This window comes from Adiantum capillus-veneris, chromosome 27 (genome assembly GCF_014529385.1).
Source record: "Adiantum capillus-veneris isolate H3 chromosome 27, ASM1452938v2, whole genome shotgun sequence".
NCBI classification, from domain to species: domain Eukaryota; kingdom Viridiplantae; phylum Streptophyta; class Polypodiopsida; order Polypodiales; family Pteridaceae; genus Adiantum; species Adiantum capillus-veneris.
In genome coordinates, this window is record NC_140957.1 from 23,836,414 (window position 1) to 23,908,502 (window position 72,089).

At 43.3% G+C, this 72,089-nt stretch overlaps 1 protein-coding gene across 1 annotated transcript; it reads right to left on the reverse strand.

Moving 5' to 3' along the window:
- Positions 1-8,534: 8,534 nt before the first annotated feature.
- On the reverse strand, positions 8,535-43,481 carry EDA30 (O-fucosyltransferase family protein). The gene is made up of 10 exons (XM_086502690.1): positions 42,887-43,481; positions 41,076-41,160; positions 12,483-12,553; positions 12,293-12,381; positions 11,966-12,203; positions 11,568-11,680; positions 10,972-11,062; positions 10,668-10,796; positions 10,035-10,594; positions 8,535-9,469 (listed from the first exon to the last, which is right to left on the reverse strand). The coding sequence occupies exons 1-10, from the start codon at positions 43,049-43,051 to the stop codon at positions 9,001-9,003; spliced, it is 2,010 nt and encodes a 669-aa protein (XP_086358816.1). The 5' UTR covers positions 43,052-43,481; the 3' UTR covers positions 8,535-9,000.
- Positions 43,482-72,089: the final 28,608 nt, after the last annotated feature.

Below are 72,089 nucleotides of genomic sequence, written 5' to 3' on the forward strand. Positions count from 1 at the left end.
CAAAATCATGCAGTTCAGGTAAAATTTGCAACAAAAGTAAATAATCGCGATTATTTACAACTGGGGATTTTTTCTAACTTTTTGCATTTTTGACATCATAGTCTTGAAACATATGGCATTTAGGTACTCTGAGTGAAGTGTGGACTCATTTGAGTGCACTGGGTGAAAATGGTGCTAGATTTAGGCTTTCAGACTTTGAAACAGTAGATATAAAGAGATTTTGAGTTTTTGAGATCTAAGCTTGCTCAAACTTGATTAGTGGGCTTGGGACATCATGTTCTTTGGTTCCAGAAGGTCAAAGTTACAAATTGCATCCATTTTGAAAAAAAAAAGCAAATAATCGGGATTATCAACTTTTTCATCAATTTGTACTTTTTTGTTGCAACTTGGTTCTAGGCATGATGTAGAGTCTGTGTGTGAGATAGGAATGATTTGGATGAAAAATGTGACAGTTAACTCAAAATTTGTATTGAAAAGACTTTGGTGCGTTTTTTGGCAAAATCAGAGTTTTTTTTTTATCAACTTGGCTCACACTTGACATGTGGCATGTAATAGATGTGTACAAGTGATAGGTGAAGTGAAAAGATGAAATTCAAGCCAAACAAGCATAAAAGTAAATAATCGCGATTATTTACAACAGTCATGTTTTTGCACGAATTAACAATTTGATAACCTAAACATCTTTAATACATCTAAAACAAGTCCTAAATGAATTTGGTAAAGTTCGGTCGTGTTGGCATCACTTCGTGCTCTTGTCAACTCTGAAACCACCGATTTTCTTGACTACTTGGCATGTAGAGTTGGTTAGCCACTTTTGAAGCTATGGACTTGTCCGCTACATAGTCCGGATGCTACTCATCTAGTTTGGGCCCATTCGGAGTCAGTTTGACTTCATATGTCAAATTTGACACTTTGTAGCTTTCGAGTTGTTTTCTATTGTTTGAGAGCTTGCCTTGACTGTTTTCATGAAACCATCTAGATACATTGTGTATAGACCCAGTCTATAAGCTGTCCGTGGAGTGAGAATCCAATTCTGGCATATGGTACAAACCTAGATTATTTACTTAAAACCCCCTCGACCCCTACCAAATTGTCATCTGGTGATATGAAAGTGTTCTACTATATAGGGGCATGTTACAATTCAAGTCTTTTCCAATTCGATTGAGCTGACAGGTCGCTATGGTCAATTTTGTGTCGTAGGACTTCGTGCACAACTAGGTTTCTAGGGCTTTTTCTTGAGCGTAGACTTACTACCCGGCCATATAAAATTGTTCATTGATAAGTTTAGAACTTACCCCTGATGTCTTGTGTAAGACGGTGTTGTAAATGGATGACTGTAGACTCCGGAAATCGCGTGTGAAGAAGGCACAAAGCTCTCTCCTCCAAGAGTGACTAGTGGAAATGAGGTGATTTTGGACTACCTTGGATATCTATACTCGGACTTCCCAAACTATTTTTCCCCAGATTTCCCTATTAGTCCTGCTAGGCCGTGAAATCTATGTTAGACTCAAAAATTTCTTCAATCAGATTCCGTTAACTCATTCTGCAAGATTTTGCAAAAGTAGGCCTTAGCGGCTTAATTTAGGTTTCCCGCTTCCATCTGTCGATTTGATTGAAAATTTTTGTGCATGTCCGCCTTGTTCTTCTGATCCTCAACGTATCTTCAGTTTCTCCATCTGAGCTCATTTGCTATTTATTATTAATTTCTGACATGGATAAACTTGGGTAATCCATGGATAAACTCGGGTAATCCATGGATATATTAATTCCCATGGATAAACTTGGGTAATCCAAAGGTAAAATCCATGGATATATTAATTTCTTCAATCGGATTCCGTTAACTCATTCTGCAAGATTTTGCAAAAGTAGGCCTTAGCGGCCTAATTTAGGTTTCCCGCTTCCATCTGTCGATTCGATTGAAAATTTTTGTGCCTGTCCGCCTTGTTCTTCTGATCCTCAACGTATCTTCAGTTTCTCCATCTGAGCTCATTTGCTATTTATTATTAATTTCTGACATGGATAACCTTGGGTAATCCATGGATAACCTTGGGTAATCCATGGATATATTAATTCCCATGGATATAATCCAACATCTCTCTTCATTTCCAAAAGATTAAGGAGGCTATATCCATCTCTCAACAAAGACAAAAGGTTGTTGCTGATAAGCACAGAAGGGCCTTAGCATTCGAAGAAAATGATCGGGTCTTACTCAAGTTTCCCAAGGCTCAATTGAGGCAAACGACGAGCAAAAATCGTACCGGCCATCAAAAGTATTATGCTAAACTAGCAAAAAGATACTATGGTTCTTTTCAAATCTTGAAGCCAATCAATGACATGGCTTATCAACTCAAGTTGCCCAATCATTGGCTCATACACAATGCTTTTCATGTGAGCCTACTTAAGCCCTACAAAGGAGAGTCACCAAGAGAACCAATTATTGAAGACCCTCTAGAAATCGAAGACCAAGAAGAGGTGATACAACCCGAAGCTATCCTTCGGCATGAAGACAAGGTGCTACGGCATGGTAAGATTATCCGAAGATATCATATTAAGTTCAAAAATTATCCTTTTGAAGATGCTAGATGGATGCAAGGAATATAGCTTAAGGAAGGTGCTACGGCATGGTAAGATTATCCAAAGATATCTTATTAAGTTCAAAAATTATCCTTTTGAAGATGCTAGATGGATGCAAGGAATATAGCTTAAGGATAGTATGAACCTTGTCAATTCTTACAAAAATTATCCTTTTGAAGATGCTAGATGGATGCAAGGAATATAGCTTAAGGATAGTATGAACCTTGTCAATGCTTACAATGCTACTTTAGAAAAAGCAAATGTACATGTTTCTTTTAAATGAACAATTTTTTTATCTTATAAGACTAATTCTCTTTATATTTTGCACAAATTTAGTAGTATGCATGCTTAAAATCATGTTTGTGATGATGACGTCTCTCAAACATCAAGTAGACTTTGTCACTCTACTTTGGAAAGATGGAATGGACTCAATAGCAGACATGCTTGCGGCAGCTAAGTCTCCCAAGCCCCAAATAGATTAGTCATCCATTTTGGAATGATGTCATAGGGTAAAACAAGATCCTCTACCCGCTAAGAATCATCGACTAATGACTAAGGCTTTATATCTTCTACCTCATAGTCAAGCGCGACTTTATCATAGTCGAGGACGACTATGATTTAATGTCATAAAATCTAATATCTAACCAACCCAAATGATTTTCTCATATTAAACTTATCATTTAATGTGGGAGGATAAACGGGGACAAGGGTTATAATATAGACATGTGCTTATGGATCTATCTCAACACGGGGCCAAGGTTAAAGGGGTCCAAATGAGAGATGGTATGTCAAAGAGAATTGCTTGCATAATGGAGCTTGGAAGACCTTAGGGGTAGCTTCATTAAAGACCTCCAATGGTTAGTGTAAAGTCCTTAGACCTTAGGTTAAAGCTAGGCCTATGCTTGAGGTGCTTGATGATTAAAATGCATGTGATGCTTGATAACTAAGGTGCATGCTTAAGCTAGGCATGATCTTGAAAAGTCAAATCAATCCCTACAAGGAGGGGGAGATCCCTTGAAGCTAGGGGCACGAGTGAGAGAGAGCCCATACTCTTGCTAAGCTGGTGGTTGTTGACTAAGGTGCTTGAGAAGCTTCCCATTCTTGTGGGGGTAAGGTGCTTGAGGAGCTTGAGCCGAAAAAGTGCCCTACAAAGGAGGGGGCAAGACCCAAATCTAGGGGAATGATTTGACCAACTCCCCACTCACTCAAAGGACACGAATTCCTCAAGGGGAACAAGGACACCTGTCAAGCTCTCCCTATGCTTAGCCACATGGGGTGCCTGAATCCTATTGGCTAGGCTAAAGAGGGACACAATGAGCATTTAGTTATTTAATTGTCTAAAGCATTTTCCGAGCCGTCTCTCTCAAAGGGGAAAGGAGGACATTTGTCCAAATGCTACCATGGTTGCTTGATATGCACTATGCATGTGATTGGCTAGGATTGTAGGGGTCCAATCAAATGCAGGCTTTAGCTACAATGAGGGGTCGACCAAAGCAGGCTGGGAGTGTGCTTGGGGGGTATAGTCTCTCTCACACACTCTCACATGCTCATTCTCACTTGGGAAAAGTGAAAGAGCTTCATCTCCTTCTCCAAGATTGTTGAGAAGTTGAGAGCCTACACCAACACTCTTGGTTATGGAATGCAAATCCAACCAAGATCCATGCTTCAATGCTTATTCTTCATCTTCATTACAATGCTACTATGCTATGCTTAGCAATAAGAGTGATGATAAGTGAGGAACTATTTCTTTCTCCTATGAATGCTTCTTCTTCCTCTTCCTTATCCTCATTCCCCGCTAGCTCTCTCCACCTTCAAAGGTGGAGAGAGCTTCAAACACCTTCAAAGGTGTTTGAGGCCTTGGGATTGAGGCCGGGGATGGTTAATGCTTTTACAAAGTTTATGTTATGCTCGTAATGCATGGAGATTCCCATCTTCATTGCATCACCTAGGTCACAAGGAACACAAAGATTGTATTGTACCAAGTCTCTCTTGATGGGAGAATCTATAATACAAAATCCTATTGGAGGGGGGACCGGCTCCACATAAATCCGGTCCTCAACTATTGTCATGTTCTCTAACTCTCTCTCCTGCAAAAGTATTGCTCATGCCAAGTTAATTAAGTATAATGGTTATGTTGCTACCACTAATTAAGTCCGCCCTCTATGTTCTTAAAGTAGTCTCATGGAAATGCTCACTCTAATTCTCTTAATTCCGCTATTCTCAAAGTTCATAGGCCATTTCCATTACAAGGGCACAACGAGAAACCCTAGGCCTCAGTCTTCCTAAAGGTCCACCTTCTCCAATTCGTCCTCAACAACATAGTCCATGACATCTGACACGCCATCCCCTAGTGCCAGCCGACCGACCTCTATGCTATATGAGATTGATGGGGCCTTCTTGGAAGCAATAGTTGACTTGCAGCAGATCAAAGCCCCAGAGCCACTTTTGCCCAAAAGTGTGAAGCCTACAGCAGACACCATCTTGATGAACACCTTTCAACAAGTCTCCCTTTATGACATGCTAAAGCTGGATGCAAATCTTTGAAGTGACACTCTCTCATTCAATCTCTATACCACAGTGCAAGGTCCTATGGCGGGCACGTACGGTGCCATCTTAGGCAGATCCATCTAGAGACCCAATAAAGGGAGTGAAATGCAGTGTTTCTGATACCCATCCCGCTCTGATGGACCGTATACAGGACCGTATACAGAGCACACGATCCAATCTGCTGAAGATTAGATTAATCCCTTGTGAAGGAACAGAAGAGTCAAGCATTGATGAATTTGCAAGAGGTCACCTACACTACGTGACAGATGTCCCCTTCAGCTTTCTCCACATCGTTTACATCCTTTTGTGCATCTCTTTCTTAGCTTCATTGATAACCAGTGCCCCTACCCACCCCTCTCCTCTCGCCCCTCACCACCCTCCCTCACCCACTCGCCCCTACCTACTACCTTCTTGCCCCTTACCAACCCTCTCGCCCCTACCCTCCCCTCCCTCGCCCCTACTTGCCCTACGCTCGCCCCTACCCTTCCCTCACCTGCCCCTAACTGCCCTACGCTCGCCCCTACCCTTCCCTCACTCACCCCTACCCACCCCTCTCTCTCCCTTGCCTCTACCTACCCCACCTCGCCCCTACCCTCCCCCTCATCCCTCACCAACACTCCCCCACCCCCTAAGCCCTTACACCCTCCAATCATCCCTACACAGACAACTTGAAAATCTCCCGATTTTTTTGTCAAAAAATTGAAGCTTTTGCAGCAAGTTGGAGGGTGGCCTCTCAAAAAACGGGCTAAATTTTGTGCCTTCCTCCCCTTTTGCTTTCGGTCAGACGAGCTGCAGTCGATTACATTCTTCCCCCTTGTTCCAACACTCTCTACTAGTTTCAGTGGTCTCTGCTAGTTTCTGTCTTTTATCTAGTTCAGTGATCGCTCTCACCGGGACGGTGAGCGATCTTGTGACGTGCAACCTGTAGCAAGTCTACAGTGTCACTGGCACACGACAAGCAGTTAGTTGCATTCGGGCTAGGTTCACACTGGACGGACTCTTGCCTAGGCAATGACATGTGACAAGTGATATGGATGGTGGTCAAGTGCACACCGTGGTCAGGTCACCACCACTACACTTCGGAGATAGACTTTGCTGGATTGGATATTTATGAGCCGTTGGTGGCTCTTTAGGGGGTACATATGCGTAGTTGTTTTGGTCGTTATCATCATCTACTTTGTGTGATCAGTAGTCGAGAGTCTATCGTCTTGAGTTATACACAGCACGTCTACACCATCCCTACACAATTGAGCCTCGACACCCCATTGTACCTATGAGCTCTTGGCTGGAGCTAAGTGTGCTCCCATTCTAGAGTCTGTACTGGTTTCTTTGAGTTAGTTGAGTCCCATATGTTCTGGCTCTACTGTTGAGACGATGTGTTTGTTTGCTCTGTCATCCATTGTTTTCTATGTTTTCATTTTGTTGGAGTGAGATGTCACGCACATTGCATTGGGGACCCACTATAGAGAGCACGACACATTATCTCCACTACAAGGAATGTGCAAGCCCTTGATGCTTCCATTTGTTACAAAATAAACATGTAGATCCCCCGCGCCCCAGCAAAACAAACCAAAGGTTGATGCATGTTCAACTTTCTAAATGTCTTACAACTTTTTATGAAGTGGTACACAGGCTACTTGTGAAAGGAGCATAACTACTTTAAAAGAATGGGCTTATTTTAAATTCTATAGGCTCTTCTACTAGCCTATTTGGCTCCTCCTTTTCATAGAGGGAATCTCCACAGCTTCTATCACACATTTTCGATACATCCCACTTTGGAATGCTCTCATCAAAATTTTAAAAGCGGGATTCGAACTTGTGCACCTCTAATGTAGGCAGTGAGCTAACTAGTTCTATCCCATAAAAAAGAATTTTCATACTTACATTACCTATGATGTAGAGAAGCATATTTTGTGGCCTCAACTTCGCATACTAAGCTTAAGCAATGAAACCTTGCAAAGTGTAATTGGCATTCTAAAATTCATATTCACCATGGTTAGGCATCTAAGTAAGAAGAAGCAAGATTAGAAGTTTGTGGAGAGTTTGCCATAAATACTTAACCCACACTATGATTTTGTAATCATGTCAAAAAAGGGGGGGGGAGAGAGAGAGAGAGAGAGAGAGAGAGAGAGAGATTGTTTTGCACGTGACTATGCATAAGATTGGAAGGCTTCCTAGAGGCTAAGACTTGAGATTTGTCAATATGCTATGCACTGAAAAGTTGGTGAGAATTTGTGAATTTTAAGGTAAAGAGACATTTGATATGACATCTTGGCATCACACTTTTAAGCTTTAAAAAGATGCATTAAAGACAAAAGGTTTCCTAGAACCCCCAACACCACCCCCAAAAAAAAATAAAAAAATAAAAAAAATAAAATCCACACTTATCGTTTCCTCCTATCAGATCCACCAAAGGCTCTCTTTTTCTTTTTTCTTTCTTTTGCCATTGAGCGCGATGAAGCTAGTAGGGAGAAACTTTACACATAATCATCTATTTACAACTGTACATTGCTGTACATTACACCCTTGAGGGGCGACCGAGGGAACCACCTCCCCAATAGGCCCTCTTTTTCCTCCTACATCATTAGAAAGCCACATTTAAATAAGCCATCCTTGCATGCTTATAGCTTTCTCCTTGTCCTCTTCTAAACCCTCACCTATCGACCCTTCGAGTAGTGCTCTCTCTCTCTCTCTCATTCTCATATCACCATCCATTTCCTCTCAACACTATCTCATCCACCTCATAGGCAGGTTTTTGACCTTTTGCTATGTAATGAAGCTCTACTCAAATGCATTATGCTTCTCTGTTTCCTTCTAGCACCCCTATATCCGATCATGCATAGCAATTGCTGGTTCTACCGTAACCCAATGCCCCTGGCCCGTGTAAACTAAAGCCACAAATGGTACAGTTCTAGGATGCTAGGAGATGGGGATGGTTCCTATGGCTAAACACAGTAGCAAGCACATAAGGCACCATACAGCTGAAGGGATGTATGGCACTGGCGAGATTAGGTAGCATTTGCACCCACATGGCACCCCTCCTACTAGAATTCCTTTCTCGTTGTGTACATAAGAGATGAGGATATCCTATATCTTAAGGGATCAATGGGAACTAGCTGGATACGAAAGTAGTCTCAAAGCCACCGTACACATGGATGCGTATTCTCACAAAAATGCCCACTTCAGAAGTAGCCAATTTCACAATCCCTGGGCGGTCCACATCAATTAGCTTTAATGTTGTATCCTGATTAAATCTAATCAATGAGTGAAATGCAGTGATAACTCCCTTGAGACAACCTCTCCCAGCCTGTTGAATTGCCTTGAGGGCGGTTTGCAGTGCAGAATGCTGAATAAATCCAGAGGGAGTGTGCCTCATTGAGCAAAAAGCTATACACAAAGCACACACTGCCACAAACAGAATAAATACCCTGCCTCCTTATTTGTGTAGCCACCGCGTAAAGTACACATTTTTTCCATTCAAAGATTCTCTTTAGATTGGACTTGCTATTAAGGAGTAGAATCAGCTCTTTCTCTTTGCATGTGCAAGAGAATGAATATGATACAATATAGGGTCTTCTGCTCAAAATGAAGACCTCAGTAAGCTGGGCAGCTTTCAGCAAGTTCAAAGATACCCGTAAATTGCCATCGAAGTAGGCCCTATGTAGGCAGTAATCACCTTGCCTGAAGATTGTCGAGGCCATCTCATGCATCACTCCAGATTATCCTTGATCCAGTCTAAATGTGGAAAGCTTCATCAGAGTAAGGCACGACATTGTCCTGCATTCACTAGTAGCACATGATAGCACTCCAGAATGACATTCCTGTGATACAGCCATTGTAGAGAGAGCATTGCATGAACCCAGTCAGCAAAAATGAATTTCAGTCATTGGCATCAACCTCATCATCACTATCTGATTGGTTTTCCTCTTTCTCTACCCTATCAACCTCACTCACAGCTGGTTCCTCAGCTTTGGACCCAGAATCTGATTGCTGTGACTCATCTGCTGCCTCAGCTTCCCATTCATTGTCTTCATCAGCCTCACTATTCATTTGAAATGTGGCATCATTTTCCATCCAGCGGGGACAGATCTCATCAAATGCTTGAGAAATGGCATTCTTCTCACTGGCTGTGGATGAGTTCTTTGAACCAGTCTTCCCTGACAGCTGACAAGAACATTCTGGAACAGGATGTGAAAGAAACAAGTCCTCTTTTGATGTGACATGGGTCTTTCCTAGAGGGGTGAAGTCCAAAGTAGACTTCAAATTTTTCCGAACCATCAAGATCCATGATGACGTGGGACGGTAAAGATTCTCGCCAGCTCTCTCCAAGAGTTTGGCAATGCTTTTCCTATCAAATGTAAAACAGATGTCAGCAATGTTTGATAACTCCAAAATAAACTTTTCAAGTGCAACATGTTGGCATGCCAATGTCACATTCTGTGCTCAAACTCTGCAAGAAACTATTTAGCTAGCCACAGCATATAAGGAGAAGCCCTTGTACTAAAGGTGGAGTGGTATGATTCTGGTTTTCCCCATCATTATGGGGGGTACCCAATCACAGTTGAATATGGGCGCCATTGACCTTTCGACTAGGCCTCTCGTAGTTGAAAACAGGGACCTTTTGAAATTCGAATAGATGTGGACCCAATGCAAAATGGCAAAAGAAGGGTGCAGCACCAGGACTCCCCGGGAGGTGACCCATCCCAATACTGTTCACACTTAACTGTGGAGTATTAGCGTTGGTATGACCGCACACCACTTGTTGAGCGTACGTGTGCTGTGCGCACGTCCCGCACAAGTTTTTTTTTTGGAGGGGGTTTGGGGGGGAGGGGGGATATAGCTAACCCTAAACGCAACCATTCAGGTCAAATACAAGGTTAAAGTATAAAACAAGCAAAGAAGGCATCCGGCACCTGTCAGGGCGATATGTCCTCAGAGAAGGTGCAAGGTATGCCCTGTGACCCGTAACCATGCTCGCAAAACTGGGCCTACCATTCCTATCACGATCAAACCCTGGGAAAAAAACTGTTGCTTCCACACAAATGATATAATCCAAGGCTGCCCAGAGTAATTTATGTCCCTTTAACTGGAGATCTGCAAATGAAGGTGGAGGTTCTTGATCAGAAACTGCTAACCAGCTCCACCAACCTTCGAGTTCATGGATGTAGATATTTCGACTTGGAGGTGGTGGAAGCGGTCTAGGTCGAGGACCTGCAACTTCCCAAGCTGCAAGCATTTTCTTTATATCTTCAGGCGACGGAGGGGGTGGAGATGGTGGCGGAGGGGGCAAAGCTTCCTCGGGCCCGTAAACAACAGCCCTCTCTTCTTCTGTTGTTAGACTAGTCCTATCTTCAAGATTTCTGAACATGGCACGTAATGGGACTAAAACTCGTTGTCCACCAAAAATCTCACCACCAGAGATATAAATACGTGTGTGAGGCCCATATCCTAGAGCACGAAAAAGTACACCAGCCTGCATTAAAGAAGGTACCCCAATCTTAATCACATCAACAGCAATAGCCTGAAAATCATAACAGGCACTTCACCTCTTCTGGCATGATCGGGCAAGAACCATTCTTCCACACTAATTCTGAGTCCACACTAAGATTTCCCTTTAAATGCCCTTCCTTGATCATGAGGGCCCGCCTATGCTGTATAAGCTCCGTGTGAAGATCCTGGATGCCCCAAATCAAGAACTTCAATGTTTCACTCTCCTTCATCACTTAAAGGCAGATAACTCTTAACTTTTCACCTTCTTGTGCAAAGAAAAAGAAAAAAAGGTTGCAATACTGAGCACTTGAGAGTCTTACTGAAAGAAGAATAATTCATGCCCAATCCATAGACACATACCTGAAAGCGCTCTGCACAGCCATGAAATGCTAGAGAATCACGCTCCAGACCAGTGTGAAAAGCAAGGTATGGTTGTCCCAGAGCCTGTAACCTAAAAGTTAAAAAGCCATCACTTCACTTCAAATGCTCGCAAAAGCTACATCATAGAGAAAGCAGGAAAGCAGTGCACCAGTCTGCATAACTAGAATGCAAGAAGAGCCAGACTGCAAAAGACTAGCACGTTGAATACCATACTGCAATGACCGAAATACAGAGGCTATTGGATTATTTAAGCACATGGAGTTGAAGAAGAAAAGTGATGAGAAAAAGCACCACAATGTAGGCCAGAAAAACTGAAACTCAAACCCCAGCGAGGTTAACATATACCAAAGTCCTGGCTCGCCCAGACCATTGCAATGGGGTATAAAACATCACGTCACCCACATCACTTTCAAAGTAAAAGCAGGATGATGTGAGATGCAGGGAACTCAGATGACAAGTGTGTGTTATGATGCACATTCACATTTCCTCTTGATGCGGATCACAGAAATCCCATTTCACAATAGAGTAGTTTCAAATTTCAGAGAAGACCCTATGAGAAGGGTTTAATGAGCAACCTTTGAACCATCCGAAACCCAAGTTCCTGTACTTCTTTTCGAAAGCGCAATGCTTCAAAGGCAACCCTGCATCTCAATCTCTGATACTCAGCCAACTGGGGAGGCAGCATGCTCTGCAAGAAAGAGTTAGCAAAACCTTATACTTCCTCTTTGGTTTTCCGGTGTATCCAAAATCTAAACAGCGATGCTCAATATCTCCTAGAATATTGTATACTGAAACTCGCGACTACAAAAGGCAATATGCTAAGACTATTGCAAGATGCTCTAGGGACCTAAGATAGTAGACCCCATACATAACAAGCATCCAACTGAATTGTGAATAGAAGGCGAAGTGACGAAGATTAAGCACAGGAAGAGAATGTCAAAGCTAGTCCATTAACCCAGCAGCAGGTACTGACCTGGAGACAGCCCCCTCCAGAGATCACAAAGCCTAATGCACCTCTAGTCTTCAAGGCAGGTAGAAAAGTCTTCATGTAAAAGTCTGGTGTTGAGGATGGGCTTGCCTTCATTAAGGCCTTCCTCTTTCTGACTCCTGCAAATCTCTTGGGGAAGTACTTCACTACGGAAACGTCACGTTTGAGGGTCATAATAAAATGTTTCTCATCATAAATGTAGCCAAACCCCTTGTACTTTGAGCTGCAATTGAATACAGTGTTAGAGCAACCTGCTTCAATTGTCCTTAAAATTTAAGTATTTCCACAACAAGTTCGACTTGATGCATGTACCTGATTCCAGTAGCAGAAGACACTTCTTGAAGCTCTGGCAACACCAGTGTGACATTCAACAGCCTTGCAACAACGACCAAATCACAAATCTGGCATGCAGAAAACCACAATAAAACACTAAAGAGAAGCTGGTGAGTGTGAAGTGTTTAAGGCAATATACAGATTTCTTTATGAGAAAATTGGACCTTACAGATGATCTTATGTCATGAAATTCTCCTTCAATAACTGCCCACAGAAAACCATTGGTAACCTGAGTAGAAGCTGTCAAAGAGAATATCTCTGTGAGTGCGGTGATGTATACTCAAGCTCAACTTTGGAAACCAAATGGAGCATTTGAAATATTGAGCATGGCTGCACAAATGTGAACAGTTCACAACAATGCCAGAAAACCATCGTCATTAACATCTACAAGCTCTTACTGTAGATACAATACTACAGCGGAAAGCAGGATACAAAATGATTGGTAAAGCAGCAAGACACAAATACGGGGTAAAACAGCATGATTTCTGCCAATTCTTCTAAGCATCACACTCAGATTGCATCGCAGCCGACCATTTTTTTGAATTTTTTGCTTCGTCAAATGACAAAGGTTCTTCCTCTTGATACAAACTAGGCACAACCAAAACATAACAATCTGACGCATAAGAGGCATGCTGAGAACCTAAACAAGTACGACTAGACAAGGTGCACCCATATTACAATCACACAAGGTTCGCACCAACCAGCTTGGCATACCCCTAGCCTGCTCATTTTCAGCCTTATCCTCATAAATTACATCTTGTATATCTACACCAAAACCTCAAATGGAGTCTAACTTGGGAGCAAAGTCGTACTAGACTGGTTGAGAATATAAACAGCTATAGCAACGGCGTCGACCCACAAAAACTTGGGTAGATCCCGATGTTGCAGCATAGTTCGGACCATCTCCACGTCAGTCACATTCTTCTGCTCAAGTACTCTATTCTTTTACGAAAATCCGTTAATGGCAAGCTAACGCTTGATGCAATTGTCTGACAATACTAAACAAAAGCGTTGGAGATAAACACTCCACCCCTGTCTGCATGAATGGTCTTCACTTGCTTGCCTGATTCCTCATCCACACAAGTGTCACCAATTCTTGAAGATCTCAAAAGCCTCATCCTTGTGCTTGAGGAAGTGTACCCAAGTAAAGCATCTAAAATGATCCACCAGAAACACCTAAGGATGAAGTCTGTATTGGTCCACAAAGGTCAGTGTGACCCAACTCTAACAATGCAGTGCTTCAAAATAGCTTCTCTAAGTTGCTTCCCATGAATGCACGAAGTGCATTGTCCTTGCCTACTCCCAACATCGAGTAAGTCACCAATCATTCAATTACGAAAAGCACAATGGAGAGCATCAATATTCCAAATCGCCAAGCTAATAATTCCAAAGATCATTTGAGGGAGAGCCAGCACTGAGAGGAGAGCTTGAGGCTTGTAGAGACCATGCTCCACCGTGCCCCTGCTACCCTCCTTTCTTGAGATAAGATCCCGAATAGCCACTGCATGTTCCATGGAGACCACCTCCATGCCCAACTTGCACACCCCGTGCACAGACAAAGATGGAACCCAATTGTGGAACATGTACATTTAAGGAATGCATCCCCCCTCTTACGTTTGGAATCGGGTCCATAGTGTCCCCACTATGAATAGATGTCACCAATTTGTCGCCAATAAAAACAGAATCATAGTGTCCCCGTATGTTCGATAAGAGATCCTTTGAAGGTGTGATGTGCTTGAAAGCACCACCATCAAGGATCCAATCTCAAGAGTCTCTAACTACAAGAGTTGTCTCAACCTCCAATCTCACAAGAGAAGTCTGCGAGGGAATCATCTCCCAATAGACAAAGGCTAGGGCCTTTGGCTATAGCCAAAGAAGGGGGCTCTCCAATGTACATTTGACACTTCCGCCAATAATGACCTTTATTGGGACAATTAGTACAAAGTCACTCTTTCAAAGCCTCCCACTCAGCACACATTGTTGCCATTGTTGTTCCTGCTTTTGTTGTTATTGCTGTTGTTGCTGTGTTATTGCTGCATTTATTATTTGCCTTTTGCTTCCCTTTTGAAGAGAAACCTATCAAGGCTTCGGAGCCGGACTTCCTCGCTTTATTGAACCGCTTCTCCTGGTCCAATACCATTGGGGCTATCTCCTTCCAAGTAATGGTGTTCAACCCTCCACTAGCAATCAATGAAAAATACGAAGCAGTCGAACGAGGAGGCGATTGAGCCAAAAGTTAAATGGCCATGTCCTCCAAACTAATCTTCTTCCCCATGAGAAGTATCTCCTACTGAAGCTCCAACATCTTGTTGATTTGTTCTCTCACGATTGTCTGTTGGGCATCCGCGGTCCTCAATTGCACCTTCAAAGTAGCCCACTTCATCGAAAACACTCCATCATATAGGAAAGCAAATGATTTTAATTAAAATCATCTTCGCATCCTTCATCAAACGAAGGTGACTCATAAGCCATGGCATACGATTGACGATATGAAAAATTGAAGGTCTCCAACGCCATAGTAGAATTGTGGCCAATCTCCCTACTCTTTGTTGCTCTTGGACTCGTCCTTTGAAACCTCCTCGAGTACTAAATTGTATTCTTGTTTGAAACTTCACTCGTCTCCACGATCTCCGAAGAATACTTGGGCATGTGAATCAACTAGGACAAGTAGAGATGAAGAGGGTTCTCCAAATCAGTCCCCTAGAATGTGAAAAACAACAACCGGGTCGTGCACTCCTCGTTGCCTTAAAAAATCAGCACCTAAAACTTGCACCAATCAGAATCCGACTCAAAAGCAAACAGATGGCTCTAATAACATGTCAAAGGTGCAGCAAGGTGAATTGGATGATGATCGAGCCTACAATAGGTGCAAAAGACTCTCAATCAAGGGCAGCCACTGATCCTCAAAGATGCCGCAATGAATTCTCCTCCAAATCAGCCCCGAACCACGGGCAACCCTTGTCACGTGCGCCACGTCGACAAGCTTCTACTACAGTCTAGCATCAATCTTAGCTTAGGACCTAGCCTCGCACCCTTGTGAGCCTCTAGCTTAACGTGCATGTCCAAGCCGGTCATAGTTGCGTACCCTCTCTTGCACAGTACAGCCAGTCAGCATTTAGGCATGCAAACCACAGCTTAGGTAATTTTATTAATAAGTGACTTTGGGCAAATTTTTATGAAACAGTGGGCTGAAGACTAATCTGCTCGACCCAACCTTGCATCTCTATTTAGGCAGCATGGGCACGCAAGAAGAGCCAGGTAGAATAAGTGCCAAGCACCAGAAATCAGCCTGACAACTGATTTTTTACTTTTTACTTTTTTGGGCTAGAGCCGGCAAGCCAGCAAGAAACTGCGCGTGCACACAAACGAGTCAAAGACAAGTTATCTTGCGGACTTGCCGACAAGGGGAAAAGCGCCTCCATGCCATACCGTGGCATGTCAACGGGGAATGGAAGCAAGTTTCCCCCTCGGGGGAGTAAAAAGTATTTTCATGCCATGTTACTCAGTCCATGTTCCCTTGTTAGTCACACCACCCGAAGGTAACGTCGGGAAATCACCAAACGAATTCAGTGATGCACTTAAGGACCAAGGCTGAGAGAGAGGGACGAACCCTTGTAACTCACAGACCGTGCTACTGATCGCCCTTCCTCAAGCACCCAGTGCCAGCGTTTCTGACATCAGTACCCAGCACCCCCAGCATTTTATCCTCTTCAGCCTAGCCAGTGTTCAGCAAGACCGTTCAGCCTGCGTTTTAGCATCAGCATCGAGCTTCATCAGATTTCAGCCTCGTCGCATCCAGTAGCAGATTTCAGCCTTCAGTCCCTAGCATTTTCAGAATTCAGCCATAGCCTCGCACTACAAGCATCTCTACCAAGCATCGTCGTCGTCGTCAACGCCTTCGCAGTACCAAGCATCTCCAGCAATACCCATTAGCACCTCAGCAGCACCACAGCAACTGATCGCCCTTCCTCAAGCACCCAGTGCCAGCGTTTCTGGCATCAGTACCCAGCACCCCCAGCATTTTATCCTCTTCAGCCTAGCCAGTGTTCAGCAAGACCATTCAGCCTGCATTTTAGCATCAGCATCGAGCTTCATCAGATTTCAGCCTCGTCGCATCCAGTAGCAGATTTCAGCCTTCAGTCCCTAGCATTTTCAGAATTCAGCCATAGCCTCGCACTACAAGCATCGTCGTCGTCGTCATCAACGCCGTCGCAATACCAAGCATCTCCAGCAGTACCCATTAGCACCTCAGCAGCACCACAGCACTAAGTACCCATCAGACCCGCAACACAAGTACCCACCGCAATGTTAAAGTTTTGGCATCTCAAGTAAACTTCCCAATGTGGTCCCATTAATTATTGTCTTTTAGGTATTTATTTTACTTCACCCCTCTACAGCAGCGCTTTAAAACGCTGCACCACAGAGACGCCAAATCCCTCTTCTATCGGTGGCATTTCAGAACACAGCCCCCGGCATCCTTTGTCGGCAGTCCACGACACCCCTCCTTCCCTGCGTTTAAGAACGCAAGTTCGGCAGCCCACCCGACAGCATCGACCATCTCTCCCCTTCGCTGCGTGCATCTTGAAACGCACATGCGGGCAGTGCCCTTCGCGACGACGACTCCCCACTGTTTTGGTGTTTTTGGCATTTCAAAACGCTGTTAAGCCAGTAGAGACTTCCTTCTCCCACTCCAGCGTTTCAAAACGATGCTTGCATTGCCTTTGAAATCGGCCCACCCTCCATCCCCTCATCGATCCCCCCCCCCCCCCCCCCCCCTTCTCCCTTGGTGTTTGAGCGTTTTAACACACTGAATACTAGGAGTTTTTGGGATTTTTGAGTTGCAGAGAGGAGTGAGGTGACTGACCTCTGGAAGATTGGAGCAAGAGCTTGCGGAGCAGCTTGGGAGAAGCAAAGTGAGTGGAGCTGCTTGGGGGAGGCCGGGAGATTGGAGCTCCAGAGAGGGATAGGAGAGTTTGCGGAGCCCACTTCGTGTGGAGCTCGCTGTGCAGAGGAGTGGAACGGCTTGGAGGTTTATTTTGCGGCTTGGGATTAGTGCGGCCACTATTGGAGTGCAAGAAGTGTGAGTGCACATGTGCGGAAGCGCGCGCGAGAGAGAGAGAGAGAGAGAGAGAGAGAGAGAGAGAGAGAGAGAGAGAGAGAGAGAGAGAGAGAGAGAGAGAGAGAGACGCCAGAGATGGTGAAGAGGGGGCGATCAGTCCCCCCATGACTACCATGAGCAAAAGACCCTCAGTACAATCAGTATAATGGAAGTGGGTACCTCCCTGGCCCTATATATAGGTGCCCAAGGGGAGGTAGGGCAAGGCCTGATGAAAATGATAAATCCCACCAACCCAGCAGAAAAATGATATATGGAAATATATGTGGGCGCCCGGACAAAGTGGGCGGCCAGCCCCAAACTCGGACGGCCAGACCAGGTACAATCTAGACTATGAGTGGCCAGCCCGAAGACATACTAGCCGTACAAGTATGCCCTAGACCTGTGAATCAGCATAGTGGTGTAAGTCTAACAAGAAGGCTTCTCAGATTACCAGATCTTGCAGCTTTAACATGGCCCCCCTTGCTCGAGCGCCAACGACAAATTAAATGGCAATAACTACGCTCATTGGAATTTGATCATGTGACTCTGGTTCTCACGGAAAAGCTTATGGAATATTGTCAACAGCTCGGAGCCCCGTCCCACGAGGGATCCCAACAGCAGGTACACCCACCTTCAAGATGACGAATATCTCAAATCGTGTGTCGATTGAAATGTGGCTAATGCGAAGGCAATGTCAGCAATTGCAGAATCTCTTACAAAGGACATTTCTCCAGCCATTCAGGCTTTGAAGACTGCCAACGATATGTGGTTCAAGCTCCTCGGAATGTTTGATCTGAATTCTACAATGCGAGCAATCACCCTCCTTGGACAATTATTTGCCATCCAATTTCCATCAAGAAGTTCCATGCAATCATTTCTTATGAAGGCTAAAGTTATTCATGATCAACTATCGGCTATGAGAAGTGTCACAAACTGTTGACGTGTCAAGCCAATGAAGAACGAAGCCAACCTGCAGATCCGGGCTGAGGGGCGTGAAGAAGCAGCAAAAGAAGAACAAGCAGCAAAAGAAGTTTTACCAACTTGCAAAGTCTTGCCGAGTGGCCTATTTTTTAAAGACGAGTTTCCACCAACTTACGGGACCTCGTTCGATGGGGCCCACGGAACCTAAAGCCATCAAACTAAAGCAGGACCAGCACACACAGAGTCCAGACACACAAAGCGTAGAAAATTCATGACGTGCAGCAACTGTACGGACGGCTGCGAACTGCGCTGACAGTGCCACGTGGCAATCTGTACGAAATTTCGCAATTTACATTGTCGACTCACGACATGGCAGGTTGTACACTTATTTTACGTTTGTTGCTTTTGGGAGGCCAGATGCTTTTGGAACTGGAATGCTTTTCATATTAAACTTCTTTTAGAGGCCAAGAGCATTTAAATATGACCCATGGGCTCTCACTCTGGGAGTCTACCTGCAGGGGCTACAGAGCAGTGCCATGGGAGTTGTACCGAGTTCAAGCAATATAAAGAAATAGCGAAAGGGGCGCCAATGTTTGGGGCCAATGCTCTCTTGGGGTGAACTCGTGGTGCCCGTCCCCGTGACAAGAAGTGCATTGACGAGTACTCAATTAGCTGCTTTGGTTCTCATGAAGTTGCCTGAGGCGAACGCAACGGTGGCTAGAATACTTCGGCTACAAGTCACGAAGGAAAAGCTGGAATTTGATTGTCTCAGCTCTTTTCTCATTAAGGAGGAAGTCGTGTTGATAACTCAAGGCAAAATTCATTTCTGAGACAAGTGGACCAAGAACTGTTGTTACAATTATGGAAAGCGTGGTCATTTGGCCAAGGATTGCAGATCCAAAGGCAAAGACAGAGATTCTACAAAGGACAAAGGTAAAAATACCATCAAGAGAAAAGCAGTGATAGTGACTCAAGGAAGGACATCAAAGAGGCTGCCGATGTCATGGAGTCTACACTGGCACAGACTCCCGCCTTCTAGTCACATGGAGACCAATGACGCCACCAGCTTCAGCCAGAGAGAGGCTCGTGAGTGGCAAATTAATTTGGACCCTTGTGTTGGAGTTCAAGTTATCGGTGTTTGAACCCGTAGGTCAGAGTTCAAGGCACATGCATCTGGCAAGGAACCAATCAGACGTTTCTAAAACACTACGGATGAGTGTACCAATCCATTGTTGTTGGTCGGATCATGGACAAGATGTGTTCCACATTTCATTATCTTGGAGTATTATATTTTGGACGTGATGTGTTCACAATTCACGAATGGGGATTCTTGGATGTAGTGTGGTCTACAGTTCACATTTTCTAAAAAGGCAACTGATGCTCAAGATGGCATTCTTCCAAGGTACAAAGTTGAGGGTAGCAAAAGCAAGGTGTATCCAATAGTCCAAGGCCTTCTACTCAGGTGTCCATGGTAGCTTCTTTGTCAACTTGGTCTCGCTATTGATGTTCACTATGAGCTGCAGAGAGGGTGTTTGTAACAAACTTGGACACCCCAAGTCTAGATTCTACCACGACACATCAAAGATTCACTTTAAAATGGTTCAGAAAAGACGACACGGCCCGGTGTAGTTCTGTGCCAAGAGGTATTGGCCCCAAAGACTGGCGCCCCTTTCGGTATTCCTTTTTATATTAATCTGTGTGCAAAGTACAAGAGAGACCGCAAAAACTCACACTCAGACTCTGCGTCCAAATGCCCTGAGTAACGAGACCCTATTTATTCTTACAAAGGATGCCCAGAAAGCAGAGCCCCAAAATCTCAAACTCAAAAGCTTCTAACTCAAAAGCATTATGCCCAAAAACCTAGCCAACGTAATTTTTTGAAATCCGTACGGCCTATCAACGCAAAAGGCGAGACGTCCATACTGTTATCCGTGCAGCCTGCCACGTTTGCATGTCGGCGCAATCTACGAGATTCCGTTCGCTGCTACCACGTCAGCCTGTTGGCACATTTCCCGGAATTCCGTAAAGTCAACCGTGTGTGTGTGTGTGTGTGTGTGTGTGTGTGTGTGTGTGTGTGTCCGAGGGCTTGCCACGTCACCAATTTGTGACATACCCCCCTCTTGAAAGAATTGTAATCACCCTCGATTACGCCTGCAAAACAGACAGAGGCTATAAACTTTCTTAGTAGACATTGACTATTAGTACCGATGCACTAGACACAACACATCTAGCACTTGTACAAAACGACAGTCACATCGAGGACATCACAAGACATCACTTGACATCACATGACAAATCACATACAAATTCATTCAAAATCTCACACCATGATCAATCGGCAATGTATTTAGTAATCGCATCTAGATCCATTCCGGACCTCACGGATGCCCGATTAACTAATCCTTATTGCAATCATGTTTATAGAGAATTATGAGACCGAAATGCTGCAGTCATTTCGTATTTCACTTCTGCACTCAAACAAGTCCAGTACAAATCAATCATTTTCATTTTCGAGAATTCTAGTTATAAAGTCATACAGCAGAATACTACTCAGCCCTTTAGTATCCCTGAAACCCAAAGGAGACATCAGTGACTCTATTCAGAATCGGGGTAATCTGTTGACAAAGGAGCAGAGTGACTCCCCTCTTTCGCAAACCCACTGCACTAGATTCAACCTTGCCGAAATCGGGGTTCTATCGGAGTAGACTATGCTAAACCGAATGCTTCAAGGTAAAGTTCCAAAATCTGAGGAGTATCTGCTAGGTCCTCCTCCTCCATCCACTTCCTATCCAATGCAGGATGGTTCTTGAACTTAACCAAGAACCGCCTAAACACTTTACCTTTTATCTTTCTATCCTTGTGTGCCAATATCTTTTCTGGAACAAGTATCTCCTCGCTTTCATCCACCTCGGGTTGCTCATCTGGCTCCCCATCATCGGGCACATCACCTTTAAAAGGCTTTTGTAACAAACTGCTGACATGTCAAAGCCTAAAGAATGGAGCCAACTTACAGATGATGTGGTGCCCGAGAGCAAAAACCCTAACCCTAATTTTTGCCAAAAACCCTAACTGTTGAAACCCTAACCCTAAAACCTGCAAACCCTAATTCTAGAAACCCTAAGAAGAACAAGCAACAAAAGAAGTCCTACCAACTTATGGGGACCTCGTCCGATGGGGCCACAAGTGACATAAAGGCATTAAAAATAAAGCAGAACACACTCAAAAGACTTTGCACATCAAAATATGATGATGTGGCACTTGTACGGACGTCCCGGAATTCGCGGCGGATTTTTAGGAAAATCCCGAAATTTTAGGAAAGTGATTTTTTTGGGGTCAGCTTTTCATATTTGATGCTTTTAGGCTTTGGGCCTTTAAATATGAGCCTTGGGGACCCTCTCTGGCACTTTTTAGCGCGCAGATTGCAGAGCAGGTGCTCCTCGGTTGTTGTACTTTGTGAATCGGCAGTAATATAAAGAAATACCGAAAGGGGTGCCAAGGTTTGGGGCCAATACTCTCTGGGGTGGAATTCCGCCACTCTGCGTCGCGTGTTGTCTCTCTCTCTCTCTTTCAGTTGTGATTGAAGTGCTAAAAGTTTGTTCAGTCAGTTCTTTTCTATTGGCACATGGTGCCCGTCTTGTGACAGTGGTATCAGAGCATTAGGCGTGTGCTTTTCTGAAAGCATACCGGTCCTACAAAAGAGCAGACAGAGCTATTGGAATTGAATTATATTTGAGGTATCAGCCACTCCCACCCTTACTTCATCGCGCATCGGGCGCGCTCCCGTCTTCACCGCTCATGTCTTACAGGGCATAAGCCAATTAAGATCCCTTGCAAGAGAAGGATCCAGATTTGTTTCAAGTCACTGTTTTTCTCAAAAGCAGTGCCATGCAGATGTTGATGTCTACAGCTACCAAGCAGCATACTCCAAGTACTTGGCAAGCTTTAAAGAAAAAATTTTCCCGAAGTTGTATGGTTTCTGACATCTTCCTTCGGAGTGCAACTTCTGGCAGAGTGGGGTATCCTAAAATGCTTGCCATGGAAACCCTAACAGATTATAACTTGAAGTTTCTCGACATCTCCCAGTAGATGTCTCTTCACGAGCAGATGACCTTGGAGGTTTAGTGTGATTGTTATCTCTTGGGACTACCATCGCCGCCAAAGAAACACTGTTTGTCCAAGAGCTGATGGACCATGCCGTGCTCGGCTACGACCTCATGGAAGGAAACTAATCCTAATTTTTGGTGCAGGTTTCAAGATGAAAAGTCAGTCGACTTTTCGAGCTCGACTAATGTCGAGATTGCTTTTTAAGTTTGAGTTTTGTTTGATCTTGTTTGGTGATCCTGTTTGGAATTTGTTTGAAATGGATGGTATCTGTTTTTGGTGCAAATTTGAATTGATTGACTCTGGTTTGATACTAGTTTCAATGATTGGTGATTTTACTCCCGGGTGGAGAAGTGAGAAATACTGTTTTGGTATTGTTTGAACCTCAGAACGACGCAGGCCGATGCCTGGGGACCGTTTGGTTGTATGCTTGTAAAATAATTGTTGTTGTGACTCTCGGCCCGGACCTGGATGGTTATGCGGGAGGAGTATTAAGAAGTCTGAGTAGTGGTTACTCTCAGCACCTCCAAACGACGCAGGCTACAGTCTGGGGGCGTTTGGTTGTAAAAGGCCTCTATATCTCCCGGCCCGGACCTTGTTAGGTTATGCGGGAGGAGTGATGAGGGAGTCGTTGAATATCTCATGGCCCGGACCTTGTTAGGTTATGCGGGAGGAGTGTTCATCAGCGGCTTTATGTTTCTATGTGTTGTAACATGCATATGTGAGCATTTCTGTTGCATTGTGATGTGCCAACCACTGAATATTCCTAATTGGATGAGATTGCCTGGGTATGTAATTTTAGTGCATCAAGACACCCGAGGAAGATCAATACGGTCTGGGTGTGATGGCTAATTTTACTACGCCGGAATATCAAGAGTTCCAATCTAGACGAAAGGAGAAGCTAACTCCTTGATCAAAACAGCCGATAGGAGCAGCTAACTCCTTGATCAAAAGAGCAGAAAGGAGAAGCTAACTCCTTAATAAAAAGAGTAAACTGATTGTCCCTCGGAACGACCCTCGGAAATTTTTGAGCTAACTTGAGTTGTTTTGCAGATATGCTGTAATTGCGGACGATTACTCTCTTTCAAGAAGGGGAGATGTAACAAACTACTGACGTGTCAAAGCCTAAAGAATGGAGCCAACTTACAGATGATGTGGCTGCCCGAGAGCAAAAACCCTAACCCTAATTTTTGCCAAAAACCCTAACTGTTGAAACCCTAATTTTGGAAACCCTAACCCTAAAACCTGCAAACCCTAATTCTAGAAACCCTAAGAAGAACAAGCAACAGAAAAAGAAGTCCTACCAACTTATGGGGACCTCGTCCGATGGGGCCCCAAGTGACATAAAGGCATTAAAAATAAAGCAGAACACACTCAAAAGACTTTGCACATCAAAATATGATGATGTGGCACTTGTACGGACGTCCCGAAATTCGCGGCGGATTTTTAGGAAAATCTCGAAATTTTAGAAAAGTGATTTTTTTGGGGTCAGCTTTTCATATTTGATGCTTTTAGGCTTTGGGCCTTTAAAAATGAGCCTTGGGGGCCCTCTCTGGCACTTTTTAGCGCGCAGATTGCAGAGCAGGTGCTCCTCGGCTGTTGTACTTTGTGAATCGGCAGTAATATAAAGAAATACCAAAAGGGGTGGAATTCCGCCACTCCGTGTCGCGTGTCATCTCTCTCTCTCTTTCAGTTGTGATTGAAGTGCTAAAAGTTTGTTCAGTCTGTTCTTTTCTATTGGCACATGGTGCCCATTTTTAGGAAAATCCCGAAATTTTAGGAAAGTGATTTTTTTGGGTCAGCTTTTCATATTTGATGCTTTTAGGCTTTGGGCCTTTAAATATGAGCCTTGGGGGCCCTCTCTGGCACTTTTTAGCGCGCAGATTGCAGAGCAGGTGCTCCTCGGTTGTTGTACTTTTGTGAATCGGGCGCCAAGGTTTGGGGCCAATACTCTCTGGGGTGGAATTCCGCCACTCCGTGTCGCGTGTCGTCTCTCTCTCTCTTTCAGTTGTGATTGAAGTGCTAAAAGTTTGTTCAGTCACTTCTTTTCTACTGGCACGTGGTGCCCGTCTTGTGACAGCTTCAACAGACTCACATGAAATGCATTGTGAATCTTCCAAGAATCGGGCAGCTTCAGTCTAAAGGAGACATCATTTATCTTTTCTTTTATCTAGAAAGGGCCATAGTACCTCATGCTAAGCATTGGAAAAAGCCGCTCCTTTCCCTTCTTCTTTCTTAGGCGTGCCTTCATTAAACGTAAGAGCACCCAATCGCCTTCCTTCAATTTCAAATCGCAACAATGTCAATCTGCTGCCTTCTTGTGTCGTTCTTGAGATTTCGCTAAAGTCTCCCGAACCTTGGCAAATGCAGTGTCCAAGTCCCTCGTGTACTGGTCAGCTTCAAAAAAATTATCTTTCGTGCTAAGGAAGGGTGGATCCTTCGGAGCACCTTCAATGATCTCAAAAATGGCGCTTGCCTCGTCCAAGAGTGGATCGTGCCGTTCTAGGCAAATTCCACCAAGGGCAAAAAAATGCCCTCTCTCGAAGAGTGAATCAGGGCCGTGTATCCTTATCCTTCTTTTCTTAGGAACTCTTTCTCTTTCTACTTTCATTGTTAGAGGTCTGTCGAGTTCTATGAGATCTCATCCGTGGGGTAAGTTAAATTTCCCAAATGTATCGAGAAACCCCATTTCGCATAACCCATCAATTCTTGAATAGAATTTGACTTTTGTTCCAGGCAGTAATCTCGGATCTCTCAAAATCCCTCTGAAAGCACTCAAATGCTCAAATGTTGGCTTAGACTCATCAAAGTCCATGTTCACAAGTGTACGCATAAGGTGCACTTGATTCACAGGAGTTGTATTTTCATAAGTGTTGCTAAATTGGCTTTATTTGACAAGAAAAATAATTCTAAATGAATTATTGGAATTTTTAAGTGAGAAAGAGGGTTTTTCTCACTAGAGGCATCCGAGTACAAATATTTCTAGGCGTCGTTCAAAGTAATGATAGGGACACTGTGAACAGAGATATTTGTAAGGCCATCAGGAACGGGTACTTCTGATGGTCACATCGGATGGGTGAGAGGGAGCATCGGGAAGAAGTATTCGACCATCTGGGAACGGACGTCTCTGATGCGTCATAGAATGGGTGGCATAGAGCATCGCAAAGGAGATTGTACAGTCAGTTCGGTAGGAAAGGACTAGGTGAGGGTATTTCTAATGCGTCACAAGGTGGGTGATGGGGGCATCGGAAAGGGAATATTCCATAATCGGGAGGAAATTCCGAATTGTATTAGATTTGTGCACAAGGATGAGCAAGTGTCACGTACACATCCAACCCTATGTGTCCGTGGACAAGCTACAGCATGATCAGGGTTTAGTCAGTCGAGTCAGTCTAGATTTAGAAGTGATATGGCACTTTTGTGAGTCTATTTGTAGACCGTGCATGCCCGTGCATGCCCGATCACTTAGTGTAGATGCATATCCTCTGGTTGCACATAGCACAATCATAAGCATTCCCATCAAAATCCATCAGAATCCTTCAGGGGAATTTTCCAGTGCATTTAGCCTATTTTACCTATTTTTGACATTTTTCACTTATTATTTTTAAGTGACTTTTGTTGGAAAGTAGGTAGGGCAAATTGAGTAAGTTTGTATATAAGCAAACCTAAACTAGCACTAATTGGTAGAAAAGGCAGCACGAGCACCTTGCTCAACAGGCAACTTCTCAAAGAACCCAAGAGGCCTAGCGTTTTTGCTCCACAGCAACCACCTACCGTTTTTGGACCAGATCAACCAGCGTTTTTGCACTTGCACATTCCAGCGACAACAGAAAACATCAGATCAGCCTAGCGTTTTGCATTTGCAAGACAACCGGCTGCAGCAAAGCAGATTTTCAGCCCTAGTGTTTTTGCATCTGCATTATACCCCAGCATTTTGCAGATTCTCTGCAACAGAACCTCAAGAACCACCAGCGTTTTCAGTTTTCAGCCCTTTGACACTGCAGATCAAGTCCCGAACCTCGCAGATCTCACCTTCCCGCAGCAGTTCCTCGCCGCACGGCCAGTTTCCGCAAGGTTTACAGTTCAGCCCGGAAAACGCAGATTTCAACATCTGCGTTTTCAACGCGTCGTCGACATAGAGTCAGAATTCAGCAGATAAAGATTTGCAGATTTCAGCCCATAGCATTTTTGGACAGCAGATAAAGACCTTCAATTTTCAGCCCTAGTGCCGGCCTCGTCATTCCCGTCGTCGTCGTCGACATAGCCTATACTTGCATCAGTCTCATTCATACAGTTTATACCAGTTTGTGCAATCATAAGTAGACCACTCTCGCGACAAGAGTGGGGCCTTCGGAGGAGGGTTTTACAACGTCTATGGTGTCGTATTTCTCTTCTCTCTCTATCTCTCAGTCTCATACACTTTCTCGCACAGTGTCCATTCACTTGTTTGTGATCATTGCACTCTCTCATTAAGAACGGAAGGCTCTCCCTTCCATAAGAACAAAAAGGAACCTTGAGCACAGTTCGGAGCACTCATCTTGAGCAAAGTGTAAACACTCATTCCGCTGCATCCTAACATTTGGTATCAGAGCTTTGGCAGTGTTTTGTATCACTCAAGGAAAGAACCACAGAATTTTTTTTGCTTGTTGAGGTCGCACGAACCCAAGTTCGCTTGGGCGTGTCAATTCCTAATCGTGTTTTTGAAGAGTGACAAGAATCCCAGGAAAGAAGGGCTTGTCCAACCTCCCCTTGTGTCTCTTTTCACTCATTGAGAGCGGACCGTGCACTTAGCGGCCGGCCACTCGACGTAAGGTGGGAAAAAGCAACCTTGGTGTGAGCGCAAGGCCGCTAAGGGGTGCACCCACCGAAAAAAGTAGAACTCGGGTGGAGAGAAGATCCTTCTTGCACACGGTTTGCAAGCGAAAGAAAACCTCAAGAACCTCAAGACCCTCAAGACCCCAAGAACCCAAGACCCACAAGAACCCAAGTTCCTCGTGAACTTAAGAACCAAAGATCATAGTGCATGGTCATCACCCGAAGCGGAATGGATACTTCGCATACAGGTGGCGAGCATGAGAGAGGCGACGAAGAATTTTCCCCACCAAGAGATTTTTCCGACCCTCCCCCTTCCACATCTACGTCAAGGATTGCACTAACTCCTATGGAGGCTTTGGACTAGATGTTTATGGAAAGGAAGTTAGAACGCGAAGCAAGACACGCAGAAAGAAAAGCAGAAATGGTCGCAGACACGCAGAAAACAGAGCAGAAAGAGAAGCACAAAGAAAGGCAGCCACAAAGAGTTCTAGCGACTCTTTTCTCAAGTTCACGCACAGATGCAAGAGATTTGGGGAATGGAGACTCTCTCAGTCTCTTCTTCTCCAAAGCATGACACACATGATTTGCATGATGATACGCATGATGATTTGAATGCCAATGATTTGCATGATGATTTGGATGATAATGATGAGCATGATGATTTGCATGATCAAGATGTGATTTCTCACAAGCATGATGATTTGCATGATCAAGATGCGATTTCTCACAAGCATGATGAGTTGCATGAAGATGATGTGATTGTTCACAAGGATGATGTGTTAGTGGATGCTTTTTCTAGCAAAGCTAACCTCGTTGCAAATTCAATCAATCACACAGGATCGATCTTGGCTCTCGAGCCGAGGTCCAAAGAACCCCCACAGGAGGATTCGACCAATCAAGACGAACCAATCTTGGCTCTCGAGCCTAGGTCCAAAGAACCCTTACAGGAAGTACTATGTGTTCGCATGATTGATACGCACGCATTGTTCGAGTGTTTCAGTCGTGATCGTTTCCTGTATTTTAGCCAGCATCTTTATGTGATCCCTTTTCCTAGGCATGACATTCTACGTTGAGCACGTTTCATTCATGAATGAGCACGGATGTATGCAGATTATTCATGAAAAGCTAAAAAGTATGCATTCAAGGAAGTCACATTCCACGTCTCTTCCTTGGCATGACACATTGGTAGAAAGAGCACATGAAAGTATGAGCACCAAGTATGGGCATTTCCGTTGGGAATTGCCACAGTTGATTGCTTTAGATCAGCTGAGAAGGCTTCGATCTCATTGTTTGCGTGTATGATGGACCGTTTGGCACTCCATCTATTTGTTCATCGACATTGCATGCACAGCCTTTGAGGAAGACGATACTTTTCTCACTCACTTTACATGGAATAGGTATGTTCATGGTTTTGTGTTGGAAATGGTTTCAAGAATTTTCAACCATGAAGATTCTTGAAGAAGAAAGAAGCATGACTCTCGACGAAGTTGAAGCATTGAAGGAGCCACAGAAGACTTTGTGTCGGTTTCGACGCAACCCAAAGAAGCAAGCGTTGCAGACCTTTATGAAGTTCAAGTACCGCACGACCCACACATTAGAGTGGGCAGGCAAAGAGTCCCTTCCAGGATTCCGAATGCTATTGGCGATCTCCCTCGACGCCATACAGCTCGGTACCAATACCTCACTCTAAAAAGGAGGGGATGTCACGTGACACATCCAACCCTATGTGTCCGTGGACAAGCTACAACATGATCAGGGTTCAGTCAGTCCAATCAGTCTAGATTTAGAAGTGATCTAGCACTTTTGTGAGTCTATTCGTAGACCGTGCATGCCCAGTCACTTAATGTAGATGCATATCCTCTGGTTGCACACAGCATGGTCATAAGCATTCCCATTGGAATCCTTCAGGGGAATTTTCCAGTGCATTTAGCCTATTTTTCACATTTTTCACTTATTATTTTTAAGTGACTTTTGTTGGAAAGTAGGTAGGGCAAATTGAGTAAGTTTGTATATAAGCAAACCTAGACTGGCACTAATTGGTAGAAGAGGCAACAGAAGCACCTTGCTCAACAGGAAACTTCTCAGAAGAACCCAAGAGGCCTAGCGTTTTTGCTCCACAACAACCACTGCAATAAAAGTAAACTCTCTCTCACTCCCAGAACCTTAAAAAAGACAGCGCTAGCAAGAAGAAGAGGCTGCTGCAGATTTTCAGCCATGAAGTCGACGTCGTCGGAGATGCCCTTGGCTGCCCCGAGTGTACCAGATGTCGTCACGACCCAGTGTGCGAGTTCCATCACGAAGAAGTGCGTACGGAGAGAGTTTCCATGGTGACAAGATGCTTTTTTTCTCTATTTTCAGCCCATAAACGTCGTAGAAGAAGCTGATTTACGAGAAGGAACCCGAGAGCACACCTCTTATGTGTGTAGGATTGGAAGAGAGGATTCTCTGTGCAAAGATCTCTTCCGGGGAAGTTGTTTTTTGAGAACAGAGTTGCGTCCGAGCGTCGAGACCTTGAAGGTAACGTTTTTCATGTTATAATCTCAAAGTACTTGTGTGCAGGTGTACTTCCTTTTCACGAGGGAGTAAGAGTAGAGGAAGGCATGAGCCTCTGCAAGAGAAAAGCGCTCTAAGGAACTAGAGCCAAATCAGCCCAAGGGTTTCACGGGTCTGAGAGTGGTAGACTCTCGAGTTGTGATCCGGAAGTTGACTCTCAAGGAAGGACTTCGCGTCCAAGAAAGTAGAGTTGTTCTACAAAAAGAGGACTCTAGGAACAGAGTCGGAAAAAAGTTGCAAGGATGCCATGCCTTGAGTCTGGAAGGTGAGATCCAGAGGCGAGAACCTAGATTCTCGAGGATTCGGAATAAGGAACGGAAGTTCCTTGGAATAGGGTTTTGCCCTAGGAAAAGGAAGCTGAGGCTTCCAGGAACCATCGAGTCTTATTCTGGAACGAATGTGGTAATACGTTCGGTTCAAGTGCTTGTATAGACTTCTCCTCAGTAATAAAGATACTCATCTTCTGGTCCCAGTACTATGTCAATCTTCTCACTATCTCTTTCTCTCTCTCTATTTCTCTCTATATCCTCTGGCTTCAATATTAAGTAATAAATTCTATTTATCCGAGTATAGTTTATTGCTATGCGCTCCCGTTTGTGACAATGGTATCAGAGCATGGTCTCCTCTCTCTCTACAAAGAAGGACGACTCTTGAAAGATACGGGAAGAAGCCATGACAAGCCAAGAGAGAAGTAAGTAGGCGGAACCCTAGCCCTGCAAGAAAAGCTCGCAGAGTCGGGAAAAAATTTCTCTCTGCAAGAAGTCGACAAGACTTGGGATTCTCTGAGAAGGTGACGAGTATGATGCTCAAGAACCTAGAGAATCCAAGGAGCGAAATGCTCAAGATCCTTCAAAACCAAGAAAATATCCATGAACATCAATCTAGAACTATAGCCAACAAATGCCATCATTTTGGGAAGGATATGAAGGTGGTCTCTAGACCTCAGATGTAAGGTGCAACGGAAGTGAATGTTGAACTTTGCTCAAGATGAGTGCTCCGAACTGTGCTCAAGGTTCCTTTTTCTTATGGAAGGGAGAGCCTTCCGTTCCTTTAGTGAGAGAGTGCAAATGATTACAAGCAAAGTGGATAAACACTGTGAATGAAGGTGCTGGGACTGAGAGATAGAGCGAGAAGAATACGACACCAGAATGTTGTCAAACCCTCCTCCGAAGGCCCCACTCTCTATGGCGAGAGTGGTCTATTTATGATTTTGCATAAATCTCTACAATGCTTTGGACTTGCCGACGATGTCAATGACCATGAGGGCGACGACGAGACGGGCTGAAATCTGAAAATGCTAAGGGCTGAAATCTGCAAATCTTTATCTACTGAATTCTGACTCTATGTCGATGACGATGTCAATGACAACGATGCGTCAACGACGCGCTGAAAATGCAGATGCTGAAATCTGCGTTTTCCAGGCTGAATCTGCAAACTTCGCGGGATCTGACCGTGCGGCGAGGATCTGCTGCGGTAAGGCGAGATCTCCGAGGTTCGGGGGTTCTACTGCGGAAACTGACTGCTGAAAACTGAAAACGCTGACTCTAGGGCTGATTCCATCGCGAAGATCTGCAAAAACGCTAGGGCTGAAAATGGGTCATGCTGCAAACACGTTGTGGATCTGCCAGTGCAAACCACTAACGCTAGTGTTGATCTGTCCTTTGCTGTCGCCAAGCTGATGCAGATGCAAAAACGCTAGCTCTTCTGCTGTGATGCAAAAACGCTAGAGAAACGTGGGGTCCTGCTGAGAAGTTGCATGTGAGCAAGCGCTCCTGCTGCCTCTTCAGCCAGAAAGTGCTAGCTCTAGTTTCCTTATATATTATCTTATGCAAATTACCCTACCCAATTCCAAACAAAAGTCGCTTAAAAATAATAAGTGAAAATTGTCAAAAATAGGGAAAATAGGTTTCTGCTCTATAAAATGATCCTGATGGAATCTGATGGGAATGTTGATGATCATGCTATGTGCAACCAAAGGATATGCATCTAACCTAAGTGTCTGGACATGCACGGTCTACGAACAGACTCACAAAAGTGCCAAATCACTTCCTATTCTAAACCGACTTGACTAAACTGAACCCTGGTCATGCTGTAGTTTGTCCACGGACACATAGGGTTGGATGTGTCACGTGACATCAAAACACTCCAGTCCAATTTGATACTTTTGATGGAAAGGGAAGATGTTGCGAAAGCTACTACTTTCATTCGACAATTTGAAGTTGCCTTTACAAATGGAAATTTCTCAGAAGCGTCGAAGGTGAGGCATGTAACCAAGCATCACAAGGGGATTGCAAGTACTTGGTGGTATACCAAAGCTCTACAAGGAATTCAAAACAAGACTTGGATTCAATTCAAAGCTGAATTTACCGACAAATTTTTTTCCTTTACACCTTGAAGGCAAAGAAGATTGGGATCGGTTTGCCCAATAGGAGCACGGCGAGTCACGGATTATGTGAACAGGTATTGGTTCTCTTTCAAAGGTGGCTCCACTCTTGAACCCTCTTTGAGGAAGAAAAGATGAAGAAATTCAACGAAGGACTTTTATCCGAACTTCATACACATCCGCAAGATACTTCTTAGCGGATGGAGTCGTCAGCAATACAAGCAAGAAGTGTACATCTCGGTGTACATAGAATCTAATCCCCGCAGTGGGACGGGAACCATTGAACACAGAAACAACGATTTTTTTACCTCTACTTGAAGAACACGTTGTTATTTGGAGTGCAGGAATTCAAACTAACTCTTGAGATTTTGAACTAAAGACCCTCAAACCTTAAGTGAGAGGGCAAGTCTCTAATCATAGTTACATCTTTGAGGAAATCATGAAGTGAGTTTTCTTTTTCACACAAGGTATGCATATGTCTAACCACGACGATCACTCTCGAGTGTTTATGAGAGTAGGATCAAGTTGGAACATTGTTCTATGAGATGAACCGGTTTGCTAAACCATCCGAAAGTTCACTAGTTGAGGTCGTTCTCCAACAGATTACCTGCTATTGCGGGTTGAACATATGAAGGAACCATTCCGAGCTTTCAAGCAAAGAAAAGCTTTCACTAAGCTTGAGTATTTGAAAGATTTTTAGAATATTTTGAAGCACTAAAACTAGAATCAAAAAGCTTGCTTTTCATACTTTTTAAACCAAAAACGACCATAAAAGCTATGGATATGATTTGAAAATGATTTCCCTTATCTACACATGCGACCATGTGCGCTCTTGCTGCCAACACTGGTCAACATTGGTACATCCTATCAAAAGGTTGTCAAACATCCCTCTTACTGTCATCCCTCATCGTCTGCTACCGTATGCATACCAAAGAAATATTATCAAGTAGGGACTCTCTTTCCCCATCTTACTTTATGTGTCCTCTTCTCGATTGTGTTCAAATCTTGTTTGCTTGTTGTAAACCTCTTGTAGTTTCTGAATTGGATTGTCCATCTAAGAACAATTGATTAAGCTCTAATACCACTGTAATCAAAACAAGCGGTGAATCACTAGAATAATACCAAAATTGAATTGACAACAACAAACACAACTTGGAATAACTCTTGAGTCACGACACAGAGCAGTTGAGTTCCACTCTTAAAAGCACTTGCCCCCAAGTCGGGCGCCCTTGGCACTTTCTTGATGATTGATCAACACTTGTGTTACAACTATTGACAACTCACGTAATCCAAGGTTACAACATGCCTCCTGGCTCTTGAATTAGCGGCCCAAGGGCCCAAAAGCATATTATCTGCTATTTTACAACATGGCTCCTAAATGCAGCTTGGGACAATAACTGACGCTACAAAACTGCAACAAAAGCTAGTGTAGAAAACTACCACGTTATCGTGCATATAAAGTGCCATTTCAAAAGGTCATACACTCTGTCACATCATCAAGTCCGTATTACAAGTTGCCATGTCAATAGTCCCGCGATCTCTCTCCTACCACTCGCGTTTCTGCTCCCGGCTCTTCCGTACGGTGAGTGCAATGGTATGTCATCAATCTATGACAATATAGGCCTTTTAATACGAGGGAGCGCACAATGATAGCGTGCCATATTGAATAAAGGGCCAACAATTTATTTTGAGAACCTACAGACCTAAATGCTGATAGGAAGCACTTGGAAAGGACAAGGTGAAAGGCGAGAATTGAAAACACCTGCTATTGGCTGAGGCATATAGATTCCAAAAGCTTCACCGACTGAAGAGTCTCCAACTTGAGGGCCAAAATTGTCACATGACACATCCAACCCTATGTGTCCGTGGACAAGCTACACCATAACAGGGTTTCCGTCAAGTCCAGTCAGTCTAGATTAGAAGTGATCTGGCACTTTTGTGAGTCTATTTGTAGACCGAGCATGCCCAATCACTTAGTGTAGATGCATAGCCTCTGGTTGCACACCGCATAAGCATAATCATTTCCATCAGATTCCATCAGAGTCAGTTTGGGGATTTTTCGAGTGACTTTATCCTATTTTTGACATTTTTCACTTATTAATTTAAGTGACTTCCCAACAAAAGTAGGTAGGGCAAATTGGGTAAGAAAATATATAAGCAAACCCAAGTTAGCACTCTTGGGCAGATGAGCAAGGAGCACAACAGGCCCCCCAGGCAGCAGGTACTCCCCCTCTCTCAGCAAGACCCTCTCCAAGCATCACTTGGCAAGCCCTCCCCATGCAGCCCAGCGTTTTCTGGCGCCATCCTCTCTTCCCACTTGGCGTTTCCACAAGCAGCCCCATCGCCACAAAGCCCAGCCCTTAGTGTTTTCCATACCTTCAACAGATACCAATTCCTAGCGTTTGGATCGCCATCAAGGACTGTAGTTTTCAGCATTTGTGAACAGCGTTTTCAGCGCTCTAGCACAGCAGATATTCAGCGATTGCAGCATTGAATTCAGCAGTAAAAACGCAGCCCTAGCACAGAAGATTTCAGCGTTTTTCAGCATAAAGAAAACGCAGCAGATCAGCGTTTTTTTCCAGAAGAATAACAGCGTTTTTCCGCCACAAAAACAGCAGCCAAAACAGCCCCCAATCATCAGGTTTTTCAGCAGTCAGAAGTTTGCAGTTTTCAGCCCTTCAGTCATCACCATCGTCGTCACCGACTTAGTCCCAAGAGCATCGGTTTCCATGCATCATCATTGTACCACCTTGTGCAATCAATCGTAGACCACTCTCGCCAACGAGAGTGGGGCCTTCGGAGGAGGGTTTTACAACGTCTCTGGTGTCATATCTCTCTTCTCTCTTTCTCTCAGTCTCATACACTTACACGCACAATATCCACTCACTTGTTCGTGATCATAGCACTCATTATAAAGACGGAAGGCTCTCCCTTCCATAAGAACTAAAAGGAACCTTAGCAAAAATAGATCACTAATCTTGAGGAAATACAACATTCATTCTGTTGCACCTTACATTGGTATCAAAGCTTTGGAAGTGTTTTGTATTACTCAAGGAAAGAACCACAAGAATTTTTTGCTTGTTGCGGTCGCACGAACCCAAGTTCGCTTGAGCGTGTCGATTCCTAATCGTGTTTTGTTGAAGAGTGACAGGAATCCCAAGAAAGAAGGGCTTGTCCAATCTCCCCTTGTGTCTCTTTTCACTCATTGAGAGCGGACCGTGCACTTAGCAGCCGGCCAATCGACGTGAGGTGGGAAAAAGCAACCTTGGTGTGAGCGCAAGGCCGCCAAGGGGTGCGCCCGCGGAAAAGAGTAGAACTCGGGTGAAGAGAAGATCCTTCTCAAACACGGTTTGCAAGCGAAAGAAAACCTCAAGAACCTCAAGACCCTCAAGAACCCAAGTTCCTCGTGGACTTAAGGACCAAAGATCATAGTGCATGGTCGTCACCCGAAGCGGAATGGATACTTCGCATACAGGTGATGAGCATGAGAGAGGCGACGAAGACTTTTCCCCACCAGGAGATTTTTTCAACCCTCCCCCTTCGCCATCTACGTCACCAAGTGTACCAAACCCTATGGAGGCAATGGTCAAGCAGATGATGGCCATGATGGATAGACAAGAAGCAAATCGCCTTGCAAGAGACCGCGAGCAAGAAGCAAATCGCCTTGCTAAGTACTGTGAGCGCGACGAAAGAGACGCAAGACTTGCCGCACAACAAGAAGACAATCGCCTTGCTTTAGAACGCGAGCGCGACGCACGCAAAGAACGAAAACAACAAAGAAAGGCGGACGAGGCGGCAAGAAGCGTGGCCTTGGAGGCCGAGCGTGCAGCTCAAAGATTGGCTTGGAAGACCGAGCGAGAAGCTCAAAGAGTGGCTTTGGAAACAGAGCGTGAAGCTCAAAGAGAGCTACGCACTCAAGAATTGCTTTGACAAGTGCTAGCCTCGAAGGCCAAACCACCCAAAGACCGTGGGAGTTCCTCAAGTGGTGCAAGCCACGATGCGGATTCCAACAACCCAATCACCGAAAAGTTGACTTTCAGTAAGTATGATGGTAAGATGGATGCTACGGTTATTCATTCTTGGTTGCATCAATTTCATGCTTATTTTGCGACAACTAAGAAAACAGGAAATAGCAAAGTTTTGACGGCAGCTATATACCTTGCCGGTGATGCCATCAATTGGTACCATGCATGGCAAGAGGCACAGCTAGCCGCGCACCTAGAGGAAGCCGACGAATTCACGCCCTTTCCTTCAATTGGGTTGATTTCCAAGACAAGCTCAAGGCGCGGTTTATGCCACCCCAGTACCTCGCACGATTGAAGGACGATTGGCGCGCTCTCAAGCAAAATGGTATGCCGGTTATATCTTTCTCTAATCGTGTTTTGCAGCTCGGCACTCAATTACGCAAATCGGATTTGGAGCGAAAGGAGGCGTTTCTTTATGGATTGGACGAGTATATCAAGTATGATGTCGAGGTACTTGATCCAATCGATCTCAACAAAGCGGTAGCGATTGCTCTCGCACACGAGATAAAGCACGACAAAGGAAAGCCTAAGGAAAACAAGACTTCTCAAGGAACCCCGCAGAATTCTCAGAACACACAGAATGGGAAGAACGATAAGAATGGTAATTCTCCTAGCCCTTCTTCCTCTAATTCCTCGGAAACGAACTCTAACAATGAATATAAGGGTAAAGCTAAAGCACCTGCAAAACCTAAGCTAACCCCTGATGAAAAAGCTTCACAAGGAATCATAGGAGGCTACATCACGGCGGAAGAACAAGTGATTTATGCTAAAGAAGGTAGATGTTTTCAATGTCACGTCAAGGGACACATTAAGAAGGCCTGTCCTAAGACAATCCCACCTAAAGAACCAAAGGCACCCATAGCAACCACAAGCACTATCATAAACCAACCTGCATCTTCTCCTGACTATGAGACACACATTGATGAGTCTCTCCTGAAGTGTTATGGTCATGTAAAGGGGCAGCGTTTTATCATATTGTTTGATCCAGGCAGTATGCATGATGTGATTAGCCCCCCTCTTGTTGAGAGAGCCCGCCTAGAGGTTAGTCAGAAATCTTCTCTTGAGGTTTCTGGCTTCGCTCCTGGTATGGACTCTCTCATCACGAAGGAGTGCCTTGATGTGATGTTTACCGTTCAACAAGCTTCTTTTCGTACGAAATTTCTTGTATCTCCTCTCTCAGGATGTGATATGATTTTGGGCATTAAATGGTTTCGTGAACTCGACGCTCACATTAAATTTGGGGCTAACATGATCACTTTACATGCCGACACTGATTCCCCCCTCATCATTCGTGTTGAGGAGGGCTTGCATTCTTTGCCTCTCATCTCTCATGTGCAGGTAAAGCGTGAATTACGACGAGGAGCACAAGCGGCATTCATCTATGCTACTCCAGTTTTCCAGAGCATTCAGGCTCCAGCTAAGTATTCAGAGTTCTTTACGAAGTCATTTTTTCTGCATCGTGGCAACAACATGAAAGAGATGTTGAAAGGGTACTAACTCGTTTGGATGAGTGTCAGTTGTACATTGCAATTAAGAAGTCTGAATTTTTTCTTACTGAAGTCACTTATCTGGGTTATATCATTTCTGCAGAAGGCGTCAAGCTAGATCCCGCGAAGGTGGAAAAGGTTCGTAATTGGGATTTGCCCAAAACTGCATATGATGTGCGTTCTTTTCTTGGTTTATGTCAAGCATATAGTTCACACATAGAGAATTTTGCACGCATTGCTGCACCTATCACTGATATTTTGAAAGGGGTAAAGACTCGCCGTCAGCGCGTAGACTTGCCCGAGGCAACCATTGAGGCTTTCGCAGCTCTCAAGGTTGTGGTGACAGAAGCACCGTGTCTTATCCTTGCCTCTTGGGATGATCCCTTTGAGGTATGGACGGATGCGAGCAATGTCGCCATAGGCGCTATGCTCCAGCAGCATGGTCGCCCGGTAGCTTTCCTTAACCGGAAGCTCAATAGTGCGAAAAAGAATTATTCAGTTTATGATAAAGAACTTTTGTCTGTCATTCACTCTCTTAAGCATTGGAAGCATTTTCTGTATGGTAGAGAGTTTACAGTGCGCACAGATAGGAAGCACTTGGAAAGAACAAGGTGAAAGGCGAGAATTGAAAACACCTGCCATTGGCTGAGGCATATAGATTCCAAAAGCTTCACCGACTGAAGAGTCTCCAACTTGAGGGCCAAAATAGCCCACACAAAGCAGTGCATGTGTTAGTGGCTAATGTTGAGGATATCAGAGTGTGCAACGGAAGCAGAGAGGAAAGAGACAATGGGGAGAGAGAGAGAGAGAGAGAGAGATAGAGAGAGAGAGAGATGGACAATGTGCTCCACTGAAGGTCGGGCAAACTGTAAACATCTCTATCAAATACCACGGCCAAAAACAAAACCCTCATCCTAAAAATAATAAAACAACCAAAACAAACCTAAAATGGGCAAAGCATTGATGCCAACCCTAAGTGTGCCTGAAATCACTGTTCAACGTCTCGAAGGTGAACATAATGCTATAAAACCCCCCCTCAACAACAAATGGTGAGAAGATGTTGAAGAAACCCTAGGATAGGTAGGCTCTCACTTCTGGTTGTGAGTTGCAAAGTTTGCTCATATTCTCCCTAGCATTTTCTCTCACTCTCTCTCCTTCTCACGCTTCGAACACTCGCGCACCCGCACATTGAGCAGATTCCAGACTGAATGTGCATTGTACGCACACACCAAGCACATGAATGATGATGGGTGCTCAAAAGCTTCCCGAAACAACAACTTAAAAAGTAAGTTTTTCTCCGCAAAGTAGTTTAGGGTTGCATTGCGTCATGAGACTACATCTAGGGACACCTAGTCTCTAGGCAATGTGTGGGAGTGGAGCGTCAGTGTATCTATCCAACTCAACAAATTCTATATGCAATTATACCATCAGAGGCATCTAGATAAGGTTGATGTGAAGGTCAAACCAAGATGTCATGTCTACATAGAATGGATGGGTAGTAGCATGCACTATGCATCATTTTTTATCTTTGGCTAATTTGTTTATTGAGACTCGACATTATGACCGTAATCGAGTGATTACTCATTTGAGAGGGGGGTATGTCACCAAGTGCATAGAAATAGGGGGACGGGGGACACCACCCTAGGGCCGGGAACGGGGGATGGGGGTCGGAGCAATTTCCACCAAATCACAAGGGTGGCCGTTCGGAACGGCGTTTTGGAACGCCAAGGGGACGGCCAACAAACAATTTTTTAAACTTTTTTTAAAATAGTTTTTTTTTTCAAACGACCAAAAATGGCTAGTTTCTTGGAGATTTGGGGCTCTTTTACACAAGGTTTAGGGGCTCTTCAAGAGGCCTTCAAAAGAAAGCCTTCTCAAAGCACATTGCATTATGCAATACATATACCTGATGAATCAAGGATAAGCCCAAATTCACCCTTAAAGAAAAGTGCAAGGTATAGACCCATGGTAGTCACCCACAGATATAACCATCAACTCCATTATGCATAGTATTGACTAAATACCACGACATCCCCACTAACATCATCAGTGCCCAATAGTGGGTGCAGAACTAGGTACTAACATATGCTCTCAAACACAACACACACCACACACACACACACATGAGCATACATCAACATATAGATCAGCATACTGAGTTTCTATCATGACGCCGCAGGTCGAGGACAGACTCATCCATAATGAAGCCTAGCACTAAAAGAATCATCACATTAAAAAAATTCGCAATACATTATATCAAGCCTCAAGCTCAAGCTCTATGCTTTAGCTCAAGCCTCAAGCCTCACTTGCTCCCTCCCTCTACTGCCGCAAGCTCTCAAGAGTCAAGCTCTCTCTCTTCTCTCGAACATCAAGCTCCCAAGGCTTGAGCCTTATACTCTCTAATATCTACCTAGATTCTACTCTCCAGTCTCTATCTACTCTATCTAGTATCTAGATTCTACTCTCAAGCATCAAGGCTTCAAAGTTCAAGCCTTTTTTTCCTCTTTATCACTTGCCATTTTGAGCCCTTGAGGCATGTACTTATCTACTTGTATTCACTATAACGCCCTAGATGTTTTATTGGCATGATTTGCTATTATGGGTCATGTTTAACAGTCATGTTTCTTGTCTTTTTTGGTGCAATTCAATGCTCAAAGTGTTCTTAGCACTATGGTACATAGTGTAGCTAAAATGAAATTTTAATTGTCGCCAACCCTGTTCCCTAACTTTTGCCGTACAGATTCCCAATACCATGTTTCTATGACCAGGTGACCATATCAGAGTCTATACACGCGGCAGCGTGCTGATGAGGTACATGCTGATGTGGGTGCTGATGGCATGGCCGCTAGGTGGCACAATATGAGTATCAGTGTCAAGGCTTGCAGAAAGCTTTCTGAAAAGCTAGATATCACAGCCAATAGCTGACATCGCTTTTCAGCGATATTTTTGCAAGGAAAAGAATGAGATCAGTAGTTTTTTGGTGTTCCAGCTTTTGGGCTGATGGCTTCTTATGAGAAGGCTTTAAGAGCCTACATAAACATACCATATAAGTTTATGTCGATTTCAATCATGTACATAGGAAGGCAACCACTCTTTGATGTCTTTCCAATAATCAAAACAAGCTAAGCACTTTTCTCAGTGACAGCTTTCTAAGGACCAACAGTTGGTAAGAAACCATACGCTTCAAGAGAGTAGACGGAAAATCGAACCATCAAAAGTATCAAAGCTTCCTGTTGATTCTCAAGTTTCTACCTTCTTGGACACACATTTACTCCACCATTAAAAAAATCTCATTACTAAGATAAGTCCTCTACACAAAACTTTTACTACTCAAAACAAAGACAACCTGCAGCATTGAACTTGAAAAGCAGATGCTTACCCACATAGCTCTTTCTAGGAGTAGAGTATGGTCGAAGATTCTGCAGGGGTTTCACCCTACTCCAAACCTTCCCATAATGTGAGTCCTGAAAAACCATTCAAAAAAAGAGATACTTCAAAAATAGGAGCCTGGACAGCTATCAAAGCATAAAAGTTGATTTCAACCAAAAACCAACAAAAACCATGTCTTCCCCTAATATTTTCTTGTCTTACCCCACCTTCCTACAATCAAAGCTGCTGAGAAGAGAGGTACCTTAGCCTTTGATCTCAACCCCTCTTGACTTTGTAGGGAAAACCAAGATATTTTAGTAGGTGTCCCTCCAAAAATACGCATCTGCCTTTAGGCTTACATCTCGTGTTTCCTATCCTAACCAAAGTCCAGTTTGTACTGCCTTTTTATTTTCAGAACCTCCCTATGCCTTTTTTCTTGGAAGGCAGCAAGCTGGAGAATCACTACTGTAACACTTATGGAAATTAAAACACTAGCACTAAGGCAGCAAGCTGGAGAATCCCTACTGTACCACTTATGAAATACGTGACCAAAGATAGTCATTTGTGATCCAATAAGTTGTAAATTCAGAGCATGGCACTCGATGTCACGCTCAATTCCCAAAAAAATGAATCCAACGACTTGTACGTTCATTAAATCTTTTAGATACATAAAGTTACAGCAATACTTTCATTCATTATCCATGAAAAATTTTATGAAAGAACATTCAGACCTTCAATTTTCCACAAATAAGATCCTTAAAAACATGTCCCCATTTGGCTTTACTGCTAAAGAGTCTTCAAAAGTTTCTAGTTTCCAAAGGCTGAGCTCCTTGAGAAACTGGCCCTCTAAATCCTTGATTGATCACTTTGACACTGATAATTACCTTAGCCATGCCTAGGCGCAATTTTCCATGGGCCATGTTGCTAGAACTACATCTTTCTAGTCAAATTTCAGCGGGCAAGGTTGATCAAAATATATATTTCATCAACCTTGTCCTCATGTTCATAACAGCTGTACCATGTAAGACGCATCGGCACACTCATTTTTTTCTTGTCTTAAACAATCCCTTATGCTAATCAAGGTTTGCACAAGAAATTTAGAGCTGTGACAAACCACTCCAAATGAAAAGACAACTCTTTAGAATGAGCAGCTCACACTATAAAGGCACAAGCTAGAATCTATAAGGCTTGAGCAAACTTGGATCAAACAATGTACTTGGTCTAAGTTATGAGCAAGAGGATGGAAACATGGAGTGTGTCAAATAGATGGAAGAACTTCATCTAAGAACAAAATCAAGGAGCGATAAGTCACCTACACAATCAACCAATCTGTGACCTCATTTTAACTAATCTAGCTTTGAAAGAGAGAGAGAGAGAGAGAGAGAGAGAGAGAGAGAGAGAGAGAGAGAGAGAGAGAGAGATTGTCAACACATGGTTAGTTGGCAATCAGTGATACAGATGTGGTAGCATTTAGGATACACACAACATCCCATGAGTTAGGCAAATTGACAATGATAATGTAAGATGGTAAATTGAACTTGGGCCCATATTTCTGTAAAGGATGGTATTTTACTAAATTTTCAAGTCATCAGGTACAACATTATCCCGTTGGCTGAAGGCACATGTTGCACTTGGTCATGATTGCAAGCTCCAAAGATAGCTTCCTTTCTTACAACACCCTTGTTGGTCTCACGTGCTACAATCTTTCTCTCATAAACAAGGAGACCATGCATCAAGATTTCATACAAAATTGATGTGTGCATAAGTGTTAATGATCTCCAGTGAGTGCATGAGCTTTTGAAGAGATAAGTCAAAGCATACCTCAGCAGGAGCGGACCATCCCACAATGGCTTGTATTTCGTGGGTGCTAACTTGAACATCAGTCGCTGCGAAAAATCGAGCGAGCAAGAAGTGAGTTGCCAGTGAGAAGGCGGAGAGAGCAAGCCCAATGAGAGCAGCCCACTTGATCTTGGATTTGAGTACCATAACTGGCACCTCTATCCGTCACATGGGCGGACTCGTCGCCAGCTCATGCCCACCTGCCCTTTGAGAGATCTGCATTTGCAAGCGTCACTGAGCTTAACTGTCTTTTCTTGAGTAGCGACTTTGCTGTGCAATCAGGTTGCCCGTTCGTAGTCGTGTGTACTGAAGAGCGTAGACGTATACTAGCTACGGCGAGCTCCGTCATGCACCATAATCGGCAGAAACCGAGCGCAAACAATCATTCAGTGTTTTATCTCAAGTGATCGATCTGTATGTAGAAGAGCAAAAGGGAGCACGCGAGTAAAATTGGCTTCGTGCAGGTCGATCTGCTTGTTCTCTGAGTCTAATCTTCTTGGCTGGAGCTGAGGTTCCCAGCAAACACTCACAAGCTCAGCTTAAGTTATGTTGGATTTCAGTGTAAACATAGTGCCCATGAAAATGGCTACAAATAGCACCCACATGGCTATAAAAAAAACACCCTCCTTGCTCCTCCAGGCTAGGTATCTCAAGTTGCAAGTTGTTAGAGGCTCCCTCCAAAGGCGAGTTCACATGTAATCACAACACAAACAGTCCCTTCCATAGGCAGCTCACATTCCACTTACATTTTTGCACCTACTTGTGTGATGAAACAGAAAGCTTGAATGTCGTTGCAAAACCATTTTGCACTAAAAATCACGTGCTTGCATTACTTCCCAAATGGATCATGCATGTAGCTTGAGACACCTAGTGTGCCATGTAAGAGAAATTGATTGTAATGTTAACGTTGTCTAATATGAAACTTTTTACACTGAAGCTTTTAATTTTTGTCGTTTTAGCTCACCGCGATGAAGCCACATGGGAGCTATTAATTTTGTTGCATAAGCTAAGCTTGTTTCAAATGAGGGTATGAAAAAAGTGCTAGCACCATTGAAAATGCATTAAAGACATCTATGTAGATTTTTTTATTGCTTCACTTCTCTCAAGGAGCTCTTTATATTCACACGTTCATGATGGCCATTGCTACAAAACCCCTTGAACGCACACCAATTGAGCTATTAGCCATAGCCACACACTTTTGCATATGTTTGGTAGTGTGGTAGCACACTATGTTGAGTGGTTAGTGTCCCTGCCATTTGGAAAGGAGTAGACATACACAAGCTAACATGTGGACATAATGGAGTAATATTTACAAAAAATAAGTTGAAAAAATACCAAGTTGTGGAAGAAAGATTTGTGTATTGATTGGTCTACTTGTTTTGTTTTGTGACTACTTGGTCGTATTTATGGATATCAAGGGCAAAAATGCTTTACACTTCTTAAATGATGATTGTGCACCTTGGTACTTAAAAAGCACTAGGGTTTTTGGGTTTTGGACATATGAGGGCTTTTGGACGTTTTTTCAAGAACAAGATAGTTAGACATTGGTTGGCTTAAATGTTGCAAGTGTTAAGGCTTTGTATACATTGTGACATGTATAACCTATATCTTTCTCGCTTAAGTATCTCTTAAATCTATATATGCAGAATACCCATGAGAATATATAGGTTTGCCCCAACCCTTAGCAATTTAGATGTGGCGAGAATAGTTGAGAGATCACTATTGCAAAGGTTCAAGGCTACAATTGCAAGCAGTTCTTAAGATCCTGTTATTATCAAATTAGCCATTTCAATTACATATAATTTGACATAAAAGATGGACATTTGAATAGCATGCAACAAAAATAATAGCAAGACAAATGTCTCTTAAGTAATCAACACTCATAGAGAAGATTAGACAGAATAGGAGACTTGACGAGGGTTGGATTTACAAAGGCTGACCCCCCTGTATTGAAGAGAATAAAAGTTTTCGTACAATCCTATTTGAGCTTTTGTTTAGATAATATGTATCTTGAACACTAAGATCTTCATAGATATATGTTGATTAGCTGCTTAATCACACAATTAACATGAACAACAATCGTAACGCGTTCTCTCAAGGCTAATTGGCTTAAGTACTTGTGGAAAGCAAGGGAAGCTTGTAAGAGAATCATAATTAACTACATAGATCTATCTTTTACTAATCTTCATTAGACCAAAGCGATAGTTAATTACCATGATTACTCTTAATGAAAATGTAACGATGAATAACTACTGTAAGAGAGGGAGTTGTTGTGCTAATGTGTGTGTGTGTGTGTGTGTGTGTGTGTGTGTGTGTGTGTGTGTGTGTAATGAAAATGGCCTATGAACTTTGAGAATAGCGCAATTAAGAGAATCAACGAGAGAATTATTGTGAGGCTACTTTGAGAACATAGAGGGTGAACTTAATTGATGGTAGCAACATAATCATAGTACTTAATTAACTTGGCACGAACAATACTTTTGCAAGAGAGAGAGTTTAGAGAACTCGACAACAATTGAGGACCGATTTATATGGAGCTAGTCCTCCCTCCAATAGGCATTTGTATTATAGATTCTCCCATCAAGAGAGACTTGGTACAATACAATCTTTGTGTTCCTTGTGACCTACGTGATGCAATGAAGATAGAAAGCTTCATGCATCACGAGCATAACATAGACTTTGCAAAAAGCATTAACTATCCCAAGCCTCAGTCCCAAGGCCTCAAACACCTTCAAAGGTGGAGAGAGCTAGCGGGGAATGAGGGTAGGGAAGAGAAAGAAGAAATGTTCATAGGAGAAAGAAATAGTTTCTCACTTATCATCACTCTTCTTGCTAGCATACATAATAGCATAGTAATGAAGATGGAGAAGATGGCAAGCTTAAGCATTGAAGCATGGCTCTAAGTTGGATTTTGAATTCCATAGCCAGAGTATTGGTGTAGACTATCAACTTCTCTACTAGCTTGGAGAAGGAGATGGAGCTCTTGTACTTTGCACTTCACACAATGAGTGTGTGTGTGTGTGTGTGTGTGTGTGTGTGTGTGTGTGTGTGTGTGTGAGAGAGAGAGAGAGAGAGAGAGAGAGAGAGAGTATATCCCCCAAGCAACCCCTCTCCTTGCTTTGGTCGACCCCCTCTTCTAGCATTGCATTGCATATGATCGGACCTCATCAAGCTTGGCCAATCATACAGGCTTAGTGCATATCAAGCAACAAGGTTAGTCTTGGGACAATTGTCCCCCTTTCCCCTTTGAGAGAGAGGACTTGAGAAATGCAAAGACAATTAATTAAATCAACTAAATTATCATTGGACCCCTTGGGAGGCTAACCAATAGGCTTTAGGCACACTATGAGGGCAACATGAGGAGGAGCTTGACAAGTGTCCTATTTGCCTTCTTGGTACCAAACTTGCCTTATGTGAGTGTGTGTGTGTTCTCTCTCTAGCCCCTACAATTAGGGCTCGCCCCCTCATGAGTAGGGATTAGATTTGACTTTTTGAACACCTTATCCTCAAGCACCTTAGTCAGCAGGCACGACAAGCACCTCAAGCTTGGGTCGTGTTCCCACCTCAAGCACAGCCCTAGCTTACCTAAGGTCAAAGGACTTTTAACACTAACCATTGGAGGTCTTTAATGAAGCTAACCCTAAGGTCTTTAAGCTCCATTAGCTAACCTTGCTCTTTGACAGACCATCCCTCATTTGGACCCCTTTACCATTGGCCCCGTGTTGAGATAGACCCATAAGCACATGTCTATATTCTAACCCTTGTTCCCGTTTATTCTCCCACATTAAATGATCAGTTTAATATGAGAAAATCATTTGGGTTGGTTAGATATTAGATTTTATGACATTACCTCTCTCTTGAAATCATAGTCGTCCTTGACTATGAGGTAGAGGAGATAAAGCCTTAGTCATTAGTCAATGTTTCTTAACAAGTAGAGGATCCCTTTTTACCCTACGACATCTTTCCAAGATGGATGACTAATCCATTTGGTGCTTGAGAGACATAGTTGCCACAAGCATGTCTGCTCTTTAGTCCATTTCATTCTCCCAAAGTAGAGTGATAAATTCTACTTGGTGTTTGAGAGACGTCGTCATCACAAACATGATTCTAAGCATACATACTATTTAAATTTTTGCACAATAAAAAGAGAATTTGTCTTATAAGACAAAAAACATTGGTCATTTGAAAAAAAATTGTACATTTGCTTACTCTAATGTAGCATTGTAAGCATTGACAAGGTTCATATTATCCTTAAGCTGTATTCCTTGCATCCATCTAGCATCTTCAAAAGGATAATTTTTGAACTTAATAAGATACCGTTGGATAATCTTACCATGTCGTAGTACGTTGTCTTCATGCCGAAGGATAGCTTCGGGTTATAGCACCTATTGTTGGTCTTTGATTTCCGGAGGGTCTTCAATAACTGGTCCACTTGGTGGCTCTCTTTTGTAGGGCTTAAGTAGGCTCACATGAAAAGCATCGTGTATGAGCCAATGGTTGGGCAACTTGAGTTGATAAGACATCTCATTGATTGGCTTCAAGATTTGAAAAGGACCGTAGTATCTTTTTGCTAGTTTAGCATAATACTTTTGATGGCCCATAGGATTTTTGTCCATTGTTTGCTTCAATCGAGCCTTGGGAAACTTAAGTAGGACCCAATCATTTTCTTTGAACGTTAAGGTCCTTTTGTGCTTGTCACTAGCATCTTTTTACCTTTGTTGAGAGATGGATATAGCCTCCTTAATCTTTTGGAAAAATTCTTGTAGATCACGGCTATACTCATCAACACAACGAAGATCTTCCCATGTACTTTAAGTAGCAAGGGACTTTTAGGTCTTCCTTCAATGATTTCAAAAGGTGCTTTTTCAGTAGATACATGGACAGTGTTATTGTACGCATACTCTACAAGAGGTAAGTACTTTTCACATTGTGAGTGTTGATCTACTTCTGTAACATAAGTCAGATTGAGTATCGTAAGATTGGCTATCTCACTTTGGCCATCCGTTTGTGGGTGATAGGCCAAAGAGAAATTCAATCTTGTACCTAGATTTTTAAAGAGACCTTTCCAGAAATTACTCGTCATTCTAGGATCTCTATCTAACACGATGGATGTTGGCAATCCATGGCGTTTGAAAATCTGGGATATGAAGAGAGTTGCCATTTAGTGTTCCTTAATAGTTTTTTTGATAGGAATAACATGTGCTTGCTTGCTAAACCTGTCGACTATTGTCCATATTCGCGTATTCCCATGGATAGACTTAGGTAATCCAAAGATAAAATCCATGAATATACTCTCCCATGGTGAATTAGGGATTGGCAATGGCTGGAGTAATCCAGGTTGCTTCCCTCTATCATACTTAGTCTTTTGGGATAGCACACATTTTGAAACACACTCTTGTATGTCCACTTTCATGGTAGGCCAATAGAAATACGTCTACTCCTCGGAGAGTAGGTTGAATGCCTCTATGCCTCGCATAGGGAGGAGCATGGAATTCATACATGACTTTCTCACGAAGGGAATGGGTAACACATAGCCTACTGCCATGGAGAAGATAACCATCCTGCAAGGTGAATGGCTCCTCTTTCTTCCCCAAAGCGAGGGCTGACATTATGTCTTTAAAGTCAGGGTCATTTGCATACTCATCTATCATAGACGATAGATCATTGTGAGTAGCTATAGACACTGCATTCATTTTTGGTCGTTGTGAAAGTGCATCGGCCACTTGATTGTGCTTACCAGCAACGTGAGCAATATGAAAATAAAATTACAAAATAAAATTTATCCACTTCATTTGTTTGTCGGAAAGCTTGGTTTGCATCATGAAGTATTTGAGACTTTGGTGGTCGGTTTGTAGAATAAATGGAGTCGCCAATAGATAGTGCTTCCATGTGTCTAGGACATGTAAAACAACTAGAAGCGCTTTCTCATAAATGCCCAAGACCCGTTCATCCGTATTGAGCCTTCGGCTCTCATATGCTATGGCATGCCCTTCTTGAAGCAAGACCACTCCAAGGCAATCACCACAAGCATCACATTGGACCTCAAATGGCTTTGAGAGATTTGGAAGCTTAAGGACTGGTTGGGAGGTAAGCTTCTCTTTGAGCTTGTCAAAAGCATTTTGCTCCTTAACAGTCCATGAGTACTTAACGTTCTTCTTTGTTAAGTCATGTAATGGTCCTGCTATTTGAGAGAATTATGCTATGAAGCGTCTATAGAATGCACACATACCAATAAAGATTCTTAGCTCATGTAGATTCCTTGGATTAGGCCATGATTTTATTACCTCTAACTTTGATGGATCCATACGAATACCATCTTGAGAGATAATATGACCTAAGTGTATTGAATCTCTTGAAGGAAAAATTCGCTTTTCTTTTGATTGAGAAAAATCTTGTTCTCCCTCAATGCTTGAAAAATCACTTGGAGATGTTGTTTGTGTTCCTCCAAGGAGTAGATGATGATATCATCAAAGAACACTCCATTGAATTTGTGGTAGGGTCTAAAAATTTTCTCCATTAGACGATTGAACGTGGTTGCTGCATTAGTCAAGCCAAAAGGCATGACTAAATATTCATAAAGACCAAACGTTGTACGAAACGCGGTCTTTAGATATCTTCATCCACTATCCTTATTTGGTGATAGCCACTTTTAAGGTCAATCCTACTGAAGTAGGTAGGGCCTTGTAGCTTATCAAACAGATCTTCTACTTGAGACACGTGAAATTTGTTTTTGATAGTGATATGGTTTAGTGCTCGATAGTCCACACACATACGGTATGTACCATCTTTCTTTTGCATTAAAAGGACTGTAGAACAAAAGGGAGAGGAGCTAGGCCTCACCATCCCTTTGTCTACCAATTCTTGTACGTGCCTCATGATCTCCAATAAAGAGGCTTGTTAGGCGGTGAGGTTCCTTGTAGGAGGTCAATTTGATGGTCATCATCCCCTCGTTTTGGAGGTAAGTCCATAGGGATATCATCTATGAACACATCTTGGAATCCTTTTAGAAAATTAGACAAGTCTAACTCTTCTTAATTCCTACCATTTACATTTGATGAAACATTAGGAATTTTTAGGGACTCTTTGACAAAAATCATGTATGCAAAAAATAAGCTCTTCATTGATTTATCAAAAGCGGGAGGATTCACAAGTGGTATAGTACGACCAGACTCACTAACATCTATATACATGCTCTTCCCCCTATAGGTGAAGTAGATTCTCCTTTTAGGGAACTTCATGTTGGCAGCCATGTGGTTGAACCATGGTGCCCCTAGGATAGCATCCTCATGTTGGAGAGGAGAGATGAAAAATTCTTCTTTGTTGACATAGCTTTGGACATGAAGCCTCAACTTCCCAATTAAGGGAGTAACGGAGACTTGCTGTCCCTTGAAAGCGGTGTCGACCGTTACCGTATCTCCCATCTCAAAAGCTTGAATGCCCAACTTGGTGGCCAACTCCGTTGATATGAAGTTGTGAGTAGAGCCAGGGTCAATTAAGATGAAGGCATCATGCTCCCTTACCTTTCCCCAAGTAATGGAGATGTGATCATTTGCAATGAGCATCCTCTTTTGGAGCTTCGATAGTGGAAGCTCTAGGAGTCTCATTGCGGGTATTTTCTCTTGGGGCAAGAACAATAGCCATGTCCTTGCTCCCCACACTTAAAACATTTATGGTCCTTGTGAAAAGCTTCAAGCTCTTCAGGAGAGAGTTTGTTTTTACCTTTGTAAACTCCCTTCTCCTTGGACCGATTGTTGTTGTTGTTGGAATTGCCTTGGGAAGAATTTTGGGCATTGTTTTTTCCCTTTGCATCACTCTTGTCTTTGTTTTCCACGGGCTTGACATTCCGTACAGCCCCTTGTTGGAAATTTATGCGCAAAGCAACCATGGTGTGGTGGATCACTTCGGTGATAGAATCGACCATCTCTTCACAGGTAGTCGCATACATAATTGTTGCTTTTTCTCGCTGAAATCTATATTTTGAAAGACAATAGCCTTGAGATGTAAATCCCAAAACTTGTCCACATATTTGTGAATAGACTCATGGGAGAGAAGCTTCAAACTTCGCCATTTGATAAGCACTTTGTCCTTTGCATCGCTTGCAAGGAATTGCTTCATGATGGAAACTGGTAGATTTTTCCATGTCTTTGGGGCTTCACCGTTGCCACAAAGGCTAACCCACCATAAACGAGTTGATTTTTGAAAGTGCATAGCTACATGGCATAGCTTGGAGGACTCCGTGAAGCCCTTGTCTCCAAAGGCCGCATCGAATTGCTGGATGAAGGAAAATACTTTGTCGGTGGCACCAAAGGTGCCATTGTAGGCAAGAAACTTGAGTTTTTGTGACCTTCCCCATGCAGGGTAAGATTTGCAATGTCCTCCACTCTTGTATTCTCTAGGAGGTGAAGAGGGTGACCTCTTTCTTGCCGTTTTCTTCCTTTGTTTCCTCTCTTCCCTTTCAGAGTGATGAGGAGAAGGATTGTGGGTTGACCATTTCCTCTTGGGAGGAGTTGGAGACCATCTAGATTGCCGTCTTCGTGGAGCCACATCTTCAGAGGAACTTAGGGATTCATTACTTTCCCGTTCTTTGGATTCCTCCTCTCGTATGGGAGAGAGTCTTCTTTTGGGGGTCTCATCAAGAGGCCTCCTAAGCTCTCTCTCCTCTTGGAGAGCAAGGAAAATCCCATAAGCACGAACTTGTTGAGTAACTTCGGCTTGCAAAGCAGGGTTTCCCATAGCTTCTGCAACCTAGTAACAAGATAATTGACAAACATGGGGGCATCATCATTAGCACCTTCATGTGCAAAATCAAAGTTATCAATGTTCATTCTACTCTCTTGGTTATTGTCAGCCATGCTAATAGAGTTTGTGTGTTTACTTAGTGTATTCTTTGGCAATTCAAAACCTTAGTTGCTACTCCTCTTAGCCTTTGAAAATCAGCACTTAAGCATCTACACCCATGGCTAACATTGGTTAAGTATAGAGAGTAGTGGAGTGGGTCTAATATTGCAGAATTGCCGAGGGATAGCTCCTTTCAAACTTCTTATGGCTCAATAATGGTAAAGCCGTAGGCAAGTCTAAAAAGACCCCATTATTAAGACCAAAGCTCCCAAGGTGTGCACCATATCCCACATAGTGGGCTCAACAAAACCGATAATAGATCCTAGTCCCACTTACCCTAATATAATTAACAAAATAAGCTACTTATGGACCTCTCTTCTTAAGCAACAAAAGAGAAACCAAATGCTCTGATACCAATGTAATGGAAATGGCCTATGAACTCTGAGAATAGCGGAAGTGAGACTACTTTGAGAACATAGAGGGTGAACATAATTGATGGTAGCAACATAATCATAGTACTTAATTAACTTAGCATGAACAATACTTTTGCAAGAGATAAAGTTTAGAGAACTTGACAACAATTGAGGACCGGATCTATGTGGAGCTGGTCCCCCCTCCAATAGGCATTTGTATTATAGATTCTCCCATCAAGAGAGACTTGGTACAATACAATCTTTGTGTTCCTTGTGACCCAGGTGATGCAATGAATATAGAAAGCTTCATGCATCACGAGCATAACATAGACTTTGCAAAAAGCATTAACTATCCCAAGCCTCAGTCCCAAGGCCTCAAACACCTTCAAAGGTGGAGAGAGCTAGCGGGGAATGCGGGTAGGGAAGAGGAAGAAGAAACATTCATAGGAGAAAGAAATAGTTTCTCACTTATCATCACTCTTCTTGCTAGCATACATAATAGCATAGTAATGAAGATAGAGAAGATGACAAGCTTAAGCATTGAAGCATGGCTCTTGGTTGTATTTTGCATTCCATAGCCAAGAGTGTTGGTGTAGGCTCTCAACTTCTCTACTAGCTTGGAGAAGGAGATGGAGATCTTGCACTTTGCACTTCACACAATGAGTGTGTGTGCGTTGTTAAGTATGGAGCCTGATTTACCCTTGTAATTTTCTGTGGTAAAAGCGCACATTTGTAAGGCCCCCATTATGAGGAGAAGCCATCGTGCGTGAAGGAAAATCACTTACCGGAAACCAAAATTTTCACGGACAAGAATCAGGGGCAACTTTAGAGGCCTCCTCCGCCCCTGAGACTTTTTTTCGCCGGAATATTATGGCCGGACGGCGGCCGGAAAGTGGTCGGAAAACAACCGGTCGGTTGGCCGGTGGCCGGTAGTCAATGGCCGATGGCCGGTGGTCGGAAGTCAATGGCCGGTGGCCGGTGGCCGAATTCAAAAGCGGACTTGTCTTCTCAAGGACGGCCACACATGGGCGGATTGGAGGGTCCGATTTGGACTTATTCGCATAAGGGCGGCTACACATGGCTGCCTCTCATAAGAGAGGGCAGCCCTTTTGGCCTATAAAAGGAGGCCATTTCTACACACATTTTATAGTGTGAAGCTGATGCAACAAGGTGAGTGTGAGGTGGTGAGAGTGAAGCAAGGCGAGAGCTCTATCAAGGGTTTAATCCCTTTGTAAACTACTTCTTCTTTTGAAGTGCTAAAGCCATTGAGTGGCTGCTTTCCCATGGACGTAGCCCACATTGGGTGAACCACGTATATCGTGTGTACTCTCTCTCTACTCTATAATCTCTTGTGTGTGAAATATATCTCTCTCCATTAAGTAATCTACTCAAAAATCTATTTAGCTACGTCTTATTTTCTAACAACTGGTATCAGAGCAAGGTTTGCTCGTAGCTAAATTATCTCAAGGAAATGATTCCTTGAATTGAGTGGGAGTTATGGCGGAGGAAGGGAAGCTCAAGATTGAGAAGTTCAATGGCAAAAACTACCAACATTGGAAGATGCAGATTGAAGACTATCTCTACCAGAAGGACCTCTATTTGCCACTAGGCGGTCTTGCGAAGAAGCCCGCAACAATGGCAGATGAAGCATGGATTGTCCTTGATCGAAAGGCACTGGGAACAATCCGGTTAAGCTTGGCGTCAACGGTGGCCTTCAATGTTTCGGAGATGAAGACCACGGAGGACTTGATGAAGTCACTTGACGACTTCTACGAGAAACCATCGGCATCCAATAAGGTATTTCTTATGAAGCGCTTGTTCAATCTAAAGATGGCAGAGAATGGTTCAGTTGCAGAACACCTAAATGACTTTAACACAAACATAAGTCAACTTCGATCAGTGAAAATCAATTTCGATGACGAAGTGCGAGCTCTCCTTATACTATCGTCTCTACCGGATAGTTGGGACAGCCTTGTGATGGCTGTAAGTAATTCTATCTCTGGCACAAATACTCTTAAGTTTGATGATGTTGTGGGTGTTCTCCTAAGCGAGGAAATGTGAAGGAGAAGCACAGGAGAATCATCAAGTGCTGCACTATCAGTGGAAACAAGAGGAAGGCCTAAGGAGAGGTTCAAAAACCAAAAGGGTCGTGATCGCTCAAGGCGGAGCAAGTCACGCACAAAGTCAATTCTTGAATGTTGGAACTGCGGCAAGAAGGGCCACGTCAAGAAGGATTGCTGGTCCAAGAAGAAGAAGGAGACAGAGTCTCAAGACAACAAGCCAATATCGGAGGCCAATGTGGCAGGTAAAGTAGAGCAAGATGCTCTAATTCTCTCATTAGACAATGTGTCTAATTCCTGGATAGTAGATTCCGGGGCTTCATTCCATGCGACACCACACAAGCAACATTTCCAAGACTACACCAAAGGTAATTTTGGGTATGTATACTTGGGAGATGATGAAGCTTGTGAGATTGTCGGCAAAGGTACAGTTTCTGTCAAAACGGCTAACGGAAATGAATGGAAGCTTAAAGATGTTAGGCATGTTCCTTCTCTTCGCAAAAATTTGATCTCTACAGGACAATTGGACGATGAAGGTCACAACATTGTATTCGGAAACAAACGGTGGAAGATCTCAAAGGGATCTTTGGTGGTTGCCAAGGGAGAAAAAGTCGGTACACTTTACTTGTGTATTGTTAGCACGCAACCTTCAACTTGTGCAGCAACTACAGAAGTTGATAGTGCGGTGTGGCACTACCGACTTGGGCATATGAGTGCCAAAGGAATGCAAATCCTTCAAACAAAGAAGCTTCTACCAGGTTTGAAAGAAGTGGACTTAGAGTTCTGTGAATATTGTGTTTATGGTAAACAAAAGAGGGTAAAATTTCAAAAATCAAGAACTGAAAGAAAAAATAAAAAACTTGAGTTGGTTCATTCTGATGTTTGGGGTCCTGCAAGTACACCATCACTTGGTGGCTCATTGTACTATGTAACATTCAAAAACATGGGTTTATGTCATGAAGAATAAATCCGATGTATTTTCCATATTTCAAAGGTGGAAAGCCTTTGTGGAGAATGAAACAGGTACCAAGGTTAAATGCCTCAGATCCGACAATGGAGGCGAATATTGCAGCCAAGCCTTTGAAAGCTTTTGTGCTAGCAATGGCATTTGAAGGCAAAGGACAACCCCAAGGACACCTCAACAAAATGGGATTTCGGAAAGGATGAACAGAACAATCATGTAACGAGCACGAAGCATGCGGCTACATGCAGGCCTACCGCTTGAGCTTTGGGCGGAAGCTGTAAGTACGTCTGTGTACTTAATCAATCGGTCACCCTCAACGGCATTGGATGGGGGAGTTCCAGAAGAGGCATGGACAGGTAAACCGGTGAATTATGCATTTCTCAAAGTGTTTGGGTGTGAGGCTTTCATGCACATAGATAGAAGCCTGAGATCAAAGCTAGATGCAAAGTCCAAAAAGTGTTTCTTCATTGGCTATGGAGAAGGAGACTTTGGGTATCGCCTATGGAATCCTAAAGATGGTAAAATCTTAAGGAGTAGGGATGCAATTTTTAACGAACAAAATATGTACAAAGATTACTTGGAAAGAAAACAAACAAAAGAAACAGGTGATGAGTACATGGAGCTTGAGGACAGTGAAGACTCAAGGACTGCAAACGGTGACAATGTGCAACAACGTCAACCAAATGAGGAGCCTCAACCTATTCCCCGAAGATCTACAAGAGCAAGTAGACCTCCAGAAAGGTTTGTTCCTTCCTTCAGCCATCTCTTGATCTCAGATTCTGGAGAGCCGGAATCATACGAAGAAGCTATGCAACATGAATCCAAAGAAGAATGGACGAAGAGCATGCAAGTGGAGATGGACTCACTACATCGCAACCAAACATGGGAGTTGGTTAAGTTGCCTAAAGGTCAAAACAAATGGGTGTACAAGCTGAAGGAAGAAGAAGGTGGGAAGAAAAGGTACAAGTGTAGGCTTGTGGTAAAAGGTTTTTCTCAAAAGAAAGGTATCGACTTCAATGAAATATTTTCTCATGTTGTAAAAATGAACTCAATTAGGCTTGTCTTAAGCTTTGTGGCTGCTCATGATCTAAATCTCGAGCAAATGGATGTAAATACGACATTCCCTCACGGGGACTTAGAGGAGGAAATCTACATGCTTCAACCAAAGGGGTATGAAGTAAAAGGTAAGGAGAAAATGGTTTGCAGATTACAGAAGATCTTGTATGGTTTAAAACAAGCATAAAGACAATGGTACTTGAAGTTTGATCGATGGATGTTGGATCATGGATTCACAAGATGCAACTCGGATCACTGCGTCTACACGAAGAATTTGAAAGATGGGAAATTCATCATCCTAATGTTGTATGTTGATGACATGTTGATTGCAAGTGCTAACATGCAGGACATCAAAGACCGAAAAGAGGAGCTATCCAAATCTTTTTCAATGAAAGATTTAGGTGCTGCAAAGAGGATACTTGGTATGAAAATATCAAGGGACAGGACGAAGAAGACAATAAAGCTATCTCAAGAAGATTACATCAAGAAGGTACTAGAAAGGTTTGCAATACAAAATGCAAAACCAGTTTCTACACCTTTGGCTGGTCATTTTAAACTAACGAAGGATATGTGTCCAAAGACACAAGAGGAGATAGCCTATATGTCTAAAGTTCCATATGCTACAACGGTAGGTTCTTTTATGTATGCTATGGTCTGGACAAGGCCAGACATTGCACATGCAGTGGGAGTTGTGAGTAGGTTCATGGACAACCCAGGTAAAGAGCATTGGCAAGCTGTGAAGTGGATACTTAGGTATCTAAAAGGGACAACAACAAATGCTTTGTATTTTGGAGGAACTGATATTTTTCTAGAAGGGTATGTTGATGCAGATATGGCAGGTGACAAAGATACTCGAAGGAGCACTACTGGCTATGTGTTCACGGTTGGAGGCACTGCAGTAAGCTGGGCTTCAAAGCTGCAGAAAGTGGTTTCACTTTCTACCACGGAAGCAGAGTATGTAGCAATGACGGAGGCAAGCAAAGAAATTCTGTGGCTTCACAGATTCTTGGAAGAGCTTGGATTCAAACAAGACAATTGTGTCTTGTACAGTGATAGCCAAAGCGCTATCCATCTTGCGAAGAACTAAGCCTTTCATTCAAGGACAAAGCACATTGAGGTGAGATATCACTTCATACGCACTCTTTTGGAAGAGGGACAGCTAAAGCTAGGAAAGGTGCATACAAGTGAAAATCCTGGAGACATGTTTACAAAGGTGGTCAACAAGGAGAAGTTGAGCTTTTGCTCATCTTCAATTGGCATTCAAGGATAAGAAGCCAGAATGGAAAGCAGTCACAGGTTTGGTTTGGAGATCAGTCTCCAAGTGGAAGATTGTTAAGTATGGAGCCTGATTTACCCTTGTAATTTTCTGTGGTAAAAGCGCACATTTGTAAGGCCCCCATTATGAGGAGAAGCCATCGTGCGTGAAGGAAAATCACTTACCGGAAACCAAAATTTTCACGGACAAGAATCAGGGGCAACTTTAGAGGCCTCCTCCGCCTCCGATACTTTTTTTTCCGCCGAAATATTATGGCTGGACGGCGGCCGGAAAGTGGTCGGAAAACAACCGGTCGGTTGGCCGGTGGCCGGTAGTCAATGGCCGATGGCCGGTGGTCGGAAGTCAATGGCCGGTGGCCGGTGGCCAAATTCAATGGCCGGTGGCCGAATTCAAAAGCGGACTTGTCTTCTCAAGGGCGGCCACACATGGGCTGATTGGAGGGTTCGATTTGGATTTTATTCGCACAAGGGCGGCTACACATGGCTGTCTCTCATAAGAGAGGGCAGCCCTTTTGGCCTATAAAAGGAGGCCATTTCTACACACATTTTATAGTGTGAAGTTGATGCAACAAGGTGAGTGTGAGGTGGTGAGAGTGAAGCAAGGCGGGAGCTCTATCAAGGGTTTAATCCCTTTGTAAACTACTTCTTCTTTTGAAGTGCTAAATCCATTGAGTGGCTGCTTTCCCGTGGACGTAGCTCACATTGGGTGAACCACGTATATCGTGTGTACTCTCTCTCTCTCTCTACTCTATAATCTCTTGTGTGTGAAATCTATCTCTCTCCATTAAGTAATCTACTCAAAAATCTATTTAGCTACGTCTTATTTTCTAACATGTGTGTGTGTGTGTGTGTGTGTGTGTGTGTGTGTGAGAGAGAGAGAGAGAGAGAGAGAAAGAGAGAGAGAGAGAGAGAGAGAGAGAAAGAGAGATTATATCCCCCAAGCAACCCCTCTCCTTGCTTTGGTCAACCCCCTCTTCTAGCACTACATTGCATATGATTGGACCTCCTTAAGCTTGGCCAATCACAGGCTTAGTGCATATCAAGCAACAAGGGTAGTCTTGGGACAAGTGTCCCCCTTTCCCCTTTGAGAGAGAGGACTTGAGAAATGCAAATAAAATTAATTAAAATCAACTAAATTATCATTGGACCCCTTGGGAGGCTAACCAATAGGCTTTAGGCACACTACGAGGGCAACATGAGAAGGAGCTTGACAAGTGTCCTATTTGCCTTCTTGGTACCAAGCTTGCCTTGTGTGAGTGTGTGTGTTCTCTCTCTAGCCCCTACAATTAGGGCTCACCCCCTCATGAGTAGGGATTAGATTTGAATTTTTGAACACCTTACCCTCAAGCACCTTAGTCATGGAGCACGACAAGCACCTCAAGCTTGGGCCGAGTTCTCAGCTCAAGCACAACCCTAGCTTACCTAAGGTCAAAGGACTTTTAACACTAACCATTGAAGGTATTTAATGAAGCTAACCCTAAGGTCTTTAAGCTCCATTAGCTAACCTTGCTCTTTGACAGATCATCCCTCATTTGGACCCCTTTACCATTTTCCCCGTGTTGAGATAGACCCGTAAGCACATGTCTATATTCTAACCCTTGTTCCTGTCTAGTATCCCACATTAAATGGTCAGTTTAATATGAGAAATCATTTGGGTTGGTTAGATATTAGATTTTATGACTCTGTGTGTGTGTGTGTGTGTGTGTGTGTGTGTGTGTGTGTGAGTGAGAGAGAGAGAGAGAGAGAGAGAGAGAGAGAGAGAGAGAGAGAGAGGGAGAGAGAGAGAGACGTTGTGTCAGAGGGGGAGAGGAGCTTCTATGTGCGCCAATCTTACTGTGAGAATCTAGGTAAGGCTTACTCAACCCACACACATAGAAAAATTGAGAGAGAGCGCCCTCATCTACGCAAGATGAGATAGTGAAAAGGAAGGCAAACTTTAAACTCTTTTTAGCTAAACTTCTCTCTTCTTCTTTAATTATGGAGTTAACAAGAATTATGTATGTCAATTAATAAACATGGAGTGATCAGCCATGTTGACTTCCATTCCCACCCATATCCTCTCACTAGGTCGTATTCGAGTAGAGGAATGGAGGGAGCTTTTTATGGAAAATTGACGGGTTGAAAAATTTATTGAAAAAACTCTCTCTAAGCACTTTGTGTTGGATTCCTTAATCTTATGCAAAAAGCTCCCACAGCCAAATGCTGGTTAATGCTGCAGCCCGTCACCTGTCATTGTGCCATAACATTAACAGACACCGTTGGTGAGTGGTGGTTGGGTGGTTGGAGGTCTTATGTGCACTTCTAACAATGTGCCTACGAACAAGGTACAATACATATAAAGACAAGTGTTGTAGTAGGTGTGAGTGTCAGTAAGACCCTTCATGTTCCATTTGCAATCATTTTTTTTAGTAAATTCTCCAATATCAATTCTCTACACTGACTTGGGGTAAGGTCATGTAGTCGTGCTTTACTGCTATCCAACTAGAGCAACCGGTTAACTATTTCGCGATAGGGTGGTTGGAGCATAGAGGACATCTGACACTCACCAAGAGCATCTTGAACATCTGCCACTACTATTTAAAGCAAACCACGAACTCAAAATGTTGTTCATCGAAAAGAAGAGAAAGTCTTATGTCCTCTGTGCAGAGAGAGAGAGAGAGAGAGAGAGAGAGAGAGAGAGAGAGAGAGAGAGAGAGAGAGAGAGAGACGAGATAGATAGATAGATAGAGAGAGAGAGAGAGAGAGAGAGATCAGCCGAGATAGAGAATAGCATAAAAGAAGAGTAGAGACACAACGAGAGAGAAAAAGATAGAGATAGGGTGATGACCTCAATTACACTAATCCTTGCAAATAAAAAACAAACCTACTAACTCCTATTTATAGGATCCCTCTTACAAAAGCTCTCTTTGACTCCCTTTGGCAATCATCTATTTTAGTTCCCTCTCTCTCAAAGAGGGCGCTAGCGCCAGGTTCAATCGATCTAGGTCTATTTTAGTTCCCTCTCTATCAAAGAGGGCGCTAGCACCAAATCTGCTTTCATTCTCTCTCTCTCTCTCTCTCTCTCTCTCTCTCTCTCTCTCTCTCTCTCTCTCTCTCTCTCTCTCTCTCTCTCTCTCTCTCTCTCTCTCTCTCTCTAAGAAGGAGAGAGATACCGGGGACTCATGTCAAATCCAAAATTGGCTCTATACTGGCGTCACATTGATCCATTTGTAATTATATTGCCTAGAATCTTTGTAGATTCCTCAACTGCCTCATTCTCTTGCAAGCTAGAGTAAATTTCTAATTGTATACTGGGAATTGAGTACATAACATCCACCCTCACAAATGAGACCCTCTCACTAACCATCCCACCCAAGCTCCTATACTGCGTGAAACAGGACCCTTTTAAAAAAAAAGTTTTCTACCTCAACGACTACATTTATCGCTTGGGGGGGTCACTTAATAATTATATGACTATCTCGTAAGTGCAGCAGAAGGGATTATTAAATTTTATTTTTTCTCACATTTTCACATATAGAAGGGTATTGTAAAATGGAATTGGAAAAAAAAAAACAAATTGAATAGGAAAAGCATGTATTTTTATTTGTCAAAAATTCACAGATAAAGAGTTTTATAAAGAGTCATTGAACGCATGTGATATACACAATTTATACATAGTGACCCCCCCCCCCCCCCCCCCCCCCCCCCCCCCCCCCCATCGGCCACCGCTCTACCATTGCTTGCTTGGATTTGCATGGTGCCTGCCTGTGTTTGCTTAGTGCTCCTCATCTTGCTACCACCACCACTGCTTAGCGTCGCCTTGTGCACATACTGTTCTTGCTGTGGAATCGCTCAAGATTCCCAATACTTTCCTACTAGCTCCTTCTCACACATATTAGGCGGAATCTTGTCAGATTCCGTGAGATTACTCCTTAGCCTACTAAAATTTTAAGCCTTGGCAAGAACCGAACCCATATCATATGAAGAAATGCCCGACCACACCTCACTCACCTTTAGTAACCTCTTTCCCAACCCAAGGGACTCGCATCCTTGGCAGCAGCGGTCCACTGCTGATTGTGGCATGCGCCTGCTTATACTGCTGGCTCGTCGCCCTTGCTACCTCCACCTACCCTACCCTCTCTATGCGCCAGCTATGTGCCCTGGTCGGCTTGCCCATCACTTATCCTCCTTCATGCCCCGGCAAGTCTTTTTCTTTTCCATATGAATGATGAGAATGACCAAGTCAGCATCTTTAAAAGATTTTTCCTACTCATTATTACGTATTTTATAGGTTGTCTCCCATCATATGTGTAAGGTGGTGGTCACGCGAGGCTTAGTTATCAGTTATTTGAACTGATAACTATGCCTCGTGCATGGTCACGTGCAGTTACTAAGGATGCTTGGTTCTACTATGCATGCCATTTCCTAACTATGCCAAAATCGACCCAAAGAAAATTATAAAAAAATAGCAAATGATTGCAGCTTTCACATTGACAGCTTTGCAGATGGCTTTAGAAGGTTGGCGTTTTTTGGCTAGCAGGCTGTAAACGCCTCTCACTCTCTCTCTTTCTCCTTCACGCGTGCATCTACAAACTCGCTGTTAACGGTCAGCATCACTCCACTAAACCTACCATCACCAGTGTTGCGGATTACTTTTGCTCGCGTGACCACAAAGGACTTGAGGTCAGATCCTTTATTAACCACAGACCTTTAGTAGGCACAGTTATCCGTAACGAATAGTATGCCTTGAGTGACCGTGCCTTACAGATTGCATCTTTATTGTTGGGTACACAACATGGCAACTCGATGTGGCAAATAGGGGCTCTTTGTGGCAGGCGAATGAGGATAGGATCACAGGGAGATGTGCACACAACAAATCTCTCTTTCTTTGTCTCCCTCTCTCGTCGGTTAGATCTTCGATGCCTCTCCCCAATATAGTGCAGCGCAAATGCCTGCACACCCTACCACGTGCTCTGTGTGTGTGTGTGTGTGTGTGACGCAGTCAGGTACCTAGATCAGCCGCCGATGCATCTCTCTGTGGGCAGAGTGCACGAGTGGAGACGCAAGGGGGGGGTTGTGGAATGAGGGAGAGGAATGTTGTGGCAGATGCAGACTAATCCATAGGCAAAAGTGGGGGGGGCTCTCATGGTGCTCATGCTCATACTAAAACCAAGCGCTAGCACTCAGCATGTCCCCCCATTTTGACCACTCATGGTTGTTGGACAAGGCTTTGAAGCTAGGGGCCACTCACAATGTTTTGCTAGCGCCACCAATCTGCATCCCTCCCTCTCTTTCTCATGCTCATGCTAAAAAAGAGTGCTAGCGCTCAACATGTCCCCCTCTTTTGACCACTCATGGTTGTTGTACAAAGCTTTGAAGCTAGGGTCCAACCAAGATGTTGTGCATGTGCATCTCTACCGTTTTTGTGGGTATTTTTGACCCCTTTTCATGTATGGCTCACCCCATCACATCACACAGAGATCATCTGGAGTCAAACCTCATTCAATTGATGAAAAATCTTTCCAAGATTTGGGCATGCAAAAATTCAAAGGACAACCTTTCCTCAACTTGCAATTTCTTAACTGCAATCAAATCTGCTAAAGAAGGGGACACCTCTTGTCTTGCTGACTTCATTCTGCAAAAAATGTCTCATGCCCAAGAACTCGAGAGTGTAGGACCCAACATGTAACCTACTTACCTCTGGGTTGATTTCGAGACTCTGCAATGGAACCCGGAGGTTCTTGGTAGAGGTGCGTATGGCAAAGTTTATGAAGTTGTATGGTTACAAGGTCGTTTTGCAGCCAAAGACTTCTTTTATGTGGAAAACACTAAAGTTTTTGGAAGGGAGGCAATCATAAAGGCCAAGCTAAAGCATCCTTATGTAATACCCCTTGTCTTCTACACAAAGAAATCATCTAAACAAAAATCTAGTATTGTAATGGAGCTCATGCAACAAGAACTTTGGGTTTTGATGCTTGAAAGGATAGAGGTTGGAATGAGTCCACCCTTCTCCTAGCGATAGCGTCAGTCTCCCTCCTATGCATCCTGGCACTAGCACCTATGCGTCTATGGGTCACCTCTCTCTCTCTCTCTCTCTCTCTCTCTCTCTCTCTCTCTCTCTCTCTCTCTCTCTCTCAAAAAGTACCTCTTTGACACATTGGTGACACCGGTGCTTCTTTATGGAGTGGAGGTGTGGGGTGGTAGCATCGAAAAGTCTACTTGTAAAGAGTTTGAGAATGTCCAAAAGCGTTTTCTCACCAACTTTCTCCAAGTCAAGACAAAAACACCCTACATGCTCTTACTTCTTGGGTCCGGATCGCTTCCCATTAAGGTCTTGGGCATGCAAAGGGTTGTGAAGTACATGCTTAAGACACAACGTAGCCCTTTGTATCGACTTCCTAGAATCGCATATGAAGCAAGTCAAAAGGTCCAAAAGACATGCAAGAGCAAAATACTAAGTTCTGGGTGGATGCTTGACATCAAGAAATGGTTTGGAAGTGGGATGCATGTCACTCAGTCAAGGATGCGTCGATCGACTCCCAAGTTAATGAGGCCTTCTTACAACACCAATATATCGCGACTTGGGAGAAATTCAAAGGTTCTTGCTTCAGCCATTACACCACACACATTGCCCCAAACTACAAATCTCGCTTCTTCTCCAAACGAGGTAACCGAACCGATCCTTACATCCTTGAGCCCATCTTGTTGAGTGTGATATGCACCATTGCCTCCATTCGTCTTAGCTCCCATTCTCTATGCTGTGAGATAGGATGTTGGGGCACTGGCGAGGATGTGACAGAGTGAGTACCATACACTACTTGAGTCCTCAGTTTTTGACCACATTAGGTCCTCTTTTCCCCATATATTCAGATCTCCCTAGATACCTTCCTCTCCCAACCATGATGTGGACTCTCTATCGTGACGCTCATTTCAGCCATTTTTGGGCATCGAGAGTCACTTATGACCTCCACTCACACCACGTGACATGTTCATTTGGTCTCATAGGTCATATTTGACCTCCGAGGACGATAATAGAACTCTCTCTCTCTCTCTCTCTCTCTCTCTCTCTCTCTCTCTCTCTCTCTCTCTCTCTCTCTCTCTCTCTCTCTCTCTCGATTTCTTTCTCAGTATGGGCGCTAGCGCCAAAATCAATAGAGAGAGAGTGATTTTTCTTTCTTAATACATTTTTTGAGCTCTTTAGATTATGTTTTTTTGATATACTTTAGTCTTGGAAAAGAAAGTCTGCATTGGAAAATTTTACAAAGAGAAAGAGGGCTCTAAAGAGCGATAGAATAGATAGATAGAGAAAGGAATAGGAAGAAGAGATAGAGAGAGGAAAAAGAAAAGAAAAGAAGAGAGAGAGAGAGAGAGAGAGAGAGAGAGAGAGAGAGAGAGAGAGAGAGAGAGAGAGAGAGAGAGAGAGAGAGAGAGAGAGAGAGAGAAATAGCAGAAAAGAGGGATGTTGGGGTTTAGCAACACAAGAATCCTTCTCAACACACATGCTCTCAAACAGAGAATCAAACTTCACTCCATAATCAGACTCAATAGAATATCATACACACAATTTCAGGCAGAGCAAAGTCAGAGCCAAGAGAAAAGATTAGACACAGAAATAAATTTCGTTGATAGAGCTTGAGTACATCTCGTGCGTTGTGTATGTTTGTTTCTCACGACTTCTACTATAAAAGAGAGTTACAACTGTCTAACTAAATGCTCTTGGCATATACATCCGATTCAACAAAGTCCAACCTAGCAACATTCCAACTAAGTATAATTCCGATCAAAAAAGCATGATCTGACTAAGCACTATTTTGGCTAATCAATTACCCTTTCAACACATGGCACGCCCCGATGGTGGATTTCGTAGAAATCCGACTTGGACTTACATATCCCTTGATCCAAAAGAGAGTGTGACCACAAACAAGTGCAAAAAGTTACATATGCTACTCAGTCTGAAAATACTAAAGCTGCATTTCACTTTTCAATAGCCTCAGAAATAGCACCACCTTTAGCTGCATCAAAAGGAACCTCCACCTGTTCAAAATTGCCATCAACTGGTATTGCAAAATCTGTTAAGACAATTCCATCTAGCTCCATTCTCGCTCCATTTCAGGCTCAGCATTCACCTTGTGTTCTGACTCTTGGTTCTCCATTTCCTGCAATGGCTTTTCTGAACATTTAGCTTGCTCTGCAGACTGTTGCTCTTCTTCAACTACCAGCTTCTCCTTCTGTTTTGCTTTAAGCTCTGGACCTACTTAATCCAATGCTTTCTTTCCTTCTTGAGCTGATCTACTTCTATCATCAAGTCAGCCTCATGGGTACTGACAAAACCAGTTCTAACCATTTCATATGGACACAATGGTCAACCTATCTTTCATTTCTTTCCATGCCTCTTGCATTGCACTCTTCAATTGTTGCCTAAGCACCTGCACATCCCCTTCTGACATTAATACTCCATTAACATCTAACTCCTCTTTATTCATACCTGCTTCTCCATATCCAACAAGGGTTTAAGCCTCTACTCAAACATTATATTCTGCACTTGCAAATCTGTATTTCTGTTGGCCAATTGCTCCAGCTCATGGTTCACTTTCCCTTCCAAAGTCATTGTCCATTATTTGAACATCCCTAAAGACATTTTGACCTTTGCTAATTCACTCTTATGTTGCATCAGAACATCCTGCATCTCATCCTTATGTTTTAGCTTCAAATTCTCCATCTCCAAGTTCAAATTCTGCACAAATATCAGCCTGCTCTTGCAATAACACCTGTGCTTCCCCTGTTTTTGACGTGGACTAAACCTGATTATCTAACTCTATCTGTTGCCTGCTCAAAAACTTCTAAACCTCTGCTAACATGTGTATAGCCATCCCTTCATCCTCAATGGCAACCTTATGTTGCACCTTCTTGAGAGTCCCAGGTTCAAAGTCCAGCTATCTCACTGCTTTGAACACTTCAGAGTCTACCTTTCTCTTCTTTGATAGTGTGAAGGCCTTTCCCAATTTGGTTGGTGTTTGCAGTTTCTCATTAGAGGTAATGATTGGAACATCCAACTTCTTCATGGATTCAATCATTCCTGAATTCTGCACAGCCTTCAATGCTTCCTCCTCTAAAAATCTAGCTTGTACCAGAAACCTCCTGCATATCTGCTGGCAATTCCACTTTTTGACTGAAATTCTCACCCTCCTTCAACACTTTTGTTTTGCCCAACAAACCTGTACAGACCTGCTCATCTGCACCCTTATCCTCACTGAGGGCTTTGTGAGGAAAACTAAACATAGCTGCTAAGAATGCAGATAACTTGCTGCAATTCTGAGCCTTCCTTTTATTTGACATATAAACCTCAGCAAAAATTTTGTCATACAGCCAATTAGCCCAATTTACCTTATCTCCCTGCTCTGCAAAACACAATGGACCATAGTTCTCCTTTGACATATAATCAAACTTTATGAGAAAGCATAATCTCTCTAAATACCATTTGAGTTGCTCTCTCCTCACATAATTTACATTCTTCAACATATAGTACTTCCTACCACCCTCAATAGGACCAAACTCTTTCTTCAACAAAGCTCCAGAGCATTAAGGAATTGTAATGATACCTTTCAATGGCATATGAAATACCTGTGATACCAATTCCGGGGTAAAGGATAACGTGCTTGAAATCATACCCTTGGCTTTTCTGAGATTATCCAGCGCTGTGACTTTGCATACTAATTATGCCTCAAGACTCTTTCTTCAACAAGCTCTAGAGCAGTAGGACCAAACTCTTTCTTCAACAAAGCTCCAAAGCATTTAGGACTTGTAATGATACCTTTCAATGGCATATGAAATACCTATGATACCAACTTTGGGGTAAAGGATAACGTGCTTGAAATCATACCCTTGGTTTTTTTGAGAATATCCAGCTGTGACTTTGCATAGTAATTATGCCTCCATTCATCCCATGGCAAAGTTGCAAATGCATGTAGTCCTATGCTTTGTAACCACACCACATTATGCTCTAGTGTCAAGTCTAGGGATACCTTAAAATCAGTAAAGGGATCCATCAGGGACTGCTGAAGCTTTGTTGTGCTGAGAGGAGTCTCTACAGCAACCTCTTCTTTACTCGAAGACTCTTCTTCCTGTGGGCTGCTGATGTCGACACTCAACACCTGTCCCTTGCGACGCAATTGTCTTTGTTGTTCATCCTTCTCCAACTCGGGCTACATGGCACTGGTCGACTTCCCTCTCACCATGGCTGAAGGTAAGTGTAGGGTGGGTGTGTGTGCGCTCCTTGCCGCACTGTCGAAGCAAGGGACTTGCCAATACACCGTGTGCGAGCCACAAACGGCTCCAAGCACACAACAAGCCTAAACTAGCAAGCTCAAGAAAACAAAGGGTGTGTCACTCACCGCTCTACGCTCGCCTTCGTGGTGGATTCCTCGCCGCGATGAAGAAGAAGCTGCAGTCGTGCCGCGCTCAACCGCTTCGCCGCCGTCGTGCCTTCGTAATGCTCGATCGCACACACACTCTCCCTCTCTCTCTCTCTCTCACACACACACACAAGGAGGTGAAGAAGAAGAAGATGGAGATGGAGCAAGAGCACTCTTCAATTGCACAAATGAGAGAATGAGTAAAAATTAGGTTTAGTTGGCTTTTATAGGAGCTCACCCCATTCACACTTGGGCGCCCATGCTTAACCAACTAATCCCTTGAATGTCCAAGTTAAAGTGCGCCTCTCATCGGCGATCACTCTACCTTTCCCTATTGGTCCGACAAGCTCGGTACCTGACTCTATCGAATACATAATACGCATCCATCGTAGGTGATGGGTGTCCGTGTGCCATGAGGGTTAACATGCCCCCCTTCCTGATGTAGATTCCGTCCTTGGAAGCTATTGAGTTGAAATTGGATCGTCGAGGTGGAAGAGCATTTGAGATGAATGTCCTTAGCCTTCTTCAGTCACTGCAAAATCAAACAACATTGGCACAGTAATTGCATTCTCTTAAAAAGCATATGCAGTTTTAGGTAGACACATTGATTGGTCAAAGAATTTCAAACAATTTGTTAGCAATGAACATTAAATTGCAATGTAATCAAATGCATAAACAGATGTAAAGGCAAAAAATTAAACAAGTCTGGGGTCACTAATTTGACGGTCGAAAAGCACTAGAGATCGAATATTAATACCATGGGTAAGCTTCTTAACTTTCTGTGGTCAATTAAGTTGTTTAATCGCGAGAGCCAAGTATTCATGTTCGAGGGCTGACTAGAGGCTATATCTAGAAAACCTTGTAGTTAAGCTACCATAAAAGGAATTTCTCATGAAATCATCGCCTGACTGATTACTTTTTCTTCGACCCCCCAAAGTCTTTTCACACTGATTCAATTTTGAAGTGGGTGCTTATTTTGTATGCCTTGGGTTTTTTGCTTTTCAAGGAAAAGCGCCCACACTGGGAACCTCTAGGGCTCTAGTACCATAGGCAATACATGTGAGTGAAGTACCAAATCAAGCCAAGATTTCTCTTCCAGCTTAAAATTTTACATTGTGGCACTTTGATTTTTTGTTTGTTCATTTTCAGCATTTAATTTTGTAACTTTGGGGGGTCATATAACACTGTTACCCTCCCCAGGCTCATCACATTAGTAAACTCCCTTTATAACACTTAAGCTAAAGGTCACTAGGGTTAAGCCCACTAGAAAGCCCTAGTACATTTCATACAATGCTGCCTAAATCGGATTAAGAACCTAAGTAACCATTGCTTATTAGGAAGTGATTCCCCATGGTATTAAGAGAAGATCTCTAACACCTAGCTTGGTCAGACTAGCTTAGTCGGACTGCTTGATTTTTACACCTAAACAAGTGATTATGACAAAACATTGCATTGAATTAAATGTTGGATACTAAGCCAATGCGCTGAATATTATGCTACCAATCACAATCAAAGCAGACAAACATGGATGCAAAAAAGATAAGGGCAATGCCAATGGACAAGAAACACCTGTTTGTGTTGATGGTCGCGCTTGATTTGAAGGTTCCATGAAGGTCCAAATCCTATCAATAGCAACACACTCCTGTACACACTAAGAAACAAAAGGAATACCTCCAGGAGGCACATTAGTGGGAAAAGAGATCTTTGCTAATCACTCAACTCTAAAACAGAAACACTCCTATCGTACTAATCTTACCTACTCTCCATCACTCAAGTGATGAGGATCAAAGGTGTTTTATGGCATAGGTTTCTGTTTCACTGTACCAGATGTGACATGTGTAGGTCTGAGTCAATGTTTTGACTTTTAATGTGCATACTCGTTTGCTAATTGCTCTTGCTCTTTTTTTTTTTTTTGAGTATAAAGCTTTATATGTACATTCCCTAAGATTGGAATTGAGAGGTCAAGGAAAAAGGTTGAGAGGGAAACAAATGAATGATGACTGTCAGCAAACACTCCCCCCTTCCTTGGGTAGATCATACTGTTTGAAATGAGCTTGTCACCCTTTGAAACCAATTGTTCCAGTTGGTAATAGGTGAGGATTTTTGCCAGTAGTTTTCTATTACCCTAGGTGCCTTGTCAAGCTGCAAGGGTGGTAAGGTACTCTCCCAGGATCGAACTTGAAGTGGTTCATTAGGTGATTCTTGAACACTGGGAGGTGTGGATTCTTTTGTAGCTTCATGGAGGTCCACTACTATAGATGGAGGCGGTGTAGAAGCTTTTACCTCTATGGATGTATTACATGATGAGCTAGAATCTCTATGGGACTCCCCCCTTCCTGAGCTAGGTGGAACAAATCGTTCTTTCTTTGGTACCCAAACTAACTCGGGAGCGGGTGTGTAGCATTTTGTGATTTTTTTCTTTCCACGATCATTGATTCGTTTTGGAGCTACGGCATTGGGCTCACTTGGGTCAGGTGATAGGTAAGAGCACAATCTACGTTTTGGCACCCAGATTTGATCATTTCCTTCATAGTATCCTTGGGCTTCCAATAGTCGTTTAGGGATCCATCGCAACATTTTCTTACTTTTCTTGGAGTGAGTGGTACGGTTCTTACTAGGTTTCCGTTTTTTTGCATCAACCATGCTCACTACAGAGGTTTTAGGGACCCACTTGTATGTTTTCTTCGTTACCTTAGGATGGTTCTTGTGTGTCTCAAGCTTTCTTTCAACTACATTAGTTGAAGCTCTAGAGAGTTGGGCTATGGGGACGTATGGTTCAACCTCCTGGACATGCAACGTCTTGGGTTTTATTTCCTTGGGCAATATCTCAGGGACTATGGCTTGAGTGGTAGGGCTAAGAGTTGGTTTTTGCGTTGTAACACCCCCAGTCCCCCAATCAATAGTGCATTTGGTGGCTATCATCCACGTGCGGCCTAGGTTTATATTACCCTCCATAGTTCCAGTAGGCATGACCCAAAAGTCTTGAGCTACCACCCCATTGTCATAACTGACAGAAGTGTGCCAGATTCCAAAAACCGTAGTTTTTTTCTTGTTGACACCCTTGACTTGGATAATACTCTCAGATAGAGGTGGCTTCCCTAACTGACACCACACCCCATAGGATAGCAGATTGTATTTAGCACCCGTGTCCAATAAGGCGTTATATAGCACTTTTCCATAGGCACTATTTAACTCAATGGGGTATCGTAGAGGTGTGTCAGAGTCCAACCCATCCTCTTCGTGTGCTTCATTTGCATCAGGTTCCGAGCGAGTAGCTCTACCTAATGTTTCCATGAAACGGCTAAACATACTAGTACTAAGCTGTGGAGCTTCGGGAGGTGCATGGCCTTCTCTCTCAGTGTTTTGGGTAGGGTATGCTTCCATGATTTCTGAGTCAGAGGAGGAATCACTAGCGGCTATTTTAGGGTCTTGGGTGGTGCTACCTTGTGTCCCCGCTGAGGGTCTAGAGCTTATCGTGGATGGGTAATGGGTGTCCGTATGAACAGAGGCACCCTCAATATGCTCGTGTTCTAACACTCGCCCAGAGCGTAAGTGCATGTGCTTTTGATACCCTAAGGTGTCAAAAAGCTGCTCTAGGAGGCCTTGTGACTAGTTTTTAGCGTGTTTTTTGTTTGTTTTTTTGCTAGATTTTTTAGAGCGTGTCGTGGAATGGGCCGTGTGATAGCTCAAAACGAGCGTATCGGTCAGAGGGTCGTGCCGTGCTTTACAGCCCTCCGTTTGGTCACTCTATGCCCTCGGAATCCCTAAAACTGTCAATTTCCAGTAGGGAACTAGGCCCAAACTAGAAAGTCTAAGGGTGCAAGTGGGAAGAGAAAGGAGGAGAGTGGAGGACTTGTCCCACATGCTCTCATTCTCTCTTGAGGGAGTAGGGTATATATATAAGAGTGAGTCTAGTATATATCATAAGACTGAGGACTGAGGCCTGGGCCTGGAAAAACGATCCCGATCTACCTTTTGTACAAACCAACCCGTACGTTTTAAGAGTCACGTTTCGAAAAATATCGCCACCCACTCGCTCGCGTTTTTAATTTCCGATTTTTTTTTTCTCAAAAAACTTTTTTTTTTCCAATTTTTTATTTATTTTTTTTTGTTGATGCAGAAAAACGCAGAAATTGAAAAAAATGCAGAAATTGCAGAAAATGCAGAAAAAACGCAGAAATTGCAAAA

What these genes read in the sequence shown, in the direction of transcription:
- EDA30 (XM_086502690.1), bottom strand. Translation starts at nt 43,051, where the DNA reads ATGGTACTCAAATCCAAGATCAAGTGGGCTGCTCTCATTGGGCTTGCT. An exon ending in GGGTTTCGGATGGTTCAAAG is followed by an intron (nt 11,063 to 11,567) that starts GTTGCTCATTAA and finishes TTTAACTTTTAG; the next exon opens with GTTACAGGCTCTGGGACAAC. An exon ending in AGGACATATCGCCCTGACAG is followed by an intron (nt 9,470 to 10,034) that starts GTGCCGGATGCC and finishes TACATTTGATAG; the next exon opens with GAAAAGCATTGCCAAACTCT.